A 72089-nucleotide genomic window follows, 5' to 3' on the forward strand; every position below is an offset into this window, starting at 1 on the left:
GGTGGCCAGGGGGGGCACCGGCCCCCCCTGAAATTCGATTGGCCACCCCAAGTGCCCCCCCTATAAGATGTCTTGTGATTGGTTAATTTTACGGCCAATCAGTTTATAGACTCTACTGAAGTTCGCGATTCAAAGAAGTGCAGCGTCAGAGAAACAACGGTCGTCGCGGACTTGGACTTTTACTTTATCCAGTCCCTCCAGAAAAACGCGATTATGCAATCGCCTGATTTCATGCATAATCAGCCAAAGTCCGCATATTTATGCGGGGGTCGCATTTTTTCAAATACGCTGCACTTTCGCCGCATAAATTGCCGATTTCAGCAAGCAAAATATATGGGCTAGCATGATTTCATAATCCCTGCATTTTCATTGCAAAAAAGTCACATATATCTTAGCAGAAAGTTGAAAAACGTTGCGTTTACTTCACACTAGTAAAGCGCCATTATTTTCCCCCTATTGCCATGGGAACCTTGTGAAGTGACGTAATTACGCGACGTGAACATCATCTGCAAACCATGAAACCATGATGAAGCACGCAAATCATTCTCATTTGCCAATAAAAATAAGCATAAAAGACCGCGCGAAGCAGTTTCCCGGTGTGTTACATGACAGTGGGGGCAAAATATTTTGCACTCCGTGCAACTGCGTGTTGACGCTGGAAAACCACTTTCACTTTGCCACCGCCAAGGATGGTTAAAGCAGCAGCGGAAGCAGGCAGGAAGAAGCACACATTTTTTAAAATATTTTATTTATTAATTTTTATAGAAGTTGGATATTAATAATAATACGTTTATTTTATATAGCGCCTTTCTACAAACACATATTCCTTTTGTAAAGCTAGGACTTGTTTGACTCAATGTTTTGTAAGTTTGAGCCATGTGTTAATTAAGGTCTGAAATAAAACAGAATGAGAACTTAAATATTCTGTGATTTTAGTATGCTTGCTTATCATAGGAAGTAATAGGACATTACTCTTTACATTAAAGTAGTAGCCTAGTGAGAACAGGGTGTTGGGGGAATCACCTTTTATTTTTTTCTGTTTTTCATCAAACCGCAGTTTTTGCAAGTTCCCGCAATTTCATCGCATAAAATTGCAAAAATATCCCGCATATTCCATTGCATTTTTTAAGAAAACGTGCCGCAAAATCAAGCATTTTAGCCCGCAACAATCACAAAAAAATTCTGCGTTTTTCTGGAGGCACTGTTTATCAAGTGTGGGAAGTCACACACCAAACAAAGAGCTGGTAGGTAACCTTTATGGATGGTTTAATATGTTTGTATGGTTTTCTCAGATCAATGTTTTTACCCCGTCAGGCTCTGCTCGCGTTGGTCGTGGTTGATTTCAATTGAATGTTCAGTCAACGTTTAATAAAACACAATAAAAGTAAAATACGCTGGGCGCTATCAAACAGTAACTGTCATGGTGATTTTCATATTTTGTATCAGTTTATTTTGTGACAGTGACCACATAGCAAGATTGCACCAAATGACAATATGCACAGAATGTTCCAAAATAATAATAATAATAATTGTCTGTTGACACGTTACTTGTTAATGCATGAGAGTACTGTAAGTCAGTTAGATAGTCAGTTAAATTGTCAGGCCTAACTTAATGTTAGTCATTTACACGTGAAATGACATGGATGCATTCTGTGCATTTCATTCACAATTTGAACAATTTTTGAAATGTAAGTGTTTCTTTTGAAGGCAGGGAAGAGAGCAGTGCCAAGCCATGAAAAGTAAAGACAAACTAAAGACTGTTCTTTAATATGTTAGCAGAGCACAATGTAATGGTTCCATATTTTATTTTTAAACTGTGGTGTTTTCATTTGAACTGTTACAGTGCTAAAACTTTAACTCTGTGTTACTCAGCTTTTTTGTAAATTAATCTGAAAGAAATGTTGAATGAAACACTATGATGTTTTGGCCAAACCATTTGATTTATTACAGTGGGGGGAATTTTTTTAAAATTTATTTATCATTATTTGAAAGAGATGGTGACAACTACTGTATATTGTAATGGCCAAACTACTTATTAAAAGCAAGTAGCAGACATCGTTTCTGCTTCTGGGTTTTTAAAATTGCTCATTATTAGAATTGCTTTTATTTTATAAACTTGTTAGTTTTATTAAAATACTAAAAATAATAAACACTGGCTCTCAAATTTAACTTAATGGATATATACAGGGATGACAAAAAACTAAATAAAAAATGTGCTTTATTACTACATTTGTTTACAAGTAACTTTATTCAAGGTAAAAAAAAATAAATAAAATCAATAGGATTTATGTAATATACTGTAGAATTTAGCTTCTTCTTTTTTTGGTCACTGGCGGCCACCCCATTTGGAGGCAGTGCCCCAGCATGGCCCCCCCACTGAAAATGCTCTAGACACGCCCCTGTGGACAAAAGGGGCAGAGCGCCCTCCGGCTCAAGTATGAATTAAAAACATAGCATCCAGCGCTCATGATGACAATAAATATAGAATAATAAATATTACTCCTCTGTATAGAAAATTGATATAAACATATGAGAATCCATCAATATTTCTCCAAATGTGTATGCTTTTAAGCATATTAAGAAATTATGGTCAATATAAGATTTTAAGAGTCAAAATGTGAAGCTTGAGTCTTAGATCTTTTTAATGATGTATAGTTTGTCAACTGCACATCAACATTTAGGCTCTATAATATAACAAATATAGTAGCCTATATGAAATGCCCTAGAGGTAGTAATGTTCAGATGCTTTGCATCACAGAAATACATTATATTTTAAAGTATATTAAAATAGAAAATCATTATTTGGTTAGAGACTTGAGACTTCTTTTAAAAACATTATAATGGCAATGTGTTCAATCTTTTGACTGGTAGTGTAATTTAACATAGGCCTATACAAAATTTTCTTCATATCATGTGCAATAATACGTGCATGCATGAGATCACAAAAATCATGTTTTTTTTTGTCCTGAGTGGACTTTAATCCTGTTATCAGCATGATCACAGAGGGTTTTTTCACAGCCTACCTGACTGAAAGGCCTTATTAGGTCTTATTAGGCAAGTCATTTCAGGTCATTATTATTCAATTCTTTTGTCTTCTCAGGTGAGAATCACCCATTATACATGAGGATTCACGCCTCCATGCATACTGTGTTTCTTGACCAAAAGTGTCTTAGAAAATTTAAATCTCTCTATTGTTTTATATGAAGGAGTAGGAAGGATAATTTTTACTTCATTCTGAAGCAAAAACTCTAGTCTACAACCTCCAATACCCAGAAGTCTTATTTGGCCTTATTTCAGTGACTTAAGTTTTTTGTTTTTTCAATAACCACGCATAAACGTTATTCCTTCAAAAACACAAACATGTACATACATGTTCCTCACATATTATTGTAGCCTAGTTTGTGCTGAATACAGTGTAATGACACTTTTGTCATTAATATGTTTATGAACAACTGAAAAAAGCACAAATGTTAGGGCATGTCAAAACTTCTCCAGGGCCCCAAAAATCCTCAGACCCCTGAGGGTTAAGCTGCCATTTCACACAGACCTACGCGAAGTCTTGATCATTGCCCCGGCTGTCATTTCTGAGCGTTTATACCCTGTTTGTTTTCCCGTTGCTATTCCTGTCTGTTCACCATTTATTGACCCATTGCTGCCTACCTATTGACCAATTGCCTGTTCCCTGGACTGTGATTCTTGCTTGTGACCCCGACCCATTGCCTGTTTTTGACTACGATCTGCCTGTCCTCCTTTGCTGTGTTTGCTGGTTCTGACCCCTGCCTGTACGACCACGATTGCTTCAATAAAGCCTGCTAAATGGATCCCATGTCGAGTGATGACTCATTACAGACACTGTACACCATTGAGGGAATAGCGATAGAGCCTTGGGTGCTGAACCTTTTCTTCATAAATGCAATACATTTTGATTTATAGAATTTAATCTATGATGAACACCAAAAATAAATCTTTAACAAATAAATAAATATTGTCTGATTACCTGTGCCAGTGGTTTTCATGAGTTCACATTTACAAATGATTGAATAGAGTAATATATATATATATATATATATATATATATATATATGTATGTATATATGTATATATATATATGTATATGTATAAAGCGTATTTGGTGTGCTGTCCAAGGGCATTGAGATTGAAATTTAGCCCAAAACCAAAGTTCTCCCCGTATCCCCAGATTGGAGTGAGGAGCGGGGTGGCGGAGGGATGCAGAAAACTGTCAAAGTAACTATAGGCGAGTCGGCTCTCGTCTGTGTATATATTCCTCCTCTCGAGATGATTAGAAAGACACTTTGAGATGCAGACATCCAAGAGGCGGTCCACAATTAACTGTATATACTAGTTTAATTAGTGACACTTAGTCTACATTTTAAAACCTTTATGGCAACAATATGGCAACATTTTATTTTGACTATGGTAAAATTTTTGGTAACACTTTAGATTACAGCCCGGAAAGTACTGCGTAATTACAACAAATTTACAGCGTAACTTTCAATAATTATAGTGTAACTATACAGTAAGTATGTGTAAGTATAGGGGAACAATATGTGAAGTATTGGGAATAAAGGGGTAACAACCAGGAAAATAACAAATTATTTTATACTGTAAATATTTTATAACTAAGGGGTACTTATGACATATAACTAAGGGGTAAATATGACATTACGGGCCGTAAATTAAAGTGGAGCTTGTTACCCTCTTATTTCATGTAGTTACAGGGTAAGTATGACATTACGGGCCGTAAATTAAAGTGGAGCTTGTTACCCTCTTATTTCATGTAGTTACAGGGTAAGTATGACATTACGGGCCGTAAATTAAAGTGGAGCTTGTTACACTCTTGTTTCATGTAGTTACAGGGTAAGTAATTAATAAAAAATAAATAAATAAATAAAAACGCAAACAGTCATATCACTTGGAAAACTTTATTTGAAAAACAACTTATTTCAAAACAGATTTAAAGTTACAACACTTCTTATTCGTTTCTCTTGCTTGGCTTCCTCCTCCTCTTGTTCCTCTTTTTCTTTCTATTCACTGATGAATCTTAAGAGGGAATCCCATTTGCTATTAGCTCCACTTCAATTTACGGCCCGTAATGTTATACTTACCCTGTAACTACATGAAATAAGAGGGTAACAAGCTCCACTTTAATTTACGGCCCGTAATGTCATACTTACCCTGTAACTACATGAAATAAGAGGGTAACAAGCTCCACTTTAATTTACGGCCCATAATGTCATACTTACCCTGTAACTACATGAAATAAGAGGGTAACAAGCTCCACTTCAATTTACGGCCCGTAATGTCATACTTACCCTGTAACTACATGATATAAGAGGGTAACAAGCTCCACTTTAATTTACGGCCCGTAATGTCATATTTACCCCTTAGTTATATGTCATAAGTACCCCTTAGTTATAAAATATTTACAGTATAAATAATTTGTTATTTTCCTGGTTGTTACCCCTTTATTCCCAATACTTTACATATGGTTCCCCTATACTTACACATACTTACTGTATAGTTACACTATAATTATTGAAAGTTATGCTGTAAATTCATTGTAATTACACAGTACTTTCCGGGCTGTAATCTAAAGCGTTACCAAATTTTTATTAAAAAAATGTTTATTTGAATAGGGCAACATCTGTATTTTAAAACCTTTATTTTAATGTGGAAACATGAAACCTCATTCTACAATACTTCTATGATTAAATCGCTGACTCCTCCTCATCAGCCAATCACTGTGTGTATACTCCATAGCAACGAGGTCAACACTGCCCTTACTGTTAGCTTAAGACTTCAGTATATTCCTTATTAAACGTTTGTCTCAGCAGCTTTGTGAATAGGTTTTAAGAGAAAACTCTCTTAGCTAAGAACTTTTACTGCTATTTAGGAGAACTCTTAGTGGTAAGATAAAGTATTTTGTGAATACGGCCCCTGGTCTCTAAGACGACAATAGCTTTAGCCACATTTGTTGTGGAACTGGCTAATGGCAAGTTTACACTACAGGATTTTAAGCCCGATTTGCAAGTTAACGAGCTCGCCGACAGGTCGAGCTGTGATCGGCGCTCACCAATCTCTATGTGTGAACTACTCAACAACGCATCAAAGAGGCTTGCTGACGCCAGACAAATATCTAGCATGCTAAAATTCTGGAGCTGTCGGCTGACTCGATATCCTGTGGTGTCACGTGTCGCGACGAGCTACAGCCAATGAAATATACATTGATGTCTATGGAAGCAGCAATAACAATCCATTCAAATATAATTTGCCATTTATTCATATCAGATACACATTATGTAAGTAACTATAAAGCTCACTCACTCTATTGTTCTCCCAGTTCACCGGCCACATGTATTTCGGGACAAATGGATGAATTCATGTTATATATTAAGATCAAGGTCATTATATAGGTTTTTAAATGACAAAACACTCACTTGCACATATTTGAGAATTGGAATATCAGATAGTTCATGACATGGTGAGAAAAGCAATACATCTGTCATACAGTGTGGCCGGCTGGCCGCGGTGTGTCATGTGAAAGCCATGACACGTCGTCATGGAAACAATAAAGGGAACGTTCTAAAATAATAGTTACCTTTAACTCTGGGAGGTCAGCCAGAACATTTTAAATTTATGTGTGAAAGGGTTATTTTAATTTTAATTAAATTTAATTCAAAATTTAATCTAATTTCCTCCCAACATCCATTTTCAAATAAAGTCGTTGGGTGACAGAGTTGTTGTCAGCTCATGTAATGTGTAACCTCCTGCTGTGGATCATTTACGTAGTGTCAGGTAGTGTGAACACCACAACGACTTCAAGACTCCACAGCAAGTCATGTAGTCTGAACAGCACAGCGATCTGTCGACGTTTAAAGTCCTGTAGTGTAAACTTGGCTTAACAGGCACATCAACTAAAATGGCGATTTGCTCAAAAATCATAACAAACAGTGTGACAATTACTTCTTCTGGAGGTGAAGTGGGATAACGAACAGTTGGTACAGATGCATCCTTGAGTAACAACTTAGCAAAAGCCTGCCTTGTATTGCCCCTCGTTCATAAAAGCAGTATGAAGTGAAATGATTTGCACAGACATAAACTAATTTAGGTATATTTGGTGGCGCATTACCTTCAAAAATAAAACTAATCCACTGCGTCCTCAGTTACTTAGATGTTGGGAGAAAATGAAGACTCTTATGTTCACTCTTACATCCAACAACAGAACACCAGGATTGCCTACAAGACATTGCTGCTGCTACAGCTGCTCAAGTGCAGAGAAAATGGCGGACAGCGCACAACTCACTAAGGATAGGGCTGCATACCCAGGTGGAAAAACTATCATTTACCTCTAATACACCACTATGTCCAACTGCGTTCAGCACTCGCTTAGTGAGGTAAATACTGTTCGTTTTCTCGCACAAACCGATCGTTTCGTGTCTTAGGACATCAATGTGCCGTCACAAGCCACAGGGTTTAATTTGGATTTGTCTGTGCATGTTTATTGACTCTTATAAATTGTGTTACCATTGACTCGCGTTATAAGACTGACAGACGGCAACGGTTCGAATCATCATTTGTGTTCTACTGAAGAAACAAAGTCACCTACATCTTGGATGCCCTGGGGGTAAGCAGATAAAGATCAAATTTTCATTTTTGGGTGAATTATCCCTTTAAGAAGTACTAAAGAAGAATTTTTAGTATATTAAGTACACAATTAGTGCACGAAAATAGAGCACTTTAAGTACATTATAGAAATGTACTTTTTTTTCACCTGGGATGATTTATTGAAAAAAAGATCCCGATCCCGATCCCGATTCATACATTAATGTGATCTTCTTTTCAAATGATGGCAATTCCTTTGCATGTTTTTCCCAGTATTCAGATCACGCTGCATTCACGTGTTCACTTATGTACTTTACAACAATCCAAGATGCTATATCAGTCAAATTTATTGGTCGCACTCACACAGTGTAAAACAAAACACTATTAATTCACCAATCAGGCCAGAGATTAGCGAATGATTCAGTAATAAATCTCGATCACTTCTCTACTCTCTTCCTCATTTATGGCGCTCCGCTGTCACTCACGTGACGTGTATAACAATGAGGCAGACCTAAACAGATTAGTCAGTTTACTTGGTGGATTTGGAGTGGCAATTTTAATGAAATTTATGAGTATTACACCATTTTAACATTATTTAAAAATATGTACTGAGTTACTGAAACATTATTCTTTATTCATATAATACACTTGTCTGTTCACAATGAGTTGACAGTTGAAATATCTTTTGTGTTCAACAAAAGAAAGAAACTCATAGGTTTGGAACAACTTGAGGGTGAATAATGTAGTGTCTAGACAGGATCAGACTAGCCAACCAACTTTAGAATTTTCAGAATGCTTTTAGCTTCTTGAACTTTTCATCTAAATCATGAATCGGCCCCGGCAGGTCTGGATCAGATTGCCCCATTGGCATCTTTGTGGGGGACTTCAAAAGAATCACCCTTGTTGGGTTAATGGCCATGTGGCCCACAGACACTGGCCAAAACCCCAATACACATCACAGACACACATACAGACACACACACACACACACACACACACACACACACACACACACACACACACACGCATGGAGATTGTATTTACATTTAACCTCAAAATATGACTATGCCAAAGTGTACATGCATGTATCCATATTATATAAGCTTAGTTACAACTGTAGTTGTGTTAGTTTCACTCTAAATGTTATATTCAAGTATAAAACTGTATCTCTCCCTTAATGTCTTTGCCACATGGCATGTTTAGTTTTATTCTAAACCTCTCTGAATGTTCTAATTAACAATGTATGTTATGTTACTGTAAAATGCATTTTTTCTATTTTTACTAGTACTGCGAAGAAAATACTCAGAATCTGACACTCCATATACTATGCAAATTAGGTCGTAAATGGAGACAAAGAAAAAGTTTGCCTGACACACTTGCACCCTCGCCATTGGCTGGCACATCCAAGGAGGCGTTTTGGCTTGTTTGTCCTTAAAAGACAACGACACGCGTCTCTCAAGCAGAGTTTTCTTTATCAAGCCCTCCTCACCAGTAGAGTCTTCTTTATCAAGTATTCTTCATCCGTCGCCATCACCCTAAGTCTTCACTCTTCATTACCTATGAGACGGACTCTTTCTTTCTTATTTTTAGGCCATAAGGTGAACTAGGAAAAAGTGGCTAGAAAATTATTTTTGTTCCCACGCCTACTTTTTAAATGCATTTTTGCATAGACAACACCCTTATGGACTTTATGTTAAAAGTTCTCCACAAAATATCCTGCAGTTTTTTGTCACGATCCATAAATGTGCATAATTGTGAATTAAAAAAAAAAAGAATATCTTATGCTGCTGGTTTTGCTTATAACTTTATTTATATTCATTTTAGCAACACAAAATCTCTCTCAAACTGACCTTTATACATGTACCTAAACATTTGAGACAAGTATTGGTGCATTATATACTCAAGTGTGAATGTAGACCATGAAATATGGCAAATTTGTAGAAAATTCACAGATTGCCACCAAGTAAAATTAAATATACACATTGTAAGTTGAGCAAAACTGTGATGTATTATACCTCAAAATTTTCAGGAGGCACTGTGTGATCACACAAATATAAATAATTATGAATAATGCCAAAAATGAACAATTCTACAAAAGATTCATTACAGCTCAAAATCAGCCGAAAATAATGCACAGCACGTCTTTACTCATCAGTATCATCCCTATCACTATCATCAGAGCCATCATCCCATGTACTTCTTTCCTCTGTTTTCTGGGAAACATTTGCACAATTTTGGCACTGACAAAATCAGTACAAGAAAGTCTTGCAATCATACAGAAACATCTTCCAGTCTGCCTCCGGCCTTTAGATGCGAGATACACGTCTTGACAAACAGATATCACTTTTAGGTTCAAATCATCTGGAATATTAACATAATGGGCCAGTGTTGGTTCCTCAGCTGCACCTATAATCCAGGAAATCAGATTGTACAGATTTTTGTACAGATGCTGCACTATAAAGCATCCTTGTGTCCACTGTAGTATTTAAAGAGGCCACTGAAGTTTGTCTTTGCAGACCAGCTGTTGTACTTGGTGTGTTTTCACCATCACTTTGGCCAGTTACCTCAGTTGACTCAGTTGACACTGTACCTGATGGATGAGGGAGCCTGTTGATCAGCTTATCTGCAGTCAGTGTCTCAACAAAAAACAGCTGTTGCACTTGTTGGGCGAGTGAAACACCAGCTGGGGGAAATCATGGATCAACCTCCTCTTCAATTTATCCTGCCTGAAACAAAGATACAGTGAAATATGATCACAACAGTATAAATAAAGATATATTCCCACTGAAAACAACTGAGTTAAAATATACGGAAGCCCTGAACCGCATGGTGAAAAAAAAAAAACTTGGTGGGGAGGGAAAAAAAACAACGAAAACTTATCTCGTTATTTCAACATAATAAGTCGTTATAACGACATAATATCTCGTTATTTCAAGATATTAAGTCGTTATAACGACATAATATCTCGTTATTTCAACATAATAAGTCGTTATAACGACATAATATCTCGTTATTTCAACATAATAAGTCGTTATAACGACATAATATCTTATTTCAACATAATAAGTCGTTATAACGACATAATATCTCGTTATTTCAAGATATTAAGTCGTTATAACGACATAATATCTCGTTATTTCAACATAATATCTCGTTATAACGACATAATATCTCGTTATTTCAACATAATAACTCTTCATTATCTACCAAGTATGATAAAGGACATTCGCTTATCAACGTCCTCAGTGGTGCAACGTTAAAGTATTGGACCGCCAGTAGCTTTTACTGCGATCGCCGCGGTTTCGAATCCGCCTTTTGCCGAGTTCGTTCTTCTCTAGTTTCACATATCAAAAAAGGCATTTATTTTCAATCAAAATTAAAACAATGTTATAAAAGTGCAAATAACCTGCCTAACGAGTGTTTAATAACATTAAAAGTATTTATTGGGCAGGGTTAGCAGCATGTTCGATATTACCCACTAGAGGGCAGAATAAGACAGGGAATCAATTAAAGAATGCAATAGTTATGTTGACCTACTGTTACAATTTGGTGCTCCAAAATCCCAGAGGTTTATCATGGGAATTTGCGTTCATCCCAGGCTAACCTTTATTGAGGTTAAATTTATTAGACCATAGTAAATAAAACAATTTACAGTGCAAATGTCAGGGGTGTCAAACTTACAGCCCGGTGTCCAATCTGATTTGAACTATAATAAAACATAGAGATGCACTAGTCCAGGGGCCAAAAACGTTTTTAAGCGTGTTTTTTTTTATTTTTTTTTATTTATTTATTTAAAAATAGGGAGAATAATATAAATATTACAGTGGGATTGATATGAATATATCTCCGAAGGCAACTGTTTTTAAGAAAAGTTTTGATAGCTTTTCCTCTTATCTCCATATAAAGTAGTAATATTCATTCAATCCGTCTGCTGATTTTGTTTTGTTATGTAGCATAATTTCACAAAGCTAAAGTCAGACCAGACCTAGTTTTTGCTGTTAATCTTGAAATTATTCAGTAATTTAAATTAAAAACAACTGTTCATGCTCATGTGCATAACATCTTTGACTATGATAAAATTGCCTCTAATATCCAAATGCCAGTGTTTGCCTCTAATATCAAAGAGATATCTGTTTAAGGCCAGTTTGGCCTGTGAAAAAATAAACAACAAATAAATTTGCTTTAAAAAAAATCTGCAACCAGTATCAGAATCAGACGTTTTGCTTCTTATAAAAATTGAAATTGGCCATGATAAATCAAAATAGATGCTAATAAAAAATATTAAATAAAAAATTATTTTAAAAATCGAATAGTCTTTTCACTGTAAAAAAAAAAAACAATGCAGTTTTCTTGCAAATTAATTTGTTGTTCATATGTTTAATATTAATGTAACTATCAGCGCACTAAAGTTATTATAAGAAGAAGGTAATTCGGCCCGCATATGGTTCATTTCTTTCCAGTCCATCCCTCAAACTAAAATGAGTTTGACACCCCTACTGTAGATGCTATTTACACTAAATGAAAATACCGATACATCCTATTTATACTAAATGACAATAGCAGCATTTTCACGATATGCTATTTATACTAGGTGAAAATAGCGATATATTCTATTGACACCATGTAAAAGTAGCCTATCAGTTCTTTGCAAGAAGTGTAAATAGTATTTAGATGCTGTAGGCTGGTATTGGCAGATACTATTTGTACCTTAGTATTTTTGTACAGGATGCAATAATATCATATAGAGTGATTATATTTATTAAAATTATTAAATGGATGCTGCATTATTGGGAGAATAAAACCCCTCCACTTTCCACCAACCCTACTCAATGAACACTTTTAATATTATTAAACACTTGTTCACATTTTATTTCCACTTTTTGAACATTATTTTCATTTTATTGAAAATATGATGAGAAAATAGGAGTGAGCTCTATTATTGGGTGAGCTCTGCAAAATGCTGATTCGACCCTGCAGCGATCGCTGTAAAAGCCAAAATCTGAAACCCTACATGCTATTGTTACGCCACTGAATACATCGAATTACAACTGTCCCTTTTTAAACTTCAGTGGCCCAACCAGACATTGGAGCTATACTGTAAAGAGTGTTTGTCAACAAGGGACGCTATTTGCACTTACTGTAAATAGACACTCCGTGTCCTATTATTTCAATATATTAGCACCTATTTTGATTTTTATATCTTTAGAAAATATTACAAAGCAGTTTGTTTGCAAGCCCAGAATAATAATAAAAAAAAACCCCGCTTAAAAACGTTTTTGGCCCCTGGACTATTGCATCTCTATGTTTTATTATAGTTCAAATCAGATTGGACACCGGGCTGTAAGTTTGACACCCCTGACATTTGCACTGTAAATTGTTTTATTTACTATGGTCTAATAAATTTAACCTCAATAAAGGTTAGCCTGGGATGAACGCAAATTCCCATGATAAACCTCTGGGATTTTGGAGCACAAAATCCTCCCCACCAAGTTTTTTCCCTCCCCACCAAGTTTTTTTTTTTTTTTTTTTTTTTTTTTCACCATGCGGTTCAGGGCTTCTGTAAAAATACACTGTGTACCAGCTTCTACACGTTATAAAATATGATTATGATTATTATTATTATAAATTAAATTTTTCTAAGAAAATATAAAAATGTTGCATAAACATTCTTTCCAAATCTGCATATTTAAAAGAAACTTATTGTACTTATTGTTATTTAAATTACCTGTAGTTTGAAGGATCAAGATCTTCATGTTTTTTTCACAAAATATAAAAAGATCATTCTTAGCTGCATCTTTGTCAGCACATCTTGGTTTACAATTATTCTATGGCGGATGATCCTCTCACAGAAGATCTTGTAGCTGGCATAGAAGGTTGGCTCATTTCCGAAAAGAAAACACAGAAAAAAACAGAAAAGATATATTACTTTGTGCCATAACTATTTCACAATGGCTTCTATTTTAAATATAAAATATAATAATAGGTAACAGAACATTACTAATTTAATCTACCTTCACAAACCACTACACATTTGATCATACTGAATTACTGTGCCAAGAGTTGTGCAGTCAAAACTGTTTACAAACAAATATACAGACTATGTAGATTGTCAATGCTTTACTTTTTAAATGTACCACAATTTTTAATTATCATTTGATAATGCAATATAATAACTCACTGTTCTTCTGAGGTCCCAGTAACTGTTGCAGTAGACTTTGTTAAGAACCTGGTGTACTGTCTGTAACAGGACTTGTGGTATCGCACCTCCAAAGACAAGAAGTCTTTGTCTTGAATGTGCACAAGAATGCAAGTGTCATCTCAGCAGCTTTCAGCAACTGGCCTATATATAATTTGTACGTTTCTGCCTGTGAAAGATGGTCCTTCTGGCGTTTGCGTGCCACAGTAATGTACTTGTCCGTTTTCTTACAAATTATGCACAAGGCAAGCACAGGACCTGCACAAGTTACTGGCAGGCCCGTCCTGGACCTAAGTTTCTTTGTCGAACATTCAGTTATTGAGGTACACAGTAAATTTTGCAGTGTTAAATTAACTCTTTAAGAGTCAAATTTAACACTGGGTCCGAGTGTATTTGGTTCCACTCAGAATTGGTGATTAATTTACTCTTGTCATAGTGTTACATTTTCAGAGTAAAATTAACTAATTATTTAATTTAATTAATTTTGAGTAAAAATTTAACACTGGTCAACACTGAACAGTGTTACCTCAGTTTAACACTAAGGGGAAATTAACTCTGTTTGGTGTTACTATGATTTAACACTAAGGGGAAATTAACTCTTATTAGGTGTTAATATTTAAATTACTCTTGTTATAGTGTTACATTTTCAGAGTAAAATTAACTCTATTTTGAGTAAAAATTTAACACTGGTCGACACTGAACTGTGTTACCTCAGTTTAACACTAAGGGGAAATTAACTCTTATTAGGTGTTAAAATTTCACTAACAGAGTTTACTTACAACTTTAATATTGAAAAATTCTCTCAGAGTAAAATTCTTAAAACCTATTTGGTGTTGCAACAGGTTAATAAGTGTCAGTATTTCTCTTTGTGGTCCAAGTACAGTAAAACAATTACTCTTCTACAATGTCAAATGAATTCTTAAAACATGTTTTCAAAACAAAGAAAACAACTTCAACAATGTCACATTTAAAACATTTATTAAAACAACACAGTCAGGCTCAGGGAACATTCAAATACACAAAAACATTCACTACCTTAAAAACTCTGTCTGGATGCAGTCTGACTGTAAAAGCATAGTAATGGTCATCAAAACATACAGTTTCCATCAGTGTTCCACACAACAGCACATTTTCATCTTTCACAGCAATAGTCTTGATCTTACAAAACACTGGCATCTCACATGCTACTTCTGTACCGATAATAAAGTCAGGACGATACTCTGTGCCATGGTGTTTGATCCACTTTACAGAATAGACAACATCTGACATTACCACTCCTAGTTTGGAAGCAATTTCTTGGCCACCTTTTAGTTCATTGAGTTCTACCATCTTCCCTGGGCCAAGAGACAATCTGTACTGGCTAAAAGAGTGCATCGCAGTACAAAATTGGTGCTTTTTGGCTAGTGTTTTGGTGATGTTTTTGAAACTTTTTAATTGTGTTTTAAAAAATTTATGCTTAGCTTCATAACGCATACACCACATGTGCAGAATTGGTCCAATTTTTCTTATACACTGTGGGTAATGGATCATTATATGATGCTTTGGCAAAAGACTTCTTTCAGGAAATAATTTTTTGAATAGCTGGTGATGTTCAATTATTAAATGTTTAAGATAAATGGTCATGTCTTCTGTTAAGACTGGTGAAAATACAATGTTCACAATTTGCAAAAGTAAAATCAAAAGATGCCAGTGTTTATCATCTCTTTGCACCAAATCACCAAATAATAGGGGCATGTTACGCAACAAGCACCAAGATTGGATGGCATTTAAACCCAAATCGTTGCTTCCATCAAACAATTTGACCATTGGAGGACGGTTCCTCTGCTGATTGTAACCATAGTCAAAAGCATGTACCCTACCAGCAAGATCATCAGTGCTCAGAAAATTATGCTGAATGTACTGCAGAACAAGTTTTACCTCTAGCTGAGCAACTCCTTCTAGAATGTCATGCATTATATCCACAGTGAAATTATTGGCTGTGTTGAAATACTTGAGTGAATTCAACAAACACGTACGTTTGACACCATAAACATGAGGTAAGTGTACAATCAGTTTTTAAAGTTTCACAGTGCAGAGCATGCATCTCAGCTGTTCTTAGTACAACCTCAGGGTTGTCTTCACAGAACACCGACTGAAAGTGATGTTTCTCAAGAAGACAGAAACGACAGCTATATCGAGCCCCAAATGACTCAAGAAACCCAAACAAGCTATGCAAGCCAAGATTATCCCCAGTGACTTGAATAATTGTACTCCTAATACAATTTCCAGACACTGGATTCTTAACGTTCCGTGTATCTTTTGGTCATTCGTTTTTTGATTTAATAATGAAATCGGAAAATGAAAAACGGCTCATTTTTTTCAAACAAAACGAAAAACAAGAATTCGGCTCGTTTTTTCGTTTTTCGTTCAGGGGTAGAAAATGAATAAACAACTTGAATATTTGATCTCAACATGTGGGCGGGAATGAAACGCCCCCTTTCCGCTGATTGGTCAACCAAACATTAAACTGTGCCGTCATCAGTTCTTCCGCAGTTCAGAGCAGCAGAATAATAGTCCTTCGCTGCGATGGATTTAACTCGTTTATTGCAACTATATAATCACTTTTAAATGTACATTTAATCTTAATCTCTATCTCTTGATCTCTATTTCTCAAACAGCCAGACTAACGAATGACTTGAGACACAAATCGAGGCAGAGCCTGTAGAGGCTTTCTTCTGTGTGTCCATAAAAACGCGTGTTTAAGCTCAGAAATATTATAATCATTATACCTCAGAAATAACAATTTACTTCGCACCTGCACTCACAACTACCTAATAGCCAATACCTTTGACACACTGCCTGTTTTATTATTGCTGACCACCTATCAAAATCTGTGTGGCAACGCTGCGCGACTCACACGACAGCACAGAGATAGCGGCGCGCACTCAAGAATTGCATGCGCAAATGCGCCGGCGCGCGCTGCATTTAAGTACTTTATTATAGCTTAAATAAAGCGCAAAAGAAACTACGAGCAATGACCGTCGTTGTTCTGTTGTAAGTTAAGTCATGAAATTACCAAACGTGCGATTAAAGCTGCCTCAAAACTGTGCATTCATTTATTTGTTCGCAAATGTTCGCACTTTTGGACTTAAAGTTTGTATGTGTATGCAGTAGCCTATGCTCTGTGATCAAAAATAAATGGGACCAAACGCGATTGAATGTAAAGGTTTGTGTCTCGTTATTCTATTTATAACTACCGTTTGATTTTGCATTTCTATCAGAAATTAATAATTATTAGAGTCATTTTAGTGGTGCAAATATCTAAGCTATCTAATACTTCAAAAATCTCAAGGTTAAATCAGATTTTTTTTTAAATTTTGTTAAAAATGTTTCTGTAACAGCTGCCAAAATAGTATATAGTTCTACTGTGGTTTTTAACAAATTTTCAAAAAAAAAAAAAAAAAAAAAAAAACTTTTCAAAACATCATCCCCTCTGTTTTTTTTGTTTTTTTTACAAATCGCACCCTGCAAAGATGTCATAACTTTTGTTTTAGGCAATAAGCTGAGATTACTTAATTAATATTAAGTATTGGCCGGCTAACGGATGGCATACAGAACGGTTATTTTCTCTGCCAACTAAACCTCCAAAGCAAATAAAGTCACAGAACAGTTGTGCGACTGACTCGCAGTATGCACACAGAGTTGTTTCGTTCCTGAATGAATAAGAGGCTTTGAACAACCTATTAATATAGACGATGATTCAGTGACCAATTAATATAGACAGCCACTTGATTTTATTCCTGAATGAATCAGCGCTTTGAACTAATCGACAAATGAATAAATGACTCCTTCTTTAATACAATGACTTACCGCCACCTAGTGGCGATATTACTTTCATAATCCAAGTATTATTTCATCTTGTCATTTCATATTTCTGAATAAAAATGTTGTTTAAAATATTAATCTCATTATATTACATTGTTGTAATTAATGTGTAAATGTATTTACTGTAAGTAGCTACATCTGAAAGCATCATGCAGTTGACTGATAGTGATTTAATTGGTAACAGCCTAGTGTCATATTATTCTAATTTATTTGACTACATTTAAGAATTTAACAGTATAGATAGCATAAATATTTAATAAGATTAGGAAAGAAATTATATATAAAGGTAAAAAAATAATACCCCTGAAAATCATTTGTCCCATATAAGTTAATTTCTGACACTGGTAGATGGCATTAAATATGAAAACCTTTCATGAAAACCTGGTTTATTGTACAAAGTCTTATTTCACGGTTTTATTCATATAACTCAAACAAGTTCACCGTAAAATCGTTATGTCAAATTCATATTTCACTAAAGTCAATCACTGAAACATTAGATAATGGCATTATGATATCCATCTGTTGACTGAATAAAAATCATAACAGAACTATAATAGATGTGCTGTGAACATTAACTACGATGGTGGTCAGCAATAATAAAACAGGCAGTGTGTCAAAGGTATTGCTATTAGGTAGTTGTGAGTGCAGATGCGAAGTAAATTATTATATCTGAGATAATAATATTTCTGAGCTAAACGCGTTTTTATGGACACACAGAAGAAAGCCTTGTCTATAGGCTCTGCCTCGATTTGTGTCTCAAGTCATTCGTTAGTCTGGCTGTTTGAGAGATAGAGATCAAGAGATAGAGATTAAGATTAAATGTACATTTAAAAGTGATTATATAGTTGCAATAAACGAGTTAAATCCATCGCAGCGAAGGACTATTATTCTGCTGCTCTGAACTGCGGAAGAACTGATGACGGCACAGTTTAATGTTTGGTTGACCAATCAGCGGAAAGGGGCGTTTCATTCCCGCCCACATGTTGAGATCAAATATTCAAGTTGTTTATTCATTTTCTACCCCTGAACGAAAAACGAAAAAACGAGCCGAATTCTTGTTTTTCGTTTTGTTTGAAAAAAATGAAAAACGAAAAAGGAGCCGTTTTTCATTTTCCGATTTCATTATTAAATCAAAAAACGAATGACCAAAAGGGTCCGTGTACGTTTTGATAGTTTGTTTTCCAATTTGAAATGAAATACACAGAAACGAGAAAACAGTCGTTTCCCGTTTTTTCGTTTGTTAAAAAAAAACGGAAAAACGAGATTTTGACTCGATTTTTGTTTTTTCGGGTCATGGATAGAAAACGGAAACACGACTTCAAAACTCGTTTTCCACATGTGGGCGGTCATTACACGCCCCTTTCAGCCGATTGGTCAATCAAATCTGAGCCAGTGACGTCATCTTCAGTTCGTTCAACAAAATAACAGTCCTCTCCTGCTATATCAGTAGATGTCATAAATCGGCTTTCTTCTGTGCAACCTAACGCTTATTTCACAGAAATATTTATTTCAGAAATGTTAATCAGCACACAGACTGTTGTAATGCGGTTTGTAGTTTAATATGCATGGTGAAACTGCGCTACCCACACAGAGGAGCGGATGAAAAGCACAGATTTAAAAAAACAAAAAAACAAAAAAAAAAAAACTAGTTTTTATTTTATTCTATTTTGAATAAATAGAATAAATCACAATAAATAAGTAGTGTAAGCAGTTTTGAAAAACGAACAATAGCTCATCTCTCTATTTATTTTATATAGCCTATTGCCTGCTGAATATAGGCTAATGTTAATAACCCTTTGGTTAAAAGACTGAGGGAATATATAAAGATCAAACATTAAAGATCAAAATTACAGCTACATAGCTATTTTAGTTATGACAAAAATAATATATATAAAACGAATTAATTTAAAGCTGAACTGAAACAGAAACCGGCGTTATAACTACCTCTCTAATTTGACACAAATCCAAATGTTTCAATATTCACGATTGGGAGGCTAAACTATATTTATTATTTGAACGCTTTTATTGTAGCCTACAGACTACTTAAAATGAGCAGTATAACTTTTTATATATTTGGTTAAATAGGCTATGTTATTTTGACAGTTAACAGGCTGTGATGTCAGGTTACTAAAACTGATGTGTGTGCGCGTTAGGCGCCGACGCGTTCACTCGAATTTTCTTATAAAAGCGGAAACAACTTAAAATACTCAGACATTTATGGTCAAATATATGTAACACCATTCGAATCTGCGAAGGGTTAAATAGGCCTATTATTTTTGTACACTCACAATAACAAAACATTGCTCGTTAGATGAACAAAGACATTTTCTGCCGTCTCGGTTTTCTTTCTGTGAACTTCTCAAAAATGAACCGACACTCATATTGTCGCATTTTTTCCCCCTTTCATTTTGGTAATATGTTAATTACTTAAGTGAAATAAATTTCGCGCATAGGCTATTTATTCGTTTTATATAATTGAATCCTTTTTTCCCCGTTCACAGAAGCGCGGCAGGTGCGTGATGATGATGAATCCTCATGTTCTGTTGTTTATTCTGCTATTTGTTCATGTAGGCTAAAACTAACCCCCTGGGATTTTTTTTTAATGATTCACAGACATTTATCATATATGCATACAGTAAATTTTCCCGCTGTTTAAGCCACGAATATTTACAAAATAAAATAATTACAAAGATAATAAAAGATAATAAAATAATTACAAAGATAATAAAAGTTCTATGTTTAATATACGAGAGTTTTTGTTTTGCTGTTGTCCACTAAAGCAGTTGACGCAGAATCGCCAATTGCCGTTAAATCGAAATTGAAAGTAAAATGTTCAGGGCCATTTAATTCATTCAAAAGCGAAGGAAAGACAGAAAAAGTGAGGATAGCAAGTAAACTGTGACATATAATAATGTTCACTGTGTTCATAAATTGTTTAATTTAAGAGATAAAATCTGCATGGCCATTTATAAGTAAGGAAAACTAAAAAGCCCCCCGATGGTGATACCGTTAGGCTATTAGGTGTTGCCACACAGTGGACAGCCTATTTTCTAATATGACTGCATAGTCTACTATATAGCCTACTGCAAGGAATGCGTCTGCTAAATGATTGAATTTAAATGTATAAAATGTAAACAAAACATTAAAATAAGAAAAAAAAAAAATGAGTGCAGTAGCCACTGATCTATAGAGAATAGTCTATCATAGCCTATTGATCGGTGGTAGTATCCCAAAGGATGTCATGCGCTTGCAACAGATGTAGAGACATTTTACATTTTAAAAAAACAATGACAGCTTAAAAACAGACTTAATTAAATTTACTGTAGGTTTTTTAAACTTTTTTTATCTGTGCAAACATATTTCTGTGAAATACGCGTTAGGTTGCACAGAAGAAAGCCGATTTATGACATCTACTGATATAGCGGCAGAGGACTATTATTTTGTTGAACAAACTGAAGATGATGTCACTGGCTCAGATTTGATTGACCAATCGGCTGAAAGGGGCGTGTAATGACCGCCCACATGTGGAAAACGAGTTTTGAAGTCGTGTTTCCGTTTTCTATCCGTGACCCGAAAAAAAACGAAAATCGAGTCAAAATCTCGTTTTTCCGTTTTTTTTTAACAAACGAAAAAACGGGAAACGACCGTTTTCTCGTTTCTGCATATTTCATTTCAAATTGGAAAACAAACTATCAAAACGTACACAGTTTATTGCAACTACATTTCATCTAGTTCTCATCAAACAGCCAGACTAATAAATAGCTCGACACAACCCGTGCCGGGGCAGAGCCTAGACAGAGCTTTCTTATAAGCTATTCATTCGCGTGAATTTAAATATTAATATTTGGCAGATTTATCATATTAAATATTAATTTACGTGGCATCTGCTCTCACAACTACTCCTAGCCTATGTATTTGGCACACCGCTGTTTTATTTAGCTGACCAACTCTAAAAATCTCTGCTGGAGCAACGCGGCGCGCTGGACAGCTCGGAGAGAATGTATCGGACATTTCATCTAGGTCTATTTCTCCTCAAACAACCAGATTAATGAATGGCTCGACACAAACCCTACAGACTAGACATAGCTTTCTTCTGCCTGCGCATACATTTGCGTGCGGTGGAGTTAGTTTATCATATTAAATATTAATTTATTTACATTGCATCTGCTGTCACAACTACCCCTAATTGGCACACCGCCTGTTTTATTTAGCTGATCAACTCTTGAAATCTGTGCACCAAAAATGCACGACAAACAGCGCAGAGGGAATGTTACATTGTAGTGAAGTGCAGATCAGCGGTCCTGACTGTTGTTTTGAGCAATACACCGAGTTTATTTCATTAACACTGAGTATGTCCCTCAAAACAATGTTTTATTTTTTCTGCCAGCTAAATTTCTAAAGCAAAGTCACAGATCATTGTGCGACTCGCAACATTAGGTGCACAGAGTAGCCTATAGTAGTAAATTCGTGAATGAATCCGAGTCTTTGAACAAATCGGTTGAGTGATTCACCAGCCATACAGCCTTTCATTACTGAATGAATCAGCGTTTCGAGCGAATCGATTGAATAAAATCACTCGTTCATTAACACAGTGACTTGCTGCCACCTACTGGCGATATTTTATATTCGTTTCATCTTGTAATTTATTTATTTTTGTAAATCATTTTTATAAAAACATAAAATTAATGTAATTACATTATGTATTTGCTCTGCTGTGTGAATGTATTTACAGACCTCTCTAAGCAGCATTAATTGTGTAAATACATCTAAAAGCAACTTCATTGCCACCTCTGCAGCACAAGATTCCTTTGGTTGAAACAAAATAATGTAAAAATATAAATGTATTGACTAAATTTAAGATTTAAAATTAAAAATGGCATGCCTTTAATAAGATATAGCTATTTTAAATATACACAGCAAAATCACTGGAGTAAAAAGAACACCCACAGTGTCAAATTTTACACCAGCAAAGTGTCTATATGTGTCCACACTATAGAGGGTAAATTTTACACTTTTAATAGTGTTAACTTTTTGACACCCTTTGAGTGTAAATTCAACACTCATTATCGTTAATTTTAAACCTAGTCAACACTATTTATTGTTGTTTCTGCACTACACCAGTGTTAGTACTCAATTACGGTGTTAAAAATTAACACTCTACTTTTAAGATCAACACCAGTGTAATTTCAATATACCAAGGATGAGTGTTCAAAATACTGATTTATAATAGCACTTTTGGTGCTTTTAATATATTAAAAGCACCAAAAGTGCTATTATAAATCAGTATTTTGTATTCAGTATTGAGTATTTACATAGACCCCTAGGATTTATAGTTACAACAGTTACCATCTATTAGTGTTACCATCCCAATAATCAGATCATAAAGTTCTGCAATGAATACATTTTATTTTTCCTTTAACAGAGCTACACATTTCATTTAAGCCAGGGACAGGGCACTCAAACTACCCTGTACAATGACCTTGTTCAACAAACAAAGCTCATACCTGCTGCTTGCAGTCTATATGATGCAGCCGTACAATATAAAACAGTCTGTAAGCATAAAACAATCAAAAATCGAAGAGTTTCAAGTATCATCAAAAGCTTCACATAACATGACAGGTGCATTATGGAATACTCTGCAAACGTAACACTTAGTTCCTGTTCATGAGCTTGGCTCTCAGTTTCTTTCACCTTTGGACTTTCTTCAGTGGTGTCAACATCTATACTGTAGACTGTTGTCTGGAGGAATGTGTACACGTTGCTGAGAGCATCATCAGAGCTGAAAACGAAGTGCGCTTTAAAAAGTTCATCAAAGGCTGCCAACGACATGGTTCCCTTACATGGAATGAGCATCGGGTCAATCACAACGTAGTAACTGCTGATGGCCCACATGTGAGTTCCTGAAGCAAGGAGATATGGCTGGCGATGTCCCTCCAGTTTCTCCAAGTGTTCTTCTACGCTGCCGATTCACTGTAGGAAAAATTACATATCAAATTTACATAATACTATTCTTACTAGTTCAGGGTTTCTGCAAATATCATTAAAAGTAATTTAATGTTCTTTAAAGGGTTAGTTCAACCAAAAATGAAAATTCTGTCATTTATTTCTCACTCTCATATCATTTCATACCCGTAAGACCTTCGTTAAACTTCAGAACACAAATTAAGATATTTTAGTTGAAATCCGATGGCTCAGTGAGGCCTGCATAGCCAGCAATGACATTTCCTCTCTCAAGATCCATTAATGTACTCAAAACATTTAAATCAGTTCATGTGAGTACAGTGGTTCAATATTAATATTATAAAGCGACGAGAATATTTTTGGTGCGCCAAAAAAACAAAATAATGATTTATATAGTGACCGATTTCAAAACACTTCTTCAGAAAGATTTGAAGCATAATGAATCAGTGTATCGAATCATGAATCGGATCGCGTGTAAAAAGTTGAAATCACATGACTTTGCCGCTCCGAACAGCAGATTCGACACGCTGATTCATTATGTTTCGATACTTCCTGAAGCAGTGTTTTGAAATCGGTCATCACTAAACAAGTCATTATTTTGTTTTTTGCCACACCAAAAATATTCTCGTGGCTTTATAATATTAATATTGAACCACTGTACTCACATGAACTGATTTAAATATGTTTTTAGTACATTTATGGATCTTGAGAGAGGAAATGTCATTGCTCCCTATGGAGGCCTCACGGAGCCATTGGATTTCATCAAAAATATCTTAATTTGTGTTCAGAAGATGAACGAAGGTCTTACAGGTGTGGAACAGCATGAGGGTGAGTAATTAATGACAGAATTTAAATTTTTGGGTGAACTAACCCTTTAATGCCATAAACGACCTTAGCATTTTTTATGAACTTTTGAATTTTTCTTCATCTTACTGGAATTAAAACTAGGAATTGATAAGCATAATCGGAATCAGAATCGATAAAATTCAAAAGATACACAGCTCTATTAGTGAGCAGAAGAGACTTATTTAAAATTTAAAAAAGTAATGACTTTTAATTCTATTTAAAGGTTAGTTCACCCAAAAAATAATGTCATTACTCAGCCTCATGTTGTTCTACACCGTAAGAGGCTCCGTGAGGCCTCCATTGAAAGCAAAGCCACCGAACTTCAAGATCCAGAAAGATACTAAAAACATATTTAAATCAGTTCATGTGACTACAGTAGTTCTACCTTAATATTATAAAGTGACGAGAATTTTTTTTTTTTTTGGTGCACAAAAAGTAAAGACTTTAACAATATCTAGAGATGGGTGATTTCGAAGCACTGCTTCAAATCTTTTTTTTTGAATCACTGGTTTAGAACGCCAAAGTCACATGATTTCAGCAGTTTGACAAATGATCCGAACCACTGATTTGAAACAAAAGCTTCGAAGCAGTGTTTTGAAATTGGCTATCACTAGATATTGTTGAAAAGTCACTGTGACAAGCAGGGCGGGGCGAGAGACGTGAGGGAACGACGCAAGGCCGGTGACATGAGCGATATTGAGCGTCAGCTGTACGTTGCACGGGTCTCTTATCTCTCACCGAGGAGCTCCAGAAGCATTAAAAAGGAGGAGCGATGACAGTGAAGGACGAGAGAGGATTAAGGTCTGGACTTTAAGTTATGTTTTATTATGTTTGTGTGGGTGGCAGTTGTCCGTGAGGAACTGCCACCATTTTACTTTTGTAAAATCCCCCACCCTGCTTGTCACAGATGTTATTTTGTTTTTTTTTTGGTGCACAAAAATATTCTCGTCACTTTATAATATTAAGGTTGAACCACTGTAGTCACATGAACTGTTTTAAATATGTTTTTAGTACCTTTATGGATCTTGAGAGGTTCGGTGGCTTTGCTCTCAATAGAGGCCTCACTGAGCCACCGAATTTCATCAAAAATATCTTAATTTGTGTTCCGAAAATGAACAAAGGTCTTATGGGTGTGGAACGACATGAGGGTGAGTAATAAATGACATTATTTTCATTTTTGGACGAACTTTAAATAGAATAAAAAGTCATTAATTTTAAGACCCCTTTTTTCGTGAAATCTATTTAATGACTTTTAATGCTTTTCAGTGCCCCGTGGAAACCATGTAGTTTGTCTACCCACTAAAAATCACAAACTGTAGCCTGGCACATACCTTGTGAAATACAGCTAGATGGTTCATGACCTGAGCTGCGCTGATCTTCAGTTTTTTCTTTTTTAAATGTTGTGGTGGCAGGATATCCAGAAGCAGCAAAAAATATGTCATATCACTGTCCCACTCTAAAAAGAAAAAAAGTGGGTTTTTTTCCCCAATCCGTGCATCATTCATTCACTCATTTTTCTATATAAAACCAAAAATCAAAAAAAAAAAAAAATAATTTTATTTTCCTTTTTAAATCCAAAATGAAAAAAACTGATAACGAGCCCTTAAATTACATTTTGGTTTTCTCACTGGATGCAAGTGGCTTACCGGAAGTGAATGTTACGCGCGCGAGGAAAGCATCAAAGCGAGTGACATGGCCGGACTGAAGTAGTTAATAATACATATTCTAAAATACAATAGTTAGAAAAATATGAGACTAAATAATTAATAAATATAAATGTGCATAAACATATACAATAAATGCAATGTAAAAGCTAAGGAAACTGAATCATCATATAGAATATATAAAGTTGCTAAAAATAGTGGCCATATATAGTGTTTATGCAAAAGTAACTAGTTATTATTATTATTATTATTATTATTATTATTATAGCTACATGAATTATTGCACTTATTGAAAAGTCACATTTTTGTTAGGGCAATATATTTATATTGTCCCTTAAAACTGTACTAAAATTTCGGCAAGATCAAAAGCTATGGAAGCCCGTTTCCGCCACTAAATAAAAAATAAAAAGAGTAACTGCGACTTTTTATCTCAGAATTCTGACTTTTTTCTCACAATTGCGAGTTATAAAGTCAGAATTCTGTCATATAAACTCGCAATTGTGTGATAGTCAATTCTTTGAGAATTTTTTTTCCTAAGTCAGAATTGACTCTATATCATGCGATTGCAAGTTTATATCGCAGAATTCTGACTTTATAACTCGCAATTGTGAGAAAAAAAGTCAGAATTCACAGATGAAAAAAGTCGCAATTACTTTTTTATTTTTTATTTAGTGGCGGAAACGGGCTTCCATAGCTTTTGATCTTGCGAAATACGAAATTTTAGTAGTTTTAAGGGACAATATAAATATATTTCCCTAACAAAATATCTTTATTAATTCATGCATTTTATTTAATTACATAAATTAATAAAGATAATGTGACTTACTTTTCAATAAGTGCAATAATTCATGTAGCTATAATAATAATAATAATAATAATAATAACTAGTTACTTTTGCATTAACACTGTATATGGCCAATATTTTGAGCAACTTTATATATTCTACATGATGATTAAGTTTCCTTAGCTTTTAAATTGCATTTATTTATTGTATATACGTTTATGCACAATTATATTTATTAATTATTTCAGTCTCATATTTTTCTAACTATTGTATATTAGTATATGTATTGTTAACTACTTCAGTCCGGTCATGTCACTCGCTTTGACGCTTTCCCCGCGCGCGTAACGATCACTTCCGGTAAGCCACTTGCATCCAATGAGAAAACCAAAATGTAATTTGAGGGCTAGTTATCCGTTTTTTCCATTTTTAATTTGAGCACAAAATTGAAAATCAGAAAACGAGTTGTTTTCTGTTTTTTTCATTTTGGATTTAAAAAGGAAAATTAAAAAAAATATATATATATATTTTTGGTTTTATATAGAAAAATGAGCGAAAGAATGATACACAGATTTTTTCCCCCTCCCTTTTTTGTATTGTTGTCACACGAGTGCTCTGAAATTAATACCTGGGTGATCTTCTGAAGATTCATCATGATACTGATTCCTGGCAGACTTCAGCAAACTCTGGAGCACTGAGGTGGTAGTAAGGTCAAGGTTCTCTGCTTCTCTGATCACCTTTTCCTTATAGAATGTAGGCCACTTCTCCAGCAGTTTGACAGCTGTTTGTGGACCAAAGAGGAGTCTAAAACCTTGAGCTATCTGCAGAAACACAAACAAAAACTTCATATTTCTGACAATCATATACTAAGTTCAGAGATATTAACTGTAATTGAAAAAAAAAAGGATGCCAATACTTACCAGATCTTTAGTGTCCAGCAGCCTTGGAAACACTCTGAGGATGGTGTGTGATTCATCAGGAAGGATTGTAGATGGGTGATCACCAGTCAACTTCTAAGGATGACAGCAATATCTTTCTACCCTGTTTAACAAATGCACTTACCAATAAATAAATAAATAAATAAATAAATAAATTGTATGAAAGATATTCACAAAATTTATATATACAATACTTTTACAATACATTTCTTGTGCAGAATTCATAATAATCATATTCCTTTATAGGACTTTAACACACTTAAATATCTAACTTCACATGGTTATGTTAGCCTCATGGCAACTTTACAGATAAAAAAAAAAATACTTACCTGAAGAAGAAAATTTTAAAAGTAGTGTCTCATGATCCGGTTGGTTCCTACACAAGAGAACGTACATCAAATGTATTGTTAAAATAAAGTAAACCCCATCAGAGGTATTTTATTAGTTTATGTGACACTTATCTCCAATGATAATAAGTGATTAACGTTGACGTTGCTGAATAACGTTAGATAGCGTGCGATATTACACAAACAAAACCCGCGGAAATAGCTGCCCAATAAAACTTTAAAATCTCTCTTACTCGAGATGAAAGCGAGTGATAGAAAATTGTGTCTCAAATAACTGTAATTTTATATTATTGTTGGAATCATCCCTCAGGCCGGCTTGGACGCCTCCGTGGCAGAGCCGTTGAAAAAGGCCTCTGATCCATGGGCTAACGTTATGTTCAGCCTGCAGGCCGTATGTTCGACACACCTACCATATCAACTACTCCGATAAACTTCATGTTTGCACAAAAAGAGCCATATAATGCAAGCACAGAGTAAAACGCTTTCCTTGAGAAACTTATTTGTAACAGACAGGAGCAATATTTAAAACCGCTTCAGATGGCGCGCACCCGCCTTGTGTAACGAACAAGGACAAATACATCATTTGCGCGTTAATACATCCCCGTATGTAAAAACTAACACTAAATTAATAATTTTGATAGAAGATGTCCATTAAACGCAAACTTTAAAGTAGCTTTAACTCACCAGTTGTCGTTTCTCATCCTCCGCATGGCACGAGAAAATGGCGTCTGGAAAAATCTTTCAGCGAGATCGCTGAATAAATGCCCGGATGTTGCAAATAACACCAGGGGGTGTTGGATACCTGTAACTCTGTGATAACACTGAAGCAAACAAGCTTTTAACACACTGATAGTGTTAATTTCTCTAAATTTTACACTATAACTTCAACACTTTACTCTAAATTGGCTTAACACTTGAAATTTAACACTGATGAATTTGCTGTGTAGCTTATTTTACTAATTAATTTTTTGATGGTAATAGATGGCAATAAATATAAAAATATATATTCATCTCTGGCTTTATTGTTCAAAATGTTATAGTCTACCCTTAAACACGTAATGAATGGCAAGACGCATTAAAAGTTTCTGTTTCTGTTCTGTTTTCAGTTAAAAATGTGTCATTTAAGCGTCATTTAAGTTAATAATTATTGATTCTTACAACGAAAGTGATTCAATCAAAAACTTTAGCTCGATAGACTTAATAGCTGCTGTAAAGCCAAAACAAACGCTGTCTATTAATTTCCTATTATCACTGTGAAGCTGCTTTGAAACAATCTGTATTGTAAGAAGCGCTATATAAATGAAGATGACTTGACCCTTGAATCAATTCTGCTCTGCTCTGATTCTGGAGCTGAGAACTGATGGCGCGGCTTGATCTTTGGTTGACCAATCAGCGGAAAGGGGCGTTTTATTCCCGCCCATGTAGAAATCGAATATTCAAGCCGTTTATCCATTTTGGTTTTATTGTTTTTCCTTTTGGTGGATTAGAACAAAGTGTGATTAAAACGAAAATAAAAATATGAAAAAAACGACTCGAGATTTGTTTATTTATGCTCACGAGGAGGGTCGAATATGTGATAAATGAATGCTTTCTTCGTTTTTCCGTTTAGAAGACAAAAACAAAAAAACAAATTATACGAAGGTACACGGACCCTTCAATCTCAAGCACTTTCAAATCATTTACTAGAGGCTCAAGTATAGAATTAAAACCATAGCGCCTAATATCCTGTGCATGAAAGAGGGCACACAGATGAATATTCACTAATGAGGAGTTAAAAACTGGGGGGAAATTCCTTAATATAAAATAGATTGCACCTAATTTGTGTATACCTTTTTTGGATCCCAAAGGATTAGCGGTCTCAAAATCGTCATAAAATAACTGAATTTGTAAGGCATCATTTTCTGTATAAAATAGGGGATTACTTTTAAAATAAGCCGCATCACTTAAGTCAACATAAATGCCTTCCTTTGGAACATGCCTGGGTTTAAACAAATCAATAAGTAGCGGATTTTGTAAAATTGCCTTTAATGTTTCTAAAATGGTAATATAAGCAAATTTATCAGTTACAACAACTTGATCGAACAAACATGTGGTTTTATTTCTCCTGCTGTCAAATCTTGTGCCAAGCACTATTTCGCTTGGTTCAACAATTCCCCATTTTTCCGTAAAGAGTCTCTTTCGTTTGGCTTCAGAATTTAACATAGTAAATGGATTTTCCAAGTTTTAAAATGAATTTTCTATCTTTCTTTTAGTAGCAGTGTCCTGTGAAGACAAACAGAGCAAAGCTGCATCCTGGGCCTGACTATGAATCTCAAAAACCATTTCTTCCATAGATGAAACAAAACCACTTATAGCAGACTGACTTAAACCAGCAACTTTTAGTTGTGCAACAGCAGATGCACACATATCGAAAGTGCTCTTATTTGACTTTAACAGTTCAGATGTAGTGGCCACCTCTTCGGCACTGCCAATCTGATCAAGTATTTCAGCATTACTTTGTCCATCTGCCTTGGCAGTCTCCTGGCTATCAGTGGTGTCAAAATTCTGCTCACTGACATTATGCTCAGCATGTTTTGTGTGCACATGTTTCCGAAAACCTGAAAAAGTACCAAACACAGAACCACAACCTGACTCTATACACTTAAGGTGAAGATTCTTTCCAGGAACTAAACCATGAACTAATCTGAAGTGCCTTAGAAGTATTTTTGAACCATTTAACTCAGCCTGACAAACATAACACTTCATGAGGACAGAAAATCTTAAAGGATTAGTTCACTTTTAAATAAACTTTTGCTGATAATTTACTCACCCCCATGTCATCCAAGATGTCCATGTCCTTCTTTCTTCAGTCGAAAAGAAATTAAGGTTTTTGATGAAAACATTCCAGGATTTTTCTCCTTATAATGGGCTTCAATGGGCACCAGACAGTTCAAGGTCCAAATGACAGCTTCAATGCAGCTTCAAAGGGCTTTAAACGATACCAGACGATGAATAAGGGTCTTATCTAGCGAAACGATCGGTCATTTTAAAAAAAATAAATAAAATTTAAGTTTTATAGGCACAAATGATCGCCTTGCTCTGTTCTCGGATGCGCATTCGTGACGTCACGTAATACGCAATTACGTTGAAAAGGTCACGCTTGACATAGGCGGAAGTACCAAGTCAGTGTTTACAACTTGAACGTGCAAATACTAACCCTGCGTCTCAATCAGCTCCCTAGTTCCCTAGGTCGTGAATCAGTATATCATGAAAGTGAATGTGGCTGATTCCCTGATCAGTGCCCTGACTACTGAACTAGGGAGCTGATTGAGACACACGGTAAGTCAAACGCCGTTTACAAAAAAAGGTAAAACAACAATGTCGGACGAGGAGAAGATGAGTTTTTCACCCTGCCCTACCTTTTTGAACCGGAATACACAGAGGAAGAAATTAGGCAGATGGAAGAAACTGCTGCGGCGACACACACCTCTCCAGCATCGGGCAGACGTGGTGACGTGGTGACGTGGTGGTGCACATGTGGTAAATGCCAACCATTGCCAACAGAAGAAGAATCTCAATGCTGCCACGACTGGACCATTTCAATCCCGCCATTAGAATCAGTCAGTGAGTCCGTGTTCAATTCCATCTCGCTGCATTACCGGACAAAATGGATTTCCACCGTTACTAAGCAACAGCGTCGCACACCGGACGCGAAGCTCAGCACCGCGCCACGTCGTTAAAATTCGAACGCATTGTTTTCTATGAGTGTACACACCGGCGGCGACATTCGGCGCCTGTCCGCGGTGCCCGACTCAAAATCCTGCCGCGCCACAGAGCGCCATGTACATTGTTTTACATTAAATGTAACGTTATATTATATTTTTCTCAAATCGTCATTAATGTACATACTGACTTCACCCTGTGCTGCAAGATACATTAGTTTTATACTTTTAGTTTAACAGCTTGAATAAAGTCTAAAAATGTATAATAAACGTAGCCTTTTCTTTCATTTTGCTCTGTTGTGCCATTTTCCATGTACACTAACCTCAGTGCTAAATATTAAAGCATATGTAACGTTTCCCTGTTGCTGTAAAACACTCCCATTGTGCAGCTCTTCTATCAGGAGTCGAGTCAAAATTGAGCTTGCGCTTCTGGTGTGCGACCCCCTTTACAGGTGATTTTGTTCTGATGGAGAAGGGTATGACAGTCTGATGGCACTGACAACACAGGATGGAAGAACCATTAGTTGTTTTACCTTTTTTTGTGAACACCGTTTGACTTGCCGTGTGTCTCAATCAGCTCCCTAGTTCAGTAGTCACGGCACTGATCAGGGAATCAGCCACATTCACTTTCATGATATACTGATTTACGACCTAGGGAACTAGGGAGCTGATTGAGACGCAGGGTTAGTATTTGCACGTTCAAGTAAACACCGACTCTGTACTTCCGCCTATGTCAAGCGTGACCTTTTTAACGTAATTGCGTATTACGTGACGTCACGAATGCGCATCCGAGAACAGAGCAAGGCGAGCATTTGTGCTTATAAAACGTAAACCTTTTTTATTTTTTTTTAAAATGACCGATCGTTTCGCTAGATAAGACCCTTATTCATCGTCTGGTATCGTTTAAAGCCCTTTGAAGCTGCATTGAAACTGTCATTTGGACCTTGAACCGTCTGGTGCCCATTGAAGCCCATTATAAGGAGAAAAATCCTGGAATGTTTTCATCAAAAACCTTAATTTCTTTTCGACTGAAGAAAGAAGGACATGGACATCTTGGATGACATGGGGGTGAGTAAATTATCAGCAAAAGTTTATTTAAAAGTGAACTAATCCTTTAAGGGACCTAGCTAAGCAACCTTGCTCTGACCTCAGCAACACGAGGACTCTCTTTCACTTTGCCAACATCTATGTTGTACACAGTGGTCTGAATGAAAGTGTACATGTTGTGTAGCATAGTATTGTAAGATGTGCCAAACACAAAGTGTGCCTTAAACAGTTCGTCAAAGGCACCAAGAGAAGAGGTCGACTTGCATGGAATGGCATGCTGATTGAGAACGATGAAGAACTGGTGAACTGCATTCTTCTGAGGTCCCACGGCCAGGAGATAAGACTGAGCACTAGCAGTGATGTTTCGAAGATGCTCCTCAATGTTTGTTCCACTCTGAGAAGACAAAGCAAATTGTACAAAACCATCACTGATATGTTAAACAATAGAAAATTACAACGAAAAAAAAAAACTAAAACAAACCTTCTTAAAGACAACAAGATGTTTCTCTGCTTGAGAGGCAGACACCTTTCCTGGTCTCTTTCGGCCTTGGGCAGAAGGTGGGATCAGATGCAACAGCAGTAGTATAGAAGAGAGGTCAGAGTCCCAAACTGTTTAGACAGTATATGTTAGTAAAACGTCAATAATGAAAACTGAAACTAAATAAATATGAAAAAAAAATGAATGGGTATAAAATAAATATTTCCCCCTTATGTTCCATAAAATCTTACATAAACATTATTAAAATTAGTAATATTAAATTAATCTGAAACATCTTACCAAAATTAACACCCTCTTCTGAGTCATCAGGAAATTGAGCTGCTAGCAGGAGTTCTTCTACATCACTGGTGGTTGGAAGGTTTCTGGACTGCTGAACCACTTTTTTCTTGAATGCAGTTGTCCACTTCTCCAGTAGCTTGCCTGACACTTCTTCTCCAAACATCAGAACAAAGTCTTGCTCAATCTAAGAAAATGAATCATTATTAAATATAAACCCCTGCAAGCACTGAACAAACTTATTTTAGACAACAATAATGCATTATTTAAATCCTTAAAAATGATCATAAACTCTTTACCAAGCCTTTAACGTCTTTGAAACGTGGAAAGACTGTCAATATATCGCTTGACTGCATAGGGTCCAGAACCAATTTGCGGCGATAGTCAAATGTCAATTTCATCTTCTTCTTGACTGTGTCCTCATCAGCAGAATGTTTCATAAACGCAATTGCTTCCTTGCATTCATCCTCACTCAAGACAATCTCTGGAGTAAACTCTGACTCCCGTCTTACAGTTGGTCCACCAGACATCCCCTCAGAAGGTGATCCTTGTCCTGATGAATAAAGCATACTAGCTTCAAAACTGCTTAGAGAATGTCATATGCGGTTAATACTTAAAAAAAAAAAGAGGAAGCTCATCTTTTTATAAATAAAAATGCCACAGTTAAAGGGATAGTTCACCCAAAAATGAAAATTTGATGTTTATCTGCTTACCCCCAGGGCATCCAAGATGTAGGTGACTTTGTTTCTTCAGTAGAACACAAATGATGGTTTTTAACTCCAACCGTTACAGTCTGTCAGTCGTATAATGTGGGTCAATGGGAACACAATTTATAAGAGTCAAAAAACATGTATAGACAAATCCAAATTAAACCCTGCGGCTCGTGGGGATACATTGATGTCCTAAGACACGAAACGATCAGTTTGTGTGAGAAACCGAACAGTATTTATATCATTTTTTACCTCTAATACACCACTATGTCCAACTGCTCTCCACATCCGGTTAGTGAGGTCTAAACGCGCTCTGACAATGGAAGTGACATCTCGCACTCACTGAAGCAAAGCGCGAGACATCACTTCCATCATCGGAGCGCATTTTTTGACCTCACTAACCGAGTGCTGAACGCAGTTGGCCATAGTGGTGTTTTAGAGGTTAAAAAATGATATAAATACCATTCAGTTTCTCACACAAACCGATCGTTTTATGTCTTAGGACATCAGTGTGTCGTCACGAGCCGCAGAGTTTACTTTGGATTGGTCTGTGCATGTTTTTTTTACTCTTATAGATTGTGTTACCGTTTCAGTGCATTATTTGACTGACAGACGGCAACGGTTGGAGTTAAAAATCATAATTTGTGTTCTACTGAAGAAACACCTACAGACACCTACATCTTGGATGCCCTGGGACTAAGCAAATAAACATCAAATTTTCATTTTTGGGTGAACTATAACTTAAAGGCAACTCAGTAGCAACAAAACTGCTGTGAAATATGGCACAATGAGCTATGAAAAATAACGAATAAAGCAGGCGATTTCATTCTGTACCTTCAAATGATGCTCGTCGTTCTTTAGCCAAGCCTCTCTGTATAGTCTTGATTCGCCACGCCAAGTACCCAGTGCCACTCTCACTATCATAGTAATGCTCCTTAGAAAGACAAAAATGCAGAAAGAGGGAAAAAAAAAAAAGTGTTAAATAAATAGCAAAATTCACCACCTGTATTATGGGTGTGTGATCAGCATTTAAGACATGTCAACACAGAAATTAAATTCAAAAACAGTGTGATACTTACATAGCCATTTTTGGAGAAGGGGTCACTGAGGTAAGGGAACAAAGCCACAATTCCTCTGGTGTATTTTTCTTTAACCTGCCGTGGTGGTGATGAACTGTATAATTAAAAAAAAAAAAAAAAAAAATCCACTTCTCTTTAAACACTAATAAATAATAAACTGCAGGATTATACATGGAGAACTTTTATTTACTCGCTCAATACCAATAGATCTTTTTATTGGAATGAAAAGAATTTAGTGCCCCATATATGGGAATGGGATGAAACGAAAAATGGCTTCACCTTACGGCCTATTTGCGGCTATCTTACTCTTAAAGGTGCTCTGTCACGTTCCCGTTCATTCCGGACTCCAATTCCCATAATACTCCCTACCAGTCACATGCACACTCCACACCAATCTCCCATTGCCACATACAGCTAAGCACATTCTCTGGACTATTTAAGACTCACTCACACACTACCTCATTGCGAGGTCTTGTTTACTCCTGTGACAATTCTGAGCGTTTGTCTCCTGTTATTGATCCTGCCTGTTTCCTGTTTATGATTCTCTGCCTTCTGCCTTTGGACTGTTTTTGATATCTGGACTGTGAACGATATCTGCCTGCCCTGATCTACTGCCTGTACCCTGACCACAATTCTCTATAGCCCTTGCTGTTCCTGTTTGCCCCTGCCTTGACCCTGCCTGTACGACCACGCTTACTTTAAATAAAGCTTGCAAATGGATCTCTGCCTGAGTCCAGCTGCATTGCAGAAGACATTGCCCAAACAACGATCCAGCAGCTTTTCTGATGAACACTGGTCTGGTAGGAACTTTGCATTCTTGTTATTAGGGCTCAAGCAGGGCTCACGATCGCTGGAGGAATATGTTGCAGAATATTTGGACATTGCTTATTATTCAGACTTGCCGGACTTTGCGCTGATAGACTTTTTCTGTGAGGGCACTAATCAACCACTCAAATCACAACTCATTCGTGAGGGACCCTGTTCATCTCTAAGTCAGTTTCTGGATTATGCTTTATTGACTGTTGGCTCTCCGTTTACTGTGGGTGATTCATTATAGACCGTGTGGACAGATCAGTTGTTGTCATGATTCATTAAAATGAATATGTTCAAATGAGTCATTAGGTCGCGAATTGGACATTAGCGGACGTTGACGCGTTGCGTGTGAATCACAACTGTTATTAGGACATCGCAAAAGATTTGTCAACACAGAAAACACTTCACCACTAGATAGGATTTTCTTTTTGTTCACTGAAAGTGTGGTTTATGTCAGCTGCACGTGCAGGGCGCCTGTCAGAGAAGATGAGGTGACGTTCTTTTGAGCACTATTCACACCCAACGGTTATTCAGGAAAAACATTCTCCGAATGCGCCTCGTGAAACATGGATTTGGTCTTAGGAACTTTTAGCATTGTGTCAGTTGATTTAGATTATTATGTGTGAGGTAGAGAGAGTGCAAAGATGGTGCTTACTTTGAAGACAGAGAGCGCTCGCGCGCACGAGGGAGGAGCTCTGCTCGTTCTGTCCGTCAGCGCAGCAGTCGTCTCCCTCCTTCATTTTACAGTCGAATGGTGGGTAGAATGGCTCCAGGTTCAAAGGTCAATACGGAATGGATTAATCTGCGTTATTTTTTTTTACGCGTTATTTTTTACCTGATTAAGCAGTAATCAGGGAGCAGAAGTTGATGCTGCCTTCACATGCTATTGGAAATGTGATAACTTCTACTTCCGAAGTCATGATTGCGAGCTCATTGCATTCAAGTTTTGAAATGGGAGGGCATTCATGTGCAATTTTGATGTAGGAAACTCGTATTTACGATAATTCTGAGAGCACATGAAGGCAGGCACAGGATTGCATCAAGTCCCAGGTCAGGTGATTATGTTGTCAACAAGAACTCATTTTATAATCAGTGTCAGCATTATCAGGAGGAGCAATGTGCTCTGCAAGTACTGATAGATGCAAGACATGGGCTATGTTTGAAATGTGACATTCTTGCTCTGTCAGAAATCTGTTAAATGATGTTAGAACTTTATTCAGGAAATTCCTAATAAACATTACCAAAGCGAGGTGCATTTTTAAGAATGTAAAAAAATGGATGCTTTATTCAAGCACTTTAATAACTTTTTTATCTAATTGTTGTCAGAAACAACACAAATCAAATGCAAATAACAAGCACACAAAACAAAGGAACAGAGAAATAATAAAGTAGATGCACCATTGTTTGAAACTGTGCTAAATAAATCATGTAAGTATGTCAGGTGTTTCAACACACAAGTCTTCTGTATAGGATGCACCTGTATTTTCTCTCTAATGAGGAATCATCGATTAGACTACTGAGAAGTGCAAAACCAAAATGGGCATTTACCAATCAGTGGCCAATTTCAAACTACAATAGATAGGTGTGTTCGACATCCGGCTGTAGCTTGATGTAACCGATTGACAAGAGTTGCCACGTGCAGTCGGGGAGGAGCTGAAAACGGACGTGTGAAGTTGGACACTTTCTGCTTCCCATAGTGACACTTGACGCTTACCTTGTAAAAAAAAAAGTGCACTTTAGTATACTTTTATAAAGTGTACTTATTGCACAAATAATATACTTTAAAAGAACACACTTAAGTGTGAATTAAATGTAATTCATTGTAATTAATTTCAAATGTATCACAGATTAAGTTCATATTAAGTGCAATAAGTTGAACTTTTGAGTGATTTTTTTGAACAACTTAAGTGGGACTTTAATACAACTTTATGATAACCTTCGTAATTGCTTCTAGTATCTTTAAAATATAGTTGAAGTGCACTACCCAATGTACTAACAAGCAATTAATGTGAACTAAAATATATTTTAATTTCAGTTATACAACAGAATACAACATAGATGACATATCAAATGTTTAAACTGAGAAAATTTATTATTTTAAGGGAAAAATAAGTTGATTTTAAATTTCATGGCATCAACACATCTCAAAAAAGTTGGGACAAGGCCATGTTTACCACTGTGTGGCATCCCCTCTTCTTTTTATAACAATCTGCAAATGTCTGGGGACTGAGGAGACAAGTTGCTCAAGTTTAGGAATAGGAATGTTGTCCCATTCTTGTCTAGTACAGGCTTCTAGTTGCTCAACTGTCTTAGGTCTTCTTTGTCGCATCTTCCTCTTTATGATGCGCCAAATGTTTTCTATGGGTGAAAGATCTGGACTGCAGGCTGGCCATTTCAGTACCCAGATCCTTCTTCTACACAGCCATGATGTTGTAATTGATGCAGTATGTGGTCTGGCATTGTCATATTGGAAAATGCAAGGTCTTCCCTGAAAGAGACGACGTCTGGATGGGAGCAAATGTTGTTCTAGAACTTGGATATACCTTTCAGCATTGATGGTGCCTTTTCCAGATGTGTAAGCTGCCCATGCCACACACACTCATGAAACCCCATACCATCAGAGATGCAGGCTTCTGAACTGAGCGCTGATAACAACTTGGGTTGTCCTTGTCCTCTTTAGTCCAGATGACATGGCGTCTCAGTTTTCCAAAAAGAACTTCAAATTTTGATTCGTCTGACCACAGAACAGTTTTCCACTTTTCCACAGTCCATTTTAAATGAGCCTTGGCCCAGAGAAAATGTCTGCGCTTATGGATCATGTTTAGATATGGCTTCTTTTTTTACCTATAGAGTTTAGTTGGCAACGGCGAATGGCACGGTGGATTGTGTTCACTGACAATGTTTTTTGGAAGTATTCCTGAGCCCATGCTGTGATTTCCATTACAGTAGCATTCCTGTATGTGATGCAGTGCCGTCTAAGGGCCCGAAGATCACGGGCATCCAGTATGGTTTTCCGGCCTTGACCCTTACGCACAGAGATTGTTCCAGATTCTCTGAATCTTTGGATGATATTATGCACTGTAGATGATGATAACTTCAAACTCTTTGCAATTTTTCTCTGAGAAACTCTTTTCTGATATTGCTCCACTATTTTTCGCCGCAGCATTGGGGAAATTGGTGATCCTCTACCCATCTTGACTTCTGAGAGACACTGCCACTCTGAGAGGCTCTTTTTATACCCAATCATGTTGCCAATTGACCTAAAAAGTTGCAAATTGGTCCTCCAGCTGTTCCTTATATGTACATTTAACTTTTCCGGCCTCTTATTGCTACCTGTCCCAACTTTTTTGGAATGTGTATCTCTCATGAAATCCAAAATGAGCCAATATTTGGCATGACATTTCAAAATGTCTCACTTTCAACATTTGATATGTTATCTATATTCTATTGTGAATGAAATATACGTTTATGAGATTTGTAAATTATTGCATTCCTATTTTATTCACAATATGTACAGTGTCCCAACTTTTTTGGAATCAGGTTTGTAGATAATGCACTGTAAACTTACATGAACAATAACTATATATTTTATTAACTTGAAAAAAATATATATTTTTTTATTGCCTAATGTTAACAAATATTGATAAATACTGTAAAAAAATTTAATGCACATAGTTAGATAATGTTGTCTAATATATTAATTGATGTTAACAAGTGAGACCTTTTGTAAACCTTGTTACTTATAAGCTCTGCAACCTTTACTAGCACAAACATTAAACAGGACCAAAAGTTTTCTTCTAAAATCTTACTCCAGCATTACAGTGAATGTAATTTTGAAAAGAAAAAACAAAACAAACAAAAAAACAATGAATTCCACGAAAGGCACAAAAACAATAAAATCAAAATTGTCTGTCACCACCTTTTTTAAGTTGTATGAAAAAGTGCTGTTTATGTCAATGTCCCAGAAGCTCTTCATCAGCATAAAACCTTAAATGTCCATGAAGCTGCGCACCACCTCTACACAGTGTAGCGTCTGAATCAATCAGCCACACAATTATTCATTGTACTGAATGAATTACCCATAAACTCACTCTCACTATCAAAGTTCTGTGAACCCATCCCCCCTAAAACTGCAACTAGCATCCCAAACGTAGCTAAACCACAGGCAGAACTAGGTGTCCTGTTACAGATACTTGGACCTTTTACGATCAGGAAGAATTTTGCAGAGACTAGTGACTCTGACTTTATTCTTTCTGAGAAGGACAAATAAACTCTCTTATACTAGGTATTCTCTATATAACCACTTGGTGATATAAATGTATAAACATGTATCCAATTTTCCCATCTTATGACTTTCCTTTTATAGGCTTTATTCTATGTATTAATTCTCTCTTTTGAACTATTTTGGTATTAATGTTCCATAGTTGCAAATGTATAGTTAACTGAAATCACACTGGTAGCATGTTTGGTATCTACGGACTCCAACTTTCGTTTCCTATTTGGTAATTTATGTTACATGTTACTAACTCTGTGACACATTAGTATTATAAGAATCTAGAAGGTTCTTTTCTCATTCATCAAATCCAGTGTCTTATGCTAATATCTTGCTACAGAACAAAGACTCGTAAAACTTCCCTCCGAGGGGGCAACTACTTATTGGCTCAGACACCTTAAGAGGGTGTGACATCTTTACCCCTTATATTCACTGATCACAAGATCAAACCCTCTCTTCTTCTCTTTTACTGACAAATGCTGATGTCAAGATGACACTGTAAGAAGCTAGAAGCTTCTAAGGAACCCCAAGCTTATGCCAGGCCTTGGCCTAGACCTTCCATTCACCAAAGATCCTCTGAATCCAACTGGTTCTCTTTCGTCAAGACAATCTCTTTCCAAAGATTCAATGGAAGCCTCCACAAATTGCATCAGGACAGTTTTAATTCAACTTGGAGAGACATGCAAGTATCAAACTTAGTCTCATTATCGGATACATTGAGTATCCTTACCCCTTTTAAAGAAGGGCCTGTTAAAACTAAACTGATGGTTTGCTCAAGGCTGTTGATCTGCTGAATGTCAAACAATGTTGTAACTTCTTGCTTCCTGTACTCTGCTTTAGCTCTCTCTCTTGGTAAACTGTATGCATGTATGTGTGTGAATGTTAGAGTAGTTTAAGTGTTTAGTCTAGTTAATAAAGCCTCGTTCACGTCACATGTTAAGTTGTCTGTGTTTTGTGCTCATATGCTGGAGTCCCTATTCATGTCAATCCTGACTTACAGGCTCTTAGTAGTACTGTACAATAATATTGTTATTTCCCATAACCTGGAAATGAACATTTCTTAGAATTAATAAACAATTAACACTGTGTGTTCATTGGACAACGGGTTAATTGATTGTAATATTAATTTTATTACATTGTTAATTTTATTAACTGATCCAAATATTAATAATTAATTATAACTAGTTATGATTAGTTATTCATATTTATTTTGAGTAGAGATGCACCGATTGATCGGCCAGGGATCGGAATCTGCCGATTTTCCTCATGATCGGCCCGGATCGGTGATCGGCCGATCAGTCTCACTTCTTACCGATTCCGAGCCGATCTTTTTTGTTACCAGCGGCACAGGCAATAACGTCAAATGCGCGTTCCCGCTCTCTCTGTCACGGTGAAGTGACACACACCCGCGCGGGCGCCTCCTCTCTCTCTCTCGCCTCATGCGCTCTGGTTAAATACTGCTTACTGCGCATAATTTTAGTCATTCCCGCAGGTTTCAAGCTCACACCGAAAGCGCGCGCTCCACTGATCTATATTAGTGAAGCGAACAAGCCACGCTCAGTCTCAAACAGAGATAGAAGTCAAACAGAGTCACAAGTACCAAAATAAGCGCCTTTCTGTGCTCAAACTGTCAAATACATACACAAGTATGTCAAAACCAGCAGCACAGGCAATCTTGGCGAGTATTCAGATAAACACTGTCAGTTTTGAATCGTTAAATAGCTAAGAAAGTGAACCCATGTCGTGTGTAACAGTATTGGGTCTGTTGAACACCGTTCATAAACACTTAAAGGGACAGCAGTCCAATATTCCTGCTGCGGTCTATCATGTTAATCAAAGAACAAAAGACAAAAAAAAAAAAAAAAAAAATCAGTTTCAGCTCTTGACTGAATACGTTTTATAACTTTAATGGTAAGAATTGATCTGTATTAATATTTACAATAAAGACTACAGAAATTAAGGTAACCAATGTAAAATAATACTGAATGTGTCATTTTACATTTAATTACTTTAATTTCTGTAGTATTTCTTACCTGAATAGAAACCCAGTTAACCCAAAAAAACTTAGTTTCATAGCTTTCTTTATTCTATTGCATTTATTTGAGCTGTTTATATTTTACTTTTACTTGTTTTTTTTTTTTTTTAATGAAAATAAAACTTTGCATTGAAGAAAAGTAGATTTTTGTTTGTATATGTTGTCAATTATAGTTCTTAGAAAGAAAATCAGAATCGGCAAAAATCGGTATCGGCCGATCTCACTAACAAAAAATCGGAAATCGGAATCGGCCAAGAAAATTGCAATCGGTGCATCTCTAATTTTGAGCTAATTTGCTACAACAGTATGTGTAAATGGACATGTTCCAAAGAGGCAAGAAAGTAAAAAACATAAATACCAGAGGGCTGTTTCATAAAACAAGATAAGAAAACAAGCCAGGCTTATTTTACTTAGGCAGATTTGTTGTCAGCGAATTCTGTTTCATAAAACAAACTTAAATTAGTTCAAACTCAGTTACTCTGGCAACTTATGCTGGGAAACTAGCCTGGTCCGGGGCAGGCTAACTGTCAGGCTAAGCTGAGCTCCTCTAACACTGACCAATAGGAACGCAATGATATTACAGCTGACTCTCTCAAATACAATTATTTGACTTTATTACCATATATTAACATATATATTTATTAACACACACACACACATACATATATATATATATATATATATGGACTATTGTAATATTGTAAATCTATACTTTGGGCCAATTGGTAAGATGAATCTAAACTCAGTAACTGGCCCAAGTATAGATTTACCGCATTTCAATAGTCCATTTACAGTTACTATCATAAAATACACTTACTTGTAGGTTTAAAATTGTACATAAGGCACATTTAATGTCCAACATCAAATATTTTAGCGAAATGTATATTTTAGAATTATTGTGCTTCTATTGCATTCCGTCTGTTTAGCGCACATGCGTGCAGCAGCACTTGTTCACTGTGAAGTTTAGCAGCAAAATGGAAATATTTGCATGACTTTCTAACATTTACAGATGGAGAATAAACTTGTGAAAAGTAAGTTATGCACTGAGGAAAACACCATGTCTCAAACGCATAAAATAGCACAAAATGTGTGCCGTTTCCTATGGTGGATCGATTTGATCCATGATCGACCTCTAGGGCTGCTTAAAAAAAGCGCGCACGCGAAATTATCTTGACTAGGTAAACCTGGATCGAATTAGTGGGACTGTGTGAACTTCAATTACCTTTTATGAAACCACTTTAGCCCCAACTCATTTGTTAGGTTAATTCAAGTCAGGTTTTGGAGTTTAATCCTCACTTTTCTTAGCATCTTTTATGAAACAGCCCTCTGGAGAAAAAAAAAAAAAGAAAAAAAAAAAAGTAAAACAATTGTTTGTAAACAGAGTCAGTCCATTATTATAACTGGCTCAATTGAACGAAAGCAATAGATATAGATATATACTTGAACTCCAAAGTTTATATACACCTTTGTAGGTTTGAAAATAATTTAAAAAAATGAACAAAGACATTTTTGTCCTTTTCCACCACCCTCCTAGACCCATTTGGTATTTCTAAAGGCAAAGAGTTGCTATTAGTGATTGAAGCCTGTGTCCAAGATGTTTACTGTGTACTGATCATTTCCTCCACTTTAATACCAGTTACAGTGTGAAATAAATGAATGAACGTCTGAAGGTATGTTACAAGATACAGTACGTCTTGGTTACGTATGTAACCCTCGTTCCCTGAAGGAGGGAACGGAGACGTACGTCAGTAGTGACCGACGAATTGGGATATCGCTAGGGAGCCCTATCAGCTTCGAGTGAACTAAAACAACCCAATGGAATTGGCGTGCGATATTTGCATAATGCGCACTGCCTCCGACAGGTGTATATAAATAGGAAGCAGATGCAGTCGCACTCTGTTTTTCGCTGAGGAGACAACTGGTGTCCGCACAACAGCGAGGGTACAGAAACTGTGGCGACGGGACGTACGTCTCCGTTCCCTCCTTCAGGGAACGAGGGTTACATACGTAACCGAGACGTTCCCTTTCAGTCGGTCACGTTCGACAGACGTCAGTAGTGACCGACGAATTGGGATCCCAAATAAAGCACCACAGTTACGAAACCCCTTCCAGTGCCCAGTGCAAGCTCTAGCCACCCGTCGCACCAATTGGACGGTGAAGGGGGCGAGCTTACGCCGAGAGAGTCTACTGCTGTTCCGACATACCCACTAAGTAAACTAGACTACACTGGGGAAGCGAACCCGTAGGGGACGCTGCGGAGGCCACTACCTACCCAATGGGGGAGGAGTTTACGTGGAGAATACACATATGGACTGGCCCGGGGGGCAGTACGCATATGGAGTCCCTGGGATGGCTCCACCTGGGTAGGGGGAGACTCATCTGACAGGTGACAGCAGAGCTGGCTCTGCTAAGGGAAAGACACGGACTCGCCCGTAGGGAGTTTTAAACCGTGGATGATACACATATGGGACTGCTCACGTAGAGGAGTCACGACATATGGGCCCCAGCCAACAGACAGCGTCAGCGACGGATGTAGACCTGGCATCAGACACTCCGCAATGTCCGAGCCGAAAGGGGGAGGTGGATGAACTCGACAGGGTTCGCCAAGTGGGGAACACGACTGGAGTCAAAATATGCACGCATCCGGCCCAGGGGGCGGGAATGGCATTGCAAGCCGACACTTAGAGTGGGTTCAACGCGTCTACCGGCTAGTGGAAGCGAGTACACGGGAAGATACCGGCTCTACACATAGGCTATAGAATCTAGCGAACGTGTTAGGTGTCGCCCAGCCCGCAGCTCTACAGATATCTGTCAGCGAGGCGCCATGAGCCAGCGCCCAGGAAGAGGCCACCCCTCTGGTGGAGTGGGCTCTCAACCCGAGCGGGCAAGGCACGCCCTGGGATTCGTACGCCAAGGCGATGGCATCCACTATCCAGTGGGCCATCCTCTGCTTGGAGACAGCCTTTCCCTTCTGCTGGCCTCCGTAACAGACAGACAAAGAGCTGGTCTGAGGTCCTGAAGCTTCGCGTTCTGTCTACGTACACACGCAGAGCGCGGACGGGACAGAGCAAAGCTAGGGCTGGGTCTGCCTCCTCCGAAGGGTAGGACTTTGTACTGATATGCTCGACCCTCGAACGCAAACCGTAGGAAGGGTCTGTGGCGAGGCAGAATCGAGACATGAAAGTACGCGTCCTTCAGGTCGATCGCTGCAAACCAATCCCGGGGACGGACGCATTCGAAAACGCGCTTCTGCGCATCTTGAACGGCAACTTGTGAAGGTACCGGTTCAAGACGCACAGATCCAGGATTGGCCATAGCCCACCGCCCTTTTTGGTACAATGAAGTAGGGGGCTGTAAAACCCCGACTTCATCTCGGCTGGAGGGACCGGCTCGATTGCATCCTTCGCCAGGAGGACAGCAATCTCCGCCCGGAGAACAGGTGCGTTGTCCAGTGACACCTGAGTGTAGTGGACACCCCTGAAAACCGGGGGACGCCGGGCGAACTGAATCGCATAGCCGAGTCTGATGGTACGAATGAGCCAGCTGGACAGGCTGGGGAGCGCTATCCACGCTTCCAGACACCGAGCCAGCGGGACCAAAGGCACCACAGACGCACCGGGGGTGGGGCAGCGAGGCAGAGTACGGGGACCCGACTCGGACGGCATGGGAGCGGCCCGGAGTGTGGTCAGACTCTGCGAGGCAGCAGTGCGTATGGGAGACGGCACACGGGGCGCGGCCTGCACCATCACACTGCCACCTGCTGGCGATGTGAGGGGGGGCTGCGCGTGACAAGGCAGGGCCTCACACGCTGACAGCCGCAAGCAGAGTACGGGGACCCGACTCGGACGGCATGGGAGCGGCCCGGAGTGTGGTCAGACTCTGCGAGGTAGCAGTGTGAATGGGAGACGGCACATGGGGTGGGGCCTGAACCACCACACTGGAACCTGCTGGTGAAGTGAGAGAGGGCTGAGAGTGGCAAGGCGGGGCCTTGCACACTACCAGCCACACCCTCTTGGGACCTGGAGGATCAGATAACAGTTCTATTCATGGGTACCACTGGACTCCGGAGAGCCAGCGGCGGAACAGACCAGAATTCTCCACCCGGCTGCGGGGAGAGCAGGCTGGGTTTTAGGCCAGCTTGTGAGATGAGCACATCGAGAAAGTGTACTTGACGATGACACATCCCAGCAAGACTAGCCAGGGGTGTTTCCGGACCACCATGGTGGACATTGTCTGGCCAGAGGCCTGCGCTATGACCTGCATCATGCGTAGCTCAACCCTGACTCAGAACTACCCACATGCAATGAGTGCTTTGGCCTACCACAGACTTGCCGGGGGCCAAGACCCATGCAGGGCAGAGGTGGTGTGCCCGTAGCACTGCGACCCCACCCTAAAGGGTAGTGAGAGAGAAAAAACTTGTAATGCAGATTATGGCCCCCTTGGCGTTCCATATTTAACACCAAAGAGGCTACAAAACTGCCAAGTTTTTCCATGCACGTCCAGGCACAGGGGGCGGGGCAAGGCGAGTGCGCGTCACACAACGCCCCCAGGGGCCCGGGAAAGCATGGTTGTCAAGCAATCCAAGCAGAAGCTACCAGCCATGTTGGACATGAGGCCGTCCAACTGGACGACTGCCCTTACGAGAAAGGCGAGACAAACAACGCACCGACGTGGGCATATTCTCATAAGAGAATATGAACCACCCACAAACACAGTCTCAGCACGCTAAGCAGACATGAGAGAAAGTGATTGTGGCCGTCAGTGAGGATAGGAAACGACCGCCTCCAGAAACGCACAGACAGAATGACGTCTTGAAAAAGACGCAGTGTCTGTCTGTGAAGCTCTTTTAGAAGGGGAAGAGTCAGCTCTCTCGTGCTGAAGCACACAGGGAGTGACGCGATGTGTTCAGGTGCACCACTCCCCGAACACACCGCGAGGAACCAGCCCAAATCGCAACAGACAACTGCGTTTTATATGGGAATTCAGTTGCTGTTAAAACAGCAGTTGAGAGCTTAAGCTCAGGCTCCCCGGGAAGCTCGCGACCTCGCTGTTGTGCCTTAACGCCAACACAAACAGACGCTGAATCTCCAAGGCTGTTTAGTTTCACTCTTGTGAAGTCTGAAGCTGGACACCAACTGTTGGCTCCGAAGCGAAAGACAGAGTGCGACTGCATCTGCTTCCTATTTATATACACCTGTCGGAGGCGGTGCGCATTATGCAAATATCGCACGCCAATTCCATTGGCTTGTTTTAGTTCACTCGAAGCTGATAGGGCTCTCTAGCGATATCCCAATTCGTCGGTCACTACTGACGTACGTCGAACGTGACCGACTGAAAGGGAACAACTGATCCATAACATGTCACATTTAATCGCTCAATCAGTGTTTAAACCGCGGAAAGACGTCAATAAAACAGCTTGTAAACAATGTCATGTAACGTCACATTTACTTCAGAAAAATCATATTCAGCATAAACTCATTAGTCAGCTATAGAGAGGAGCATTCTGCTAAATATATGCACCATGTTACATGTTCATTATAATTTTATTTTAAATATTTTTTTTGTAATTCATTTATGTATTTAATGTTTGAATAAATCATTAAGACATCATTATGACAGCTACAATTTAAATGTTTATATTTAAAAAAACAAATTAGAGTAGAAATATGATTATGTAATTCTAAAGTTTACATAATCATAACTTTATTATAAAAAAAACATAACTGAGTGTAATTTTAGTTTTGGATATGTAAATCAGTTAATTTCAACCTTCAATATTATAGTAATATACCAAGTGACTCCCTCTTATAGTTTACAGCATTATTTGAGAGATTTTTTTTCCTCAAGAAAATTTGCCATTTACTGTATCTGATATACATCCAAAATAATAGATATTGAATCGAAATCGAATAATAAGCTTGTGAATAGAAATCGAATCGTGAAAATTGTGTGCATGCACTCACCTATAAAATTGACCCAATCCTCCTAGAATGATTAATTCTTTCCAAATAGAGCTATTTAAGTCATCTGTTGATTTTTTTTTTTTTTTATATCGCAATATATATTGCAGAAAAATATATCACAATGTAATTTTTTTCCAATATCGTGAAGCCCTAAACCAAATATTATTAAACTATTTCAATTATAAATGATGTGCTAATTAGCTTTGATTCAGTATTAACTTTGATGTGCAATGTATTGCACTATAATATTGTTTCACTATCGTAATGCTCTCTACTTTACAGGGAATTAAACATAACTTTATCAATTACACAAATATAGATAACCCAAGACCCAAGCAAATTGAGGGGTTTTGCTTTGAAAATAATAATATGATTATATATAAATATATAATGATTAGATGGGGATTTGTAAGTGCACAGGTGAGAATTTATTACTTGCAAATAGAAAAGATTCAAAGCATTTAAAAGCTATAAGGACAGTTGATGGCAGTGTTTTAGCTTGTAGTGTGTGATCAGGGTGGCTGAATTAATGGCAAAACTTGGAACATCACCTCATCAATACGGGTCTTTGATTCCACACAGCTAGAAGTTAGATGGCATTTAACAAGTTGAGTTAGACCGGAAGAAACCGCTTTAATCACTGCATTATATTCTTTAAACGGTAAGGGGAAATTATGAACAGACATAAATTCTTCATAAGACAAAAATTACCTGATTTATCAAAAATTGAAAGAATACCAATTATATTCCTATTAAACCATGTAGAGAGAAAAATAGATTTATTCCTTATCATTATATTGGAGTTGTACCATATAATGGTTTTATGTGGTGAAAAAATGTGGGTGTAGCATAACTTCCAAGCAAGAAGAGCCTGCTGATGAAATTTGGACAGTGCTACTGGCAATCTATTAGGTAAATAGTTACATTTTAATAAAAAGGGAAGGCCACCAATTTTTGTAAAAATATAATTCGGAATAAAAAACCATAAAGAACTGGGATTAGTTAAACATCTTTTAATCCAATTTATCCTAAAGGTGTTCACTGTATCACCAAAGTCTAACACTTCAAGTCCACCTTTTTTCCGACTATTTGAAAAGACTGTTTTTTAAGCTTATGAGGTTTGTTTTTCCATATGAAATCTAGAAAAATTCTGTTAATTCCTTTAGCAGTAGAGTCATTAACAAAAAGAGAAAGAGAAGGATATACAAAATGAGATAATCCTTCTGCTCTGGACAAAAGAACCCTCCCATAAAGGGAAAGGTCTCTTTGGAGTTTTTTTGACCCTACCAGAAAAATAACGTTGTTGTCTGGATGCAAACTGTTTTGTTAAGTAAATACCCAGATACTTTACAGTCTCTTTTACTGAGACACCATCAATTAAAGAACCATCACTTTTGTATAGTGTCATTATTTCACACTTGGACATATTTAGTTTCAATCCAGAAGCACATGAAAACTGCTCAATTACATTTATAGCCTTCTTTAATTGACTCTTATCTTTTAAAAAGAGAGTCATGTCATCAGCCAACTGAGAGATTTTGATTTCTCTATCAAAAATGGATATACCGTCTAAACTTTGTTCATGGATAATACTTAACGATAATAATTCAGTAACTAAAAGAAATAAAAAGGGCGATATTGGACAGCCCTGTCTGACACCACGGGTGATAAAAAATCTTTTAGAAGTATTGAAACTAATCAGAACAGAGCTGCTAATATTTCTATAAAACATTTCAATAACATTGACAAAAAAGTCACCAAAACCAAATGATCTTAGAGTCTGCAAAAGAAACTCATGCTCAAGGGTGTCAAAAGCTTTATAAAAGTCTAGGAAAAGAATTATAGCTTTAGAATGTATGAAATCTGCATAGTCTAAAAGATCTAAAATAAGTCTTATATTGTTACTGATGTGTCTATCTTTTATAAAACCTGATTGTGTCTCAGCAACAAACTGATTAAGTTTGACCTTTAATCTATTAGCAAATACCAAGGCTAAAATTTTATAATCAGTTGTCAGGAGTGTGTCCTTGTCTGGTTTGGGAACAAGGGAGATGACACCCTGTTTCATTGACTCTGTCATTTCCTTTGAATTGATACATTCTCTATACATACAAAGCAGTGGTTGTTTGATTAATTCCCAAAAATGAATATAAAACTCGACAGTTAGTCCATCGCTGCCTGGAGATTTTCCTTTCTTCATAGAGAGAAGCGCTATTCGAACTTCCTCAGTTGTCACATCAGAATCACAAAAGGCTTTAAAGACAGTATCAATAATCGGAATATGATCTTGAACCTTCTTTATAAAATTGTCGCAATTAGCTTTATCAAACACAGATGTGTAAATGTTTTTATAGAAGTCTGTGACAAATTTAGATATCAAATTAGGATCTGTGCAATTGACACAATTAATATTAAGAGCAGTCAAGGAATTTCTTTTGCAGTTCACTTCTCCTTCTTCCAGCCATTTAGCCCTGGACCTGACAAAGGCACCTCTAGCAATATCTAGATATGTTTGATTAATTTGTAGATGTAGCTCCCTTAATTCTAGTTCCTCTTCCTGAGACAAATTACCTGTCAGTAAAGAATTTATTCTTTCCATTTGTTCAGTTATTTTTTTTATTTTTTTGATGCCTTTAAATCTTTGCTTCTTTTTATAGCTATTTGTCTAGCTCTGTATTAAAAAAATTCCCATTTAGCTCTATATTCATTATGGATATTATCAGGAAACATACAATTAATTAATTTTTTAATATTGTCATTGAAAATATTATCATTTAAAAGACAATTATTAAATTTCCAGTAACCACGTAACTTCGGACTTTCATCATTACAGCCTAATTTTAACATTATTTGTTTATGATCAGAAAGAAGGGCGAATGAGTGAGATACACTTTTAACAAACTGCAGGGCTGATGAGAAGACTAAAAAGAAATAAATTCTAGATTTCAAAGACATTTTACTATTTGACCAAGTGAAGTCCTGTGTGACAGGATTAAAAAAAACACCAAGGATCTGCGAGGGAGAGAGAAGAACATATTGATATAATATTATTAGAATTGGAATTAATATTGAGACCTTCATTGCCTCTAGAAGGAAATCTGTCCAGTGTGTCATCTAAACATTCATTAAAATCACCGCCCAAAATTAGAAAGGAACCTGGGTATTTATTATGTATTTCTGTCAATTTGCAAGTAATTTCAGAGAATAATATTTTGTTAGTTGAAAGAGAATTACAGCCAAATAAATTGCAAATAATAAAGGTTGAGTTATCTTGCTTTAGTGACATAATAATCCATCTGCCTTCATTTGAAAATAATACCTCCAGAATTTGCCCCTTAAATTTGTGCAAAAGAATTTAAACTCCAGCAGAGTGATTAGAACCATGGCTAGAATAAATTAAATTACCCCATTGATTCTTCCAGAATTTAACATCCAACTCACAGGAATGGGTTTCCTGAAGGAAAAAAAAAAATATATATATATAGCTTTCCTCTTTACCACATTGCGCATGCCTCTTACATTTAAAGACATAACAGATAATGAACTAAACTTGAAATCCATAACAAAAAATCAAAATATAAAGTATGTACCAACACCTGAAGAAACTGTACGGAAACTTTACTTTAAAGGGGGTATACAACCAATCAAGGTATACAACGATACAAACGATATACAACCAATCAAGGTCATAGAACAAATAATGTGACCTATGTATAATAATATTGAACCTGGATAATCACTTCTTAAATATGGCAAAAAAAAAAAAAATAAATAAATAATAATAATAATAATAATAATAATAATAATAATAATAATAATAATATGACTGGCAGAGTGTAAATAAATTAATCCATGCTAACGAAAATCCAGCATACGATTTAAGTTCGAAAATACATTTTGGTCCAACTCCGCAGTGATGCTGCTGACGTAAGACGCTGCTGACGTGTTATCCAGTGCGGCCGAGCTTCATTTACAGTCTGAGGGAGACGCATGCTGTATTCAAGCTATTCTACATTGTTTGTATTTTGGTATTGCTATATTTTTTAAAATGGTGCGTAAAGTTTGAACTAATTGTTATATACTATTGAACTAGCATATTGCATATAAAAATTAGTTCAAAACTTTGACCTGTGGAGGGCAGTAATACGCTTATCAGTGTCTACACTGTTGGAATTCTAATAGAGAAGAAGAAGAGAGGTAGTTCAAGATGAGCATTTCTGGTTAAAATGTATAAAATGTAATTTTTTTTTTTTTTTTTTTTTTTTTTTTTAGAAAATGAGCGATGGTTTCTTTAGATAAGACCATTATTTCTCATCTGGGATCATGTAGAACAATTTGAAACTGCAGTGAAACTAATTTTGACCTTCAACTGTTTGGTGCCTATTGAAGTCCACTATATGGAAAAAAAAAAATCCTGGAATGTTTTCATCAAAAACTTTAATTTCTTTTCGACTGAAGAAAGAAAGACATGGACATCTTGGATGACATGGGGGTTAGTAAATTATCAGGAAATGTTTATTTAAAAGTGGACTAATCCTTTAAGCGTGTTAATAAATATTGTCATTAAAGTGTACTTTAAGTACAAATTAATTAGACATTACCAAGTGCATTTTTAAAAAGTGCACTCAAGTGTATTAATAAATTGTCATTAAAGTGTACTTTCTTTAAGTACAACTTAATAAGACATTATTACAAAGTGCATTTTTAAAAAGTGCACTTAAGCGTGTTAGTAAATATTGTCATCTAAGTGTACTTTCTTTAAATAGAACTTAATTAGACATTATTACAAAGTGCATTTTTAAAAAGTGCACTTAAGCGTGTTAATTAATATTGTCATTAAAGTATATTCTATTTAAGTACACTTAAGTGGCCTTTAATTTTAATTATATTATATTATCTGCAGGTGCACTTTTCAAAAAGTATACTTTAAGATTTGAAGTACACACAAAGTACACTTTCAATACAATTAAGTGCACTTCTTTTTCACAAGGGTTTGCATACTTTATCTCAGCTGAAGTGAAATAAATGTAATATCTGACAAATACACAGATATTTCAGTATTTCAGTATATTCAATACTTTATGTACTGCTTAATACAGCATCTGTTTGTAAAAATAATAAGGTTCAACATAACATAAGCCTATAATATTTAAATAACAATGAAGTGCGGTCTATGTTTTATCAGTTTTATTTTGATAAACATGACACAATATTGTGACTACATGAAAAGAGCATTAACTGTTAAAAAATACATATTTGTGTGCATCTAGTGAAACTGAAGACGTTAGAATAAACATGAATTCAGCCACTTGTAAAACAGCTGTGTCGTCATCAGAGCTTGTGCAGCCACTCACGAAGCTGTGCCGGCTGACTCAGCTGACTGCTCTCACATCGCTCTCAAGGTACTTTGATGCCATACATCATAGTCGCATGGCGTCGGCGCGGTCTCAAGTTTGACAAAATTTCTAATCGCATGCATGTAATGTCTTGATTTGGTGTGATGTTCATGTTTCATGTTTATGATTTAATGTCTTTTATTTTGTCATTTTGTTCATGCAGTTTGAGTCATGCTTCCCTTGCTCCTCACGTGCTCCCTTAGTCAATGTAATACATCAGTATGTGTGACATCACTGTAAGTGTAGGTAGTTACGAGGTCTCTCTATCTATCTGTCCCTCCCCCCTCAGGTGGTCAGTGTGTGTTAGATATGTAGCTGCCGTGTGATGTATAATAATACATGTGATGTGTGGTCAATGAAGCCACAGATTATGAAGACGGAGTCTATGACAGTTTATTCATATTACATGAGTCAACATGGTGTCAGAAGTAAACTACAACTGCACGCAATAGTAAGTTTTGTCTTATCGACTAGTTTGTAGAATATGCAATGACATTTTGAGAAAATCACTGCTGCGTGATCCAGAACTCACTTTGACTAAAGCCATAACAGCTTGCCAGATCTATGAGCAAACTGAACAGCACACTAAAGACATAGCAGCACTCCAAACGACAACTGCTATGGTCAATGCAGTACACCAAGCGTTTGCAAGAAAGTACAGAAATTACAAATCGAAACACAACCAAGACAGCAAAGCACCACCAACCATAAAGAACTGTACTGTGGTAGTGCTAGCCAGCCAGACTTACAACCTACTTTTTTATGTCATCAAAAGCTCTGCACAGCCACTACTGGGTTTACCTGACTGCCTACATATGAGACTTCTAATTCTCAACAAAGAAGTCCACCAGCTGAACACATTCAGTCAGGATGAATTTACAGACAGAATTCTCACCAAATATGCTGACTAGGGGTGTAACGATTCACTCGTTTTTCTCAATGCATCGATTACAAATCCTGACGATGCATATTGCATCGATCTTGAAACATGGTTTGTGAAACATGGTTTTTGAATCGTTAATTTCGGTCAATAATTGGATTAATTGTGATTCTATAACGATTCAGTGCTTTAAAATATATAAACATTAAATTACTACATGCGCGAATTGAAGCGAAGTTCACGCGAGTGAACACGGCGCACACCACCTATTATGTTATCGTCACTGACCAATGGTAGTACGAAGGTGTTTTGCAGCTGGAGAACTTCCAAAAAGAACACAAAACGAACTTCGTTTTAGCCTGATTTTGTTCGAAATGACGTCACATCAGTTCGCTCTTCGATTTTGTTTGAAGTATACCGTGGCCTTAAGTGTCTAAATGCATATGCACAGTTCAATGAATGATAAATGAAATTATGAACTTAATGTCGTTAAACTGAATGTGTCAAGGATACTGCTGAAATATCTACAACATTAACAACACTCACATAAGAGCGCAGTTTGTCAATCAGATGTATGTTAAAGTTGCGTTTGTTACTATAGCAGCAGTAGAAACCTAGCGTGTTTTCTTTTAGAATCATCATATGGAAAATGTTCCGTATAAAGAGAACAAAGCGGGCTTTCCTTACTATTATGTGAAGAAAATTTAGTTTAGGATTATTTGGGAAAGTGCATGCTATTCTAGGGTAGTCTCTCCATGTAAGCATGTTTAAAGGTTCCCTAGATTGTTTTTTTACAAGATGTAATATAAGTCCTAGGTGTCCCCTGAATGTGTCTGTGAAGTTTCAGCTCAAAATACCCCATAGATATTTTTTAATAAATTTTTTTAACTGCCTATTTTGGGGCATCATTAACTATGCACTGATTTTTTCAGCGCGCCGCCCCTTTAAGAGATGCGCTCCCTCTGCCCCACGAGCTCTCGACTATATATACATCGCATAATCAAAGTTCACACAGCTAATATAACCCTCAAATGGATCTTTACAAGATGTTCGTCATGCATGCTGCATGCATGCTTCGAATTATGTGAGTAAAGTATTTATTTAGATGGTTGCGTTTGATTCTGTGTGAGTTTGAGGCTATGCTCTGTGGCTAAAGCTAACATTACACACTGTTGGAGAGATTTATAAAGAATGAAGTTGTGTTTATGCATTATACAGACTGCACGTGTTTAAAAATGAAAATAGCGACGGCTCTCTTGTCTCCGTGAATACAGTAAGAAACGATGGTAACTTTATCCACATTTAACAGTACATTAGCAACATGCTAATGAAACATTTAGAAAGACAATTTACAAATATCACTAAAAATATCATGATATCATGGATCATGTCAGTTATTATTGCTCCATCTGCCATTTTTCGCTGTTGTTCTTGCTTGCTTACCTTGTCTGTGCACAGATCCAGCCGTTAATACTGCCTTTCCTTGTCTAATGCGTCGAATGGGCTGGCATTATGCAAATATTGGGGTCATACATATTAATGATCCCGACTGTTACGTAACAGTCGGTGTTATGTTGAGATCCGAGTGTTTTCCGGAAGTCTTTTAAACAAATGAGATTTACATAAGAAGGAGGAAACAATGGGGTTTGAAACTCAATGTATGTCTTTTCCATGTACTGAACTCTTGTTATTTAACTATGCCGAGGTAAATTCAAATTCTGATTCTAGGGCACCTTTAATGTGCCTGGTAGTATGTTTAATGAACCTGGAACACTTTAATAAGGTTGTGTAGCCTTTAACACTATCCTCCAATAGTTAACTATATATGAACTAGGCCAAACAATACTTTTAAAGCCCTTTTAAAGTTTTGGCTTATGTAAATTTCCACAAATGCCAATTTTTATAGGCTATTAAAATAAAGTTATGTAGCATCATTGAGAACTAACATGAACTAACATTAACAATGGACAAAAGGTTTTTTGTTTGCTTGTTTTTGCCCTTACTCTCTGCCCTTACACCCTGACTAAGACACATCGAGGGAACCATTTAAATATCCCTATGAATGCATATTAAAATGCAGAATCGCATCGAATTAATCGAATCGCATCGAATTTTAATGTGAATCATCTCGAATCGTTCTGAATTTGCAAAAATCGTTCTTGAATCGAATCGAACACCTATGAATCGTGAATCGAATTGAATTTTTGTCTACCCAAAGATTCACAGCCCTAATGCTGACCTTTTCAAAGACGAGGTGGGTAAACTACCTGTCACATATTCCATGAAAATCAACTCCACTATTTCCTCCTGTTGTTCGACCAGCAAAGCACATTCCAGTTGCTATGCAAGAAAAGGTTAAAAAGGAGCTCCAGCGAATGACTGATCTTAGCATCATTACACCTGTGGGATTACAAATTTGTACTATGTTATATCTAGGTTCCAATGTAATAGTATATGAACTGAAAACTTTATGTACATTGTGTTTTACATTTTGAGGTAAAGATAATAAGGCGATCAAGGCAAGCAGCCAAGGTGCGTGTGTGACATTAACCTTTTGTCTTCCTGACCATTTGGCATGACAACCTCAAGATACAGCGGTGCCTTTGTCTTTATGATAATGTAAAGGTATGGGTGATACTGTCAGACTGATTGGATTAGCACCTAAGCATTTGAATGACACAGTTATGCTGATTAGATCATGGAAGGGAATGGGCTGATTCCTGCACTGCATTTGCATGCTTTGTTTATATTGTCTCCTCCTTTACTCAACGTATCCCTCCCCCTTGAATGTATATGAACTACCAAGTACACTGCCTTAGTTAGACTTGGATGACTGCAGTTTTGGTGCCGTGACCCGGATAGAGCTTCTCACCTCAATCCAGATTGAAACTTCAAGCACAACAAAGATCTGATCCAAAAGAAGATCCAGGCTAAATTTTCCTGTACACCCAAGGGTTGGTGAGTGATACTCTATCCAAAAGAACCATTAAGACCAGTACAAAATTGTTATCCTCTGCGCCGTCAGAGAAGAGTTAACAGACAGCTGTAGGGTTTGGTTAACTGAGTTATCCTCTAAAAATGTTCTTTTAGAGATGAAGTTTATCCTCTGTTCAGGCAGGGAAGATTAGCATTAAGTGCTAATATTGGTATCCTCTGTTCAGGCAGGGAAGTTTTAGCATTACGTGCTAATATTGGTATCCTCTGTTTAATCAGGGAAGGTGGTGTGTTAACAGAATAGCCATCCTCTACTTTGCTAGAGAAGAAGGTTCATCCTCTGTTAATTCAGGGAAGGTTATAACTGTTACAGTGTGCTAGCAAGTTGGTTCTACTCTGCTCGCCAGAGAAGGTTGAATACATTACGATGTGTATTAACTAGGTTAACCTCTGCTCTGTCAGGGAAGTGTTGAAGTGTATTGTTGTGCTAGAAAGACATTACAAAATGTTGAGAAAGAATGCTAGATTAATTCCATCAACTGAGAAAGGTGGACTAGCTACCCTTTTATGGACAGATAGTGAGTTCAAATAATTGTTAGGAAAGCACATGGACTCAATATTGACTGAGTCAGTCAGATTGGATTTGACAAAGAAATTTGGGATTCATCCAGAAAAAGTTTGGTCTATTGAAGAATCCAAAAAGGTACTTGGTGCTTGTATTCGGAAGAAAAATATGAAGGGCATTATCTGCTGCCACAGAGAATTTACTCTATCCATTGCAAAAGAACAAATCCATCGTGTTGCTAAGTTAGAAGAGCAGAACAAACAGTTGCACACTCGAGTGTCTCGTCTCACTCAGAAGTTGGGCCTCAACAAAGCCTCAACCAAATGTGACTCAAAAGACCAACAGTCAGATGAAAGCTATCCTGACATACAGTCTTTCTGTAGACTAGAGTAGAGCCCTGCGCGGGACTGATTTCCTTAACCTGCACCCGCCCGCTCCCGCTGAATGTCTGACTAGGACCGCCCGCTCCCGCAACCCACGTGTTCCACTCCCGCCCGTGCCCGCAATGTTTGTGTGCACTCCCGCTGTTACAGATCCCTTGTTCCCCTGGACTCCAAATCCCATGATCCTCCTGTTTCATCACCTGCACTCACTTCCCTCGTCAGCTCCTCATCACTCATCACCTGCACCTGGACTCTATTGTCAGCACTCCTCATATATTGCACTCACTCCCTTCACTCCTCGTCCGTTCTCTGTTTAGGTTAAGTGTATGTTTGGTTACTCCTTGCCCGTGTTGATTAAAGTATTGTCTATAATTGTGGAAATCCGTATCTGCCTCGTCTCTCTGCACCAGTACACGTAACAGAAGAACGGACCATAAAACTGACTGGATTTCCACAGAAAGATGGAAGCTTCCTTCTTCTCCCGGGCTCCAACTTCTCCCATGCCTCTCTCATCTTGGACAGCTGGCGAGCGGCTCATTGGACTCCTACAGGTGGGTCTTTCGCTGGAGAGGTATGTGGAGGAGTTCGTTGAGCTTGCCTTTTTGTCTGACTGGCCTGAAGCATGTTTGATCGCCCTGTTTCTGGATGGTCTGGACGACAACACTATCCGTTTAGATGAACCTGATTATCGTTTCTCCTTAAGCGAAACTATCAATTTAATTTTGTGTTTAAATGGCTCCAAATTCTTTGTGGAAAGGGTTCAGGATGAGTGTTTGTCTCCAGTCCATCCAGAAACACGGTGGGCCGGGCCAGTCAGTCAGTCTCCGTCTTCCTCCGCATACCCCTCCAGTGAATGTTTCCCCTGTGTCCTGCCGGGCCCACAAATCTCCGCTGGGTCCGGTAAACCTAAGAGGAGGAAGAGGAAGAAGGGCGAGCGCTCTCCAGTCTCCTGCGAGCCAGTCTCTCCAGTCTCCTGCGAGCCAGTCTCTCCAGTCTCCTGCGAGCCAGTCTCTCCAGTCTCCTGCGAGCCAGTCTCTCCAGTCTCCTGCGAGCCAGTCTCTCCAGTCTCCTGCGAGCCAGTCTCTCCAGTCTCCTGCGAGCCAGTCTCTCCAGTCTCCTGCGAGCCCGCTCCAGTGTCTCCAGAGCCCGCTCCAGTGTCTCCAGAGCCCGCTCCAGTGTCTCCAGAGCCCGCTCCAATATCTCCAGAGCCCGCTCTAATATCTCCAGAGCCCGCTCCCGTCCCTACGGGAATCTTAATTATGTATGAGGGGATGGATAGGACCCATCTTTCAGCCTCACACAAGCCGCCCAATCATGCGGCCTGGCTTATAGACTTTTGGGCCGAGCCAAGTTCTCCAGTCTCCGCCGAGCCAAGTTCTCCAGTCTCCGCCGAGCCAAGTTCTCCAGTCTCCGCCGAGCCTGCATTTCCAGTCTCCGCCGAGCCTGCATTTCCAGTCTCCGCCGCCGAGCAAGCAGCGCCAGTCTCCGCCGCCGAGCAAGCAGCGCCAGTCTCCGCCGCCGAGCAAGCAGCGCCAGTCTCCGCCTCCGAGCAAGCAGCGCCAGTCTCCGCCTCCGAGCAAGCAGCGCCAGTCTCCGCCTCCGAGCAAGCAGCGCCAGTCTCCGCCTCCGAGCAAGCAGCGCCAGTCTCCGCCTCCGAGCAAGCAGCGCCAGTCTCCGCCTCCGAGCAAGCAGCGCCAGTCTCCGCCTCCGAGCAAGCAGCGCCAGTCTCCGCCGCCGAGCCCTCAGCTCCAGCCGCCGCCGAGCCCTCAGCTCCAGCCGCCGCCGAGCCAGCCGCTCCAGCCGCCGCCGAGCCAGCCGCTCCTAGTATGAACTGTGTTGTAGAAGTCTCCAGCCCTAAGACTGTTTACCCTCCCTGCCTCCCTCTCCCACCTCCATCCATTTGTGTTTACACTGAACCTCCACCTCAAGCCCCCTCGCCCAGATCTCCACCTCGGACCTCTGGGCGATTACCTACACCCTGGCTCCAACCTCCCTCGTCTCCACCATGGCCCATCAGTCCTCTAGCCTCACAAGTCTCCATCCTGCCTCCGCTCACACCTTGGTCCCTCGTCAGCCTGCCCTCCCCTCTGGACTGCACTCCTCCGTCTCCGCTCCGTCCCTCCGTCCCTCGTTTCCAGTTGGCTTCCTCACTCCCCCTGGTGTTCACTTTGTTGTCTGTCGTCCTTATTCAACTGCGGCCTTCTGGAGCCCCGGCTGCGCTTCGGTCGGCGGAGCCGCTGGTTCCGCCATCTCCCGCCGGTCTCCGCCAGACTCCGTTTCTATTACACGCCAAATCCCACCGTTTCCTGTGGGTCTCCCGCAAAGTTTTCTGACCGCCCACTCCCGCCCGCAGCAAAGGTAAAACCTCCCGCTCCCGCGAGATTTGCGTTGGATCCCGCGGGTCCCGCGGGAGCCCAAACCCAATGCAGCCCTATAGACTAGAGGGCAATAGCAATACTGGATTCATGGATAAAGATGTAAATGCAGTTGAAGTGTGTGAAGTGAGACAAAAGGCTCAGAGTAGGGCAAAAGGGGTTGACACAGTTCCATCTGTAACCCTCATACTGCAGTTACAAGCAGTCAGTACTGCTCTCGGTCCTGAAGACATAGAAAGAATTGCTGAGAATTTGCCATCAGTGCATAGAAATTTTTCTGAGTTTAGAACAGAGATGTCCAGAAAAATGAAGCTCTATGATATGTCCCTAGCTGAAGTCACACAGCTAATGTCACAAATCCTGAAAGAGTCAGAATTCAATGATTTTGAAAGTGCTGTAAATAATTCTGAGTTTCAGCATTCCAGCAAAGGCGAATTGAGAGAAGGAGTTCTGAGAGTGTTACAGAACCTTGTTGGACCAAAGGTGGACTGGTCAAAGATCACTAGTTGTGTACAGAAGAAGGATGAAACTGTAAGTGTGTACACTGAAAGATTTTGTCAGTCAGCTCAGCATATAGTGGAATAGCTGACACTCCAGAGAAGGTGTTAGAGCAGTGGTCACCAACCTTTTTAAGCCCAAGATCCTTGACCTCGACCTTTTTGAAAGACAAGATCTACTTGATAGAAAAAGACAGCCCAGATTGTATTTAGTATTTTTTTTCATGGTCAATGTAGATTCTGATTTATTTATTTATTTTTTACAAGCAAATTGGCCGATTCTGATACTGGTTGCAGCTATTTATTAATTATTATAATAAACAAAAATTCATAGCCACTTCAAATTAGAGGGAACCACTGCTTTTTAATCACAATCCAAACAAACAAAGAATAAGATTTAATTTCAAGAATTAAAGCAAAAACAGAACGGTCTGACTTTATCTTTGTGAAATTATAAATGCTACACAAAAAAAGCATGAAACAAAAACAGCAGACTGAATGAGACGCAGATTCACTCTCTGACAGCAGGTGGCGCTTATGGAGCAGCAGTGATACAGCGTTTCCTTGGTTACCGCTGTAAACAAAGCTCAAACGCGCTAATAATTAGCTACTTTATTCGGAGGTAAGAGGAAAATAAAATGCCATTGCCATCGAAATCTTCCTGAAGACTGATCTCCTTTTAGAGATGAATTCATAATGCCTTACCCCCAATTCAATATTTATATTTTCTTCCTATATTTCGAGCATCGTGAACAGTGAGCTGCTCTGCCTGCTACAGAATTTTCTCCTCTTCGCGTCCGTCTTCAGCGTCTCTGGCCTCTTGTTAACGGCCATTTACAGACTCAGACATAATGTGGGCTATTTACCTTTATCTGTCTGTCCCAGTAGCTCCAGAAAATAACATAAAAATAAATACAAAAATACAGTACAAAGACTGGAGAAATGTAATGTATTTTTGTACTCATATTTCTGTTATTTTCGTGAGCTACTGGAACAGTGATAAAGATCGACCAGTCGATCGCGATCGACGGGTTGGCGATCACTGTGTTAGAGGATAATGGACCACTGGTCCGCATGTGGTTTTATGGGCTTTCATCAGAATACAGAAATGCTTTGCCTTTCTTAGACCTCACATGGTCCAATGGAACCCTGTTTGGGAAAGAGACTCTGATGTCAAGACAAGTAAATATTGCAGCAGCATCCTTTAAGGTCAACACAGAGAATCGACAAATCGTAAATGTCCTAAGAGAGAGGGCAGTTGTCATTATTGTGGTAAACCTGGACATTGGATGAAAGAGTGTAGGAAAAACAAAAAGACATTTAAAGAAATTAACAGCTTTACTCAGCTCCTACTCAGTCTACTTGTTACATTGAAACTGCCCCTCTCCTCTTCTCCAAATTCTTGGAGCAACAGCTTGCTGACATGCTAACCATTTGGGCTGTGAGTGCTTAATTTCCCCAGTCATTTACAAGAAAGCTGAAAGACTCATTCTGAAAGTTGACTATCACTTCCACCATTCGGGGACACGGGTTAAGTACACTCACAGCCTTAAATGTTATGCTACAGCACACTCCATTCACTTATCCATCCTCAATGGGTTATGATGTCTGCTATGACTGATGTTTCAATGGAAGATGGAGATGTAGCAGTAAAAACAGTAAAGTTTGCAAACTAACTACAGGGAGAGAATAGGACACACAGACCAGTGAGGAGCCCATGGAAGAACCGAAGTGCAAAAGGCCTCGGGGGCCAACCCTGTGGTGAAGACTACCTCATAGGTTTCCCCTCTCAGTAGTTTATCCCCACCTTACTGGTCTATAGGTGTCAAATTGATTAAGACTAGGTTAAGAAAAAGAAAAACAAAACCACTATACGATCATCAGAAGTCTAACGTACTAAAGTCTATGCATAAATACTGCTGGTCTGCTGATTCTTTGTTTTCTTTTGTTGCAGGTATGTGTATATGCCATGACGTCTCATAAGCAGGACCTGGTGTAAAGCATCACCTCAGATATCCATGAACAACCTTCATGATGATGGAGTCATCTGAGCAACTCAGAGTTGCACAACGACAAAGAATCATCTTGGAACAAACATGGAAATGGACTCTACAGGGAACAGACTCCACAGCTATTCAGGTGCCATGGACTTTTAGGACTTCCATGCTTAAGCTACATGGTTTTCTGTGTTATCATGTAGTTTATACAACATGTTACCACCCTGCGTTGTATATGTGTGTCAACAGTATACTCAAGTTAAAGAACAACACTTATGTAAACGTTGGACACGACACAGAATAAGATGTAGGTGCCTGTAGCTGTTACAAGTTGCCTGACTGGAAGATGGGACTTATGTTAACAAACATATGTTATAGAAGGGATTTAAGAAGGTTTAAATTTGTATTATGTGAGAGTTATTAGAACTCTTGATGGAGTATTTTATCCATCCTATAGAAAACAATTGTAGAATTTGTTTGCTTACTATAAAAGCTAGAAGTGTTTTAAGGCCTCTTGGCCTTTGTAACTGTAAGGGTCAAACAAGTTTACTTGAGCATATTTTGTTGGTAATTTTCCACCAGACAACAGGTGGCTGCGAAATGAACAAGACCATCAGTAAAGGGTGTCACGTGAAGGCTTCTTGCCTCTGGGGAGTGTTGACTGTTTTGATACAATGTTTCATTTGGCCAATGGGAAAAGGGTTGACCATCAGAGATGGTAGATGATATCATGGAAAATAACTGTTAGGGTGAATATTACCAGCCAATGATATTACTTTGGTGTATTTTAAGAGATAATAAAAAGCCAATGATATTAATTTGGTGTGTTTTTAAGAGATAAGAAAAAATTATAAAACTGTGCCCCAGCTAAGGGAGCCTCAGATGCGGAGCTGGCATCTCACTTTGTTGCAATAAAGTTAAATACTTCTGAGACCTGGAACTTCGACTCTGTGAGTTTTTCTTCGAGACCAGATCTGAAGGGACAAAGAAACATCGAATCTGCCACGACACTCTCAAAGGGGGGAACTGTGGGATTACAAATTTGTACTATGTTATATCTAGGTTCCAATGTAATAGTATATGAACTGAAAACTTTATGTACATTGTGTTTTACATTTTGAGGTAAAGATAATAAGGAGATCAAGGCAGTAAGCCCAGGTGTGTGTGTGACATTAACCTTTTGTCATCCTGACCATTTGGCATGACAAGCTCAAGATACAGCGGTGCCTTTGTCTCTATGATAATGTAAAGGTATGGGCGATACTGTCAGACTGATTGGATTAGCACCTATGCATTTGAATGACACAGTTATGCTGATTAGATCATGGTAGGGAATGGGCTGATTCCTGCACTGCATTTGCATGCTTTGTTTATATTGTCTCCTCCTTTACTCAGTGTATCCCTCCCCCTTGAATGTATATGAACTATCAAGTACAGTTAGTTAGACTTGGATGACTGCAGCGACGCAACAGCACGTTTCTCAATAAAGAGTAACTTCTGCTTGAAAGATATCCCAACATCTCCTGGTTTCGACGAGGGAAAAAGTTTCCAACACACCCATTTCTGAACCGACTGAGTGGGTGTCTTCCATGGTCGCTGCTCATAAAAAAGACTCTTAACAACATCTGGATTTGTATAGACCCTAGGGACTTAAACACAGCTATTCAAAGACCTACCACCCAATGAGAACAGTTGAGGAAGTTGCGGCCCAAATGTCGAATTCCACCATCCTTTCTGTGCTTGATGCAAAAATTTAATTTTGGCAAATTTCCCTAGACCATAAATCATCACTACTCACAACATTCAGCACCCCTTTTGGCCGATACAGATTCCTGAAAATGCCTTTTGGCATAAACTCGGCTAGTGAAGTTTTTCAACGCTCAATGGAACAAATTTTCTCTGGATACCCTTGTGCTGTAATAGTAGATGATATATTGGTTGGTGGACACACAGAAAAGGAGCATGACGACAACCTAGAAAGAGTGCTCGAGCGGGCCAGAGAGGTAAATCTCAGGCTAAATCCACTGAAATGCAAATTCAGACTGAAAGAGGTGAGCTATGTGGGCCATGTCTTCAGCAGTGATGGCCTACATTGCCAATCCATTCAAAGACTAAAGCCATCAGTGAAATACCAGAGCCCACAAATGCCACTGCTCTTCAGAGATTTCTCAACATGGTCAACTATATGGGCAAGTTCATCCTTAACCTCAGTGACATATCTGCCCCGCTCCGCCAGCTAACACACAAAGACACAGCATGGTATTGGCAGCAACAGCATCAGGATCCTTTCAATGCCTTGAAAAAGTGCCTGACGTGACACAGCAGACGACCCCACTTTACAAATGCTTGTGAACACAATCAGATGAGGATGGCCAGCCAAACTGCATAGTGTTCCCCCAACATTGCAGTTGTTTTACCCATACAGATATGAACTGGTCACAGACGATGGAATTGTGTGGAAAGGCCACAAAGTTGTCATCCCAGAAACACTTCAGCTGGAATAAACACAGATTGTACATAGGGGTACCCCGGAGCTGAATCTACTAAATGACGTGCACGTGGCATATTCTTTTGGCCTACAGTGACAAAAGACATTGATGCTTACATCACATCTTGTACCACATGCAACAGCACCAAACCCCACCACCAAAAAGAACCCCTTCAGCTGCATACAGTTCCAAGCCTACCATGGTCAACAGTAGCAGCTGACATCTTTGAGTGGAACAGTCATTAATACTTGGTGCTTGTCGACTCTTATTCAGGCTGGTACGAGATCGATCAGCTCCACAATTGGACCTCAGCAAGTGTCATACAGAAGCTAAAAAAACACTTTTCTGTTCATTGGTCACCGCAAACCATCCTCACAGACAATGGGAGACAGTTTGTGAGCAATGAGTTCAAATCTATAGGTACCAATCTTGGCCCACCACGGCCCAGGTCCACCAGTGCACCAGGACCCTCTGCTCCACGTCCCAGGTCTGCCAGTGCACTAGGACTCTTTGCTCCATGGACCAGGTCCACCCATGCTCCAAGGTCCAAACCCAATCATGCTCCAAAGTCCAGGACCGGCCACGCTCCATGGCCCAGATCCGCCCATGCTCAACGATCCTGGTCCACCCATGCTCCAAGGCCCAGGTCCACCCATGCTCCATGGTGCAGGACCGGCCACGCTCCATGGCCCAGATCCGCCCATTCTCCACAGCCCAGGTCTGCCCACGCTCCACGGCCCAGGTCCGCCCATGCTCCATGGCCCAGGTCTGTCTATGCGCCATGACCCAGGCCTGCCATTGCCATGCCATGGTCCAGGTCCTGTCCCCCTGCACGGACTCATGTTACCATTGTTCTCTTGTCTAGCTTTGTTCCCTGTAATTTGCTGTTTATGAGTATATGTTTCAGTCAGGTCAAGTCATGTCAAGCCACGTCTTTGTTTTTGTATTAGTTCACATTTATGTTAAATAAAGCTGCACATGGGTTCTCAACGCTTGCCTTCAGTTGGACTTTATTACAATGCACTGCTTCAAGTCAGCTGCCGATCGGTCTGCATGAAGCCGAGCACTGCATGAAGTCAAAGAAGCCTAATGTTTTCCAACCATTTTTCAACAGACTTGCTCAAATCTTTAAGGCCCACCCCTAAACCAAGCCCCCAGAGAATTAGAGCAAATCAGGTACAGCGGTTGAAATGCCCATTTCTGTTTGAAAATGCCCCAATGCGCCCACTAGTGTTCTGGAGAGGTACATACCTGCATGATCTTGTGGTCATCAACTACAAATCACTGTTAGTTCAATGTCACTGTCTCTACCCATGTGTGCTGTCAACTTTCATCAAATTTTCAATGCTGATCCAACACACTTTCAATCTCCACACATTTAAACTCGTTATACATAAATCACGTAACAGTTCAAGTTTTTACTTACATATACAATTTTGTTTTAATCCAAATGATGCATGTGTGCTGAGTGAGTGATCAGCAGTCTGTAAGGCTTGATTTTCCTGCTAAACGAAAACTGAGATCAAGCATCCTGCAATAAAGCAATAAAGCTTATATTATATCTTATAAAAGAATATCATAGGACAACGCCTTGCCCCCACACATCTACAGTATGCAACCGAATGCAAACTGAAGGCGCATGAATGAAGGAGCAGTAGGCACTTCATCTGAAGACCTTTTGATTTCTGTTTACCGCTGATTTAGCAAGTTGTATGGAAGTGGCTAAAATAAAATACACTTTTGTTCGAGTGAGCAGTAGGCAACCGACTAAAGGTATTAGCCAACTTATTACACCCTCTGACGAAGATCAGACTGGCGAATTTATGTCCGTGAGTTTACCGCGAAATCCCGGGGCGAGTATCTCTGTGCGGCATGGGTCCCTAATGACTGAACAATTGAAATATGGGATATCCAGAATCATCAAATATCTAAATTAATGCATAACTAATGATGAATTTCTAATTGGAAACACAACCTAAGTGTAATAATCATTTGAAATTGGAGTCAGATTAAACGAGTGAAATTAAGTGAACTTAATAGAGACGCTAAAAAGGCATACATGTGTAAACCTTCGCCCGGGGGCATCGGAGTCCGTTTTTGGGCCGATGCGGGGTTCCTTACAAAGTGGTGACATTCCCTTCGTGATCTCCCATATCCTGGTGGTGAGTGTCTTTTCAGTGGAAAATTGGGATTTGCAACAAGTAAGAGGCTTGATCATCTTCTCTTTCTTCAACTGTGGTAAGTCCATTCTTATTTGCCTTTTAGAAGTGTTGAGGGAAAGATAGCTGCATCCTACACATTCGTAGAATGGGTCGGCATACCCATAGATTTAAGACTGGAGAATTAGATAACCACATTTTATCAGGGACATGATAGCAGCAGTGTAGATAAGAAATGATATCCCTTGCTTTAATTTTAAAGATCTCTTTGTTTGCCTGCGCAACAAGAGATTAACCTTAAATTGGAATAACATCATCCAAATTTTATTCTGGTATTCAACAGAGGGCTGTAAATTGAAACCTATAATTTTGAGGTAAAGAATGCCCAGCTACATGTTTATTTGCCTTGCTGCAACAACGTTGCAACACAGAAAATAAGCAAATGGTCACGTTGTGGAAAAATCTTGTGATTGGATAAACCAAAAAAGATAACAAGGGAGAAAAATCTCACTGAAATCCTTTGTGTGTGAAATGTAAAGCTGGACAAAACAATGTTGTAAAACTAAAAGTTTTCAAAAGAAAAGATTTGGGTATAATTCTGTCTCAGTCCTGGAGAACTGCTGCCATGCAGAAGTCCTGGAGAGACTGCGACTGGGAAAATACACTAATTTTTAAAACTGATGTATATAATGATAATTATGATGTCACTGAGAGGCTTGCAACCAAGCCTGAGGGTTTCACCCATTCAGAGAACATTGTTTCATAAAAGAAATTTAGCCAAAGAATAAGATGAATTACTATACATTGGAATTGTTCAAGAGGTACTAAGAAGGTTTATGACTGATGTCATAAATGGTGTAAACAACACTGCACTGGATAAAGCTCAGTCTTACAAAACATATCTTTTACCTTGGTCTTAGTTCAGAACTTAAAAAATTACTGCAGTCTTGTATGTTGTTCAGTGTCTCAAAAGAAACTGAAAAAACAAACAGACCAACAATTAAACTCTCAATCAAACCTGTGTTTGTCCAACCTTTCTTTTCATATCTAAATAGATTCTCAAAGGAATGAAAGTGATAACTGTCACAGATCCCTTGTCTCCTGGACTCCAATTCCCATAATCCTCCTGTTCTCCACACCTGCACTCACTTCCCTCGTCATCTCCCCATCTTCACTCATCATCTACACCTGGACTCAGCACTCCCTTTATATATGGACTCACTCCCTTCACTCCTTGTTTCTTCTTAGTGTTATTCTATATGTTGAATAGTGTGTTTATGCTTCGGATCTGTGGTTTTCTCATTAAATACCCATATCTGTGGATTCCTGTTACGCTTCATCTTTATTTGCATTTGCATTTGCATTTGCATACGCATACGCACACGTAACAGAAGAAGAGACCGAAACCGTTGGATATCCACATTAAGAAAATGGGGATTTTCCTAACGCCCTTGAATCCTGAATCTCTCACGGCGGATGAAAGACTTTGCCGTTTGCGGCAGAGTGGCAGGCCGTTGGAGAGATATGTGGAGGAGTTTTTGGAGGTATGTTATCTGGTGAGCTGGCCTGACGCCAGTTTTAATGCTGTGTTTCTGATGGGACTGGATAAGGACGTAATTTGTTATAACGAACCAGCCTGTAATTTCTCCTTAGTCGATTCTCTAAATATAATTCTCCTTTTAAATGGTTCTAATTTTGAAGTTGATAAAATTCAAAAGAACCAGAATCCTTGTCCAGCCCCATCAGCAGCCTATCGGGCCTCGCCAGCTCACCTCACCCCAGAACCCTGCACATACCGCTTCAACGGTCCTGCCCACTCCTGTCTGCCAGTCGTAGCCGCTGAGCCATTATCTCCAGTCTCCGCCGAGCAAGTTTCTCCAGCCGCCGCCGAGCCCTCCAGCCTCAGCCGCCGAGCCAGCCGCTCCAGCCTCAGCCGCCGAGCCAGCCGCTCCAGCCTCAGCCGCCGTGGCTGCCCGCTCCAGCCTCAGCCGCCGTGGCGCTGCACCTGAGCCGCCGTGGCCGCCATCGCTGCACCTGAGCCACCGTGACCGCCATCGTCTCAGAAACTCGTCCTGGAGACCTCCGGTGTTGTCCATCCCTCTCCCTGCACCGGCGTGAGGTCTCCAGGGTAATGTCACAGATCCCTTGTCTCCTGGACTCCAAGGAGCGCATTCACCAATGTCTTCGATTGCGAAGATGGCGCTGCTCTGCAGGCGACATGGAGGAGGGTTCTTGCTGCGAGTTACCTGTTTGTTTCTGTCGAGCGTGTTTTTGTCAAGTTTGTCTCTGTCGGGTTTGTTTACCCTTAGTTTTCTGATCGTACAATGGCCATTTAAATTATTATGTGCGAGCGTTGGCCGGAACAGGGGACCACGAAGACTGATAAATATGAAACTGTTCACCGTAATGTGGCTAATTGTGACTAGCTGCGTGGTGCAAGGAATTACAAACAGGATTGTGGATACTGGACAGCTGATATACAGCAGATCGGAGCTTTTGGATTTGCGGAGTCGTGGAGGACTACTATTGAGTAATACAACGGCGGATGTACCTGAGGAGCTACTACGGCAACCTGTTCTTTGTCGGGTTAGGAAGCGGGGCAAGAGAGGCGGCGTCAGGCAACGTGTCCGGAGAGCTTCCAAACTACCTTTGCCGCCAGTGTTACTCTGTAATCCTCGCTCCTTGCGGAACAAGTTGGACAAGCTGCGCACACAAGCTGGAGTCTGCAATGAGTACCGTGAGTCTGGACTGATGGTCCTTACAGAAACGTGGTTGTGTAATGATGTACCAGACAGTTTAATACAAATTGACGGGTTTTCTCATGTACGCTTGGACAGAGATGTGAACTCTGGAAAGAAAAGAGGTGGGGGTATCTGTATCTATATTAATGAAAGCTGGTGCCGTAATTTTGTGGTCAGGGAAAGAATTTGTAATCCTGATCTTGAATTACTGTGTATTACTTTACGGCCGTATTATTTGCCAAGGGAGTTCACCAATATATTTGTCTGTGCAGTGTACATTCCACCTAGTGGGAACGTTCATAGGGCAGCTAGTCAAATTGCTGATTGTGTTCATAAGCACTTACAAATTAAGCCTGATGCACCTGTATTGATTCTGGGTGATTTTAATCAATGTGGTTTGGAGAGATCCTTACCAGGGTTTTTTCAATATGTGAAGTGTGGAACGAGGAAAAATAACATCCTTGACAAGTGTTATGGCAATATTAAGGATGCTTATGTAGCTAAAGCCAGACCCCCCTCGGTAATTCTGACCACAATGTTATTCATTTGCTTCCCACCTATCGGTCAGTTTTTAAGACAAGTAAACCAGTTACAAAAGTGGTTAAGGTGTGGTCAAGTGATAGTATAGAGGAGCTGAAGGGATGTTTCCTCTGTACGGATTGGGACATTTTTTATCAAGATGCAAATATAGATATGGTCACTGAAACAATTACGGCATATATTTCCTTTTGTGTGGATCTAGTTATCCCTCAAAGAGTTATGAAGAGGTATCTGAATAACAAACCATATGTAACAGGGGGAATTAAAGATTGTATTAAAAGGAAAAAAAAGGCCTATAGGTTGGAGGATACAATGGGACTTAAAGCAGCACAAAAGGAACTTAATCAGCAATTAAGGGTAGCACAAATACAATATAAGGAACAGGCTGAACAACAGTTGGCAAAATGTAATACTAATGAACTATGGAATTCAATTCGAGGAATGACCAACATGATCCCAAAAAAGAAGCCATTGTTCGCCGTCAATGAAACTGATAAAGCAAATGAACTGAATAATT

At 38.6% G+C, this 72089-nt stretch overlaps 1 protein-coding gene and 1 long non-coding RNA gene across 2 annotated transcripts; both read right to left on the reverse strand.

Annotated features, from left to right (window-relative positions):
* Nucleotides 1–23072: 23072 nt before the first annotated feature.
* Nucleotides 23073–29995, reverse strand: LOC125274248. The gene is made up of 6 exons (XR_007186219.1): nucleotides 28905–29995; nucleotides 28203–28249; nucleotides 27856–27976; nucleotides 27564–27756; nucleotides 25822–25946; nucleotides 23073–23653 (listed from the first exon to the last, which is right to left on the reverse strand). It is a non-coding gene; the product is annotated as an uncharacterized LOC125274248 (long non-coding RNA).
* A 3048-nt stretch (nucleotides 29996–33043) lies between these two features.
* Nucleotides 33044–36313, reverse strand: LOC125273289. Its single transcript, XM_048198487.1, has 6 exons — nucleotides 35533–36313; nucleotides 35288–35387; nucleotides 34043–34296; nucleotides 33747–33930; nucleotides 33450–33577; nucleotides 33044–33362 (listed from the first exon to the last, which is right to left on the reverse strand). Exons 3-6 carry the CDS (start codon nucleotides 34271–34273, stop codon nucleotides 33045–33047), a joined length of 861 nt encoding a protein of 286 aa, XP_048054444.1. The 5' UTR covers nucleotides 34274–34296; nucleotides 35288–35387; nucleotides 35533–36313; the 3' UTR covers nucleotide 33044.
* Between the last annotated feature and the right edge of the window lie 35776 nt (nucleotides 36314–72089).

The sequence above is a fragment of the Megalobrama amblycephala genome, linkage group LG8 (genome assembly GCF_018812025.1).
Source record: "Megalobrama amblycephala isolate DHTTF-2021 linkage group LG8, ASM1881202v1, whole genome shotgun sequence".
Classification (NCBI taxonomy): domain Eukaryota; kingdom Metazoa; phylum Chordata; class Actinopteri; order Cypriniformes; family Xenocyprididae; genus Megalobrama; species Megalobrama amblycephala.

What these genes read in the sequence shown, in the direction of transcription:
- LOC125273289 (XM_048198487.1), bottom strand. Translation starts at nt 34,273, where the DNA reads ATGTCTGGTGGACCAACTGTAAGACGGGAGTCAGAGTTTACTCCAGAG. An exon ending in TCAAAGACGTTAAAGGCTTG is followed by an intron (nt 33,931 to 34,042) that starts GTAAAGAGTTTA and finishes TCATTTTCTTAG; the next exon opens with ATTGAGCAAGACTTTGTTCT. An exon ending in ATCTTGTTGTCTTTAAGAAG is followed by an intron (nt 33,363 to 33,449) that starts GTTTGTTTTAGT and finishes TTGTCTTCTCAG; the next exon opens with AGTGGAACAAACATTGAGGA.